Genomic DNA, 63,053 nt, shown 5'->3' on the forward strand with positions numbered 1-63,053 from the left:
TGATCCCCTCTGCCTCTATCACAATTCTTTTGGGAGACGCCCCCAGACATCCTATTTTATTTCTTTTCAATGGTCCTTTCCTGAAACTAGATTATGAAGAGTATGAAGGAGCAGTTACTCTGCAAAGATAAAGATGAAAAACCACATAATCTGCATCACTTGAGAATTTTCTAGGAAAAAACTGAGGAGTCACTTTCCTTTCATATCTACCAACTCCTTAAAGACAGCTTTGAGAAATACAGGAGTGAAGAGAGCGCCTACTGTTCTTAGGGTGTTACTAAAAATGAAAACGAATTTGTGGCCATTTAATTAACGGGACTGGGCAAACTGTAGAGCAAGATCCTTCACAGAGATTAAAATTAGTAAGATACTAAAGTTCCTGTTGGGGGGATTAAATTGAAGGGACATGAGGAAGGTTACCAAGGTGCTGGAAATGTTCTGATTTTTGAGCTGGATGCTGGTTATACAGGAACATTCAGTTTGTGAAAATTCACTCAGCTTATAAGTCATGTGTTTTTCTGTAGATAGGTATACTTCAAGAAAAGCTATTAGAAAATAAAAAAGATCCTGATTCTCTTACCAAGTGAAGCCCTTGACATACAGGCCTTAGTGCCCAGGAGTCTGGGACAAAATGTTTCTCTAAGAGGATCTTGGCTTCATTATAGAAAATTGTATGGATGAGTCTGGTTTTTCATGAAACGATTAAGGTTCTTTGAGCAATGCTGAATATTCTAGAGTTGCAGCCCAATTCAGCCAGGCTGACTTGGGCTATGTGTGAATTTTGCCCATCTGTTAGTGACAGCATCAGTGCAGCATTTTGAAGCTGTACCTTAAACACGGAATTTTCACTTGAGAGGCCAGAGTAACCCTAAACCACTTGGAAAGTGTGCATAGTTAAGGACCTCTGCTTGTATCTGGAAGATCCCGTGGACCAGGCAGGTGAGGAGCCCTCATGATAGCACCCACCCACTTTCTGTAGCCGCACTAAGTTATCCTGTGTGCCCAGAATCAACCACAATGTTGAAACAGTTGTTTCCCTTGGGCCACCATATATCTTCCAATAGGAGAATTCAGCTAGTTTTAACATCTTAAATGCAAAGAAATACTATGACTACAAATTTAGTACCTTCAGAATAATCTGTGAATTATTTCTTTCAGTATTAAGATTGTTCTCAGTAGCAAAATGGTTTGGCTATAGAAACAATCATCTCAGACTTAGTAAACAGCAGGCTGATATCCGCATTGCCTAGACATTGTTTCCAAAAGAAGGACTGGCTGACAGTCGGAATAGAAAGCTGATACTCTCTAATAAATCCAAGAAAACCAGAAATAGAAATGCAGAAGCTGACTAGATTAAAACCATTAAGTTATATTCTTCAAAAAGGCACTTGATAAATCAGCCACTGATATGTTTGAGTAAATCTAATTCAATGTTTGTTGATTTAGCCAAAGATATCCATCCTTTGTGATATAAGGTCTTTGGGACCACATGTCTAATTTCTCAGCCATACAAATATTCAGTTCTGGAACCCTCATAAAAAAGCTGTGTTCCCTTGTTATGGATTCCTAATAGGTAGGTATGTTATAGTATAGCATAATATTGTATTGTTCGGTATTATATTTCATTGAAACTAAGAAACTATGAACTATAAAAAGCACAATTTATTATTTTATTGAATAAATTTGACATGTAACATTGTGTAAGTTTAAAGTGTACAGCATGTTACTTTGATACATTTATATATTGTAATATGATTGTCAATATAGTGATATTTATTACATCACATAATTATAGTATGATATTATTGTCTATATTCATTGTGCATTAGATCTCTATGACTTATTTGCTACTCATTACAAGTTTGTACCTTTAAACTCCATCACTCTTATCCCTCATCCTTGGTAACCACCATTTTACTCTCTTTTTTTAAAGGTTTGCATTTTAGATTCCACATATAAGTGATATCACACAGTACATGTCTTTTTCTGGCTGACTTATCTCACTCAGCATAATGAAAAGCACAAGTATTTTATATAATATACCCAAGAAAGGAAAAATACTCCTAATTTTAAAAACTTCATGGCATCTCTCTTAAGATACAGCCTTATTTCAGATTAAAAGGTAAAAAATATGTCTTAGACGTGATGAAACACGTCTTTTTGCTCCTATCAAAAAGAATGTAGGGGGCCAGCCCCGGTTGCCTAGTGGTTAACTTCAATGCATTCTGCTTTGGATCCCAGGCGCAGACCTACACCACTCATCTATTAGCAGCCATGCTGTGGCAGTGGCTTACATAAAAAGAAAAAAAGAGGAAGATTGCAACGGATGTCAGCTCAGGGCAAATCATCTTCAGCAAAAAAAAAAAAAGTAGGAAGAAACTTCTAGCTCATTTTAAAATTTAATAGTAATCACCAATGCACAAAGGTTTCTTGGGGTCTTTTTGGTTTTGCTTTTAAATATATTGCATTGATCATAAGCTTTTTCTGACTAACTATGGAAGAGGATAATATTGTTTTCTTCCTTTAAAAACAAAGGTACTGTCTTCCACAAAGCGAACAGTTTGTAGACCTACAAAGGGTCACAGTTCCCTCCTGTATTTTCTGCAGTAGCTTTGCACTGCTAATGAAAATATGACATGCAATAGAGTACATAAGATCACACAGACCGTAATTCACGGAATGCAGCTTCTCAATATTTACTTTAAATCCAACTCTAAAGCAATTATTCAGCCACTTTACAAGACCTTAGACACGTGTAATCATGGAAGAGAAGTGCATTTGCAACACTGAATCCAACAACGTTCCCTTAAACTTGGTCTCCCAATGTCCACTGCAGTAAGAAAATCATCATTTGCCCCAGTGAATGTTCTTTGAAATTAATTTTTCTTTCCATTTTTAATTATAATACATTTTGCGTTCAAGAGAATAAGTAGGTCTAACTTAGAATAAAACTCAATTATATGTAACATAATTAATTCTAAACATATCACTGAAAAACTTTGCTTTAAGCAGGAAAGTTCATGATTTTTTTCCATTTTTGAGTGGAGCTGGGATGAATTCTCTAGATTTGGGGTTTTAATTCTACAGCTATTTTGAAAACAGAAAAAACACATGAGACTGGAGTTTTTAAAATTATGAACAGGTAATAATATTTCCATATGGCCACCAATTTAAATATAGTAAAATGCGTAATAGATGGGAGTTCTTTAGAAAAAAATAAGCACTAATGAGGATTATATACTTTACAAGTGGGATCTGTTAGAAACACTTTGGCAAAAAACCTTGCTAGCAGTTTACCACCAGCCCTGTCGGATCACCGTGGATCTAAACTCCCGTGCTATCATTTTTACTTGTAAAATTCTGTAAAAATGCTAAACAACCAAATGCAAGGCATACATTTTTGTTGAATTCTGGATTCTAAAAAGACAACTTTAAAATACACTTGGAGGGAAATTGGGGGAACTGGAATATGCAATATATATTGATTGTATTATTGAATTGTTAATTTTCTTAGATGTGTGATAATGGTATTTCAGTCATATGAGAGACTGTCCTAATTCTTAGAGATACATGCTAACACACTTAGGAGCGCAGTGTCATGATGCCTATAATTTGCTTTAAAATGACACAGACACACACAGGCACACACACACAGGAGAGTGCACAAATGTGATAAAATACTAACAATTGGTGAATCCAGGTGAAAGGTATTCACATCTTCATGGTACTATGTTTTCTACTTTTCTATAGGTTTGAAACTTTTCGAAACAAAAAGTTGAAGGGGACTTGCATAAATGCATAGAAAAGCTCTGCATCTGAATGTCATTGAGTACATGCATTTTTTTACTCTTTCCCTCCATTATAATAGTTAATTTTAATATGTGCTTCTCTGGTGTTCCGATAAATACTTCTGGAAGAAAGGCCGGTCAGCAGGCCTTGTTTTAAGTTTATTAACTGACAACCTACTTTCAATGACAAAAGAAAATGTAACCTAGGCGCGTTTTAAAGCGATGATTGTCAGCTCACATGGTCAATATGTCATGCAGGGTACACTTCATTAAGGAGTGAATTACTTTGCTTGTAATCGGAGCTAAATGAACGTCAATGTCAGGTTGCATAAATCATAGATTAAAATGTATCACTAAGTGCGATCAGATAAGCAACATCACCCTTTGCCCTCCAAAAACAACCCCAAATCAGGGCTTATTTTTTAGTATGAGTTTTCTAAGGGGCAGATGGAAGGCTTGTTTGTACCACAGAAAAGCAATTTTCCTGCCACTGACAGGACTGCAGGAGTTAGGTATAATATTTATGTGTCTTATTGCCACATTTTCATCTGTGGTGAGATCGAAAAGTAAATCGTCACTGTGTCCAAGGGTTCACTGGCTAAGATAGCAAACTCTCCAGGTGGATATCCGTGTAATGATAAGAGAAACAACAAGAAAAACCCTGCAAAGGTAAATACTGGAAAGTATATTATTTTGGCAGGATCCCTCTAACAGCCTGTGCTTTATAGAAAAGGCAAATTCCCTTGAAAAGATGCTCTCTGAAGATAAGGCCCGGTTTACATAAAAGGCATCTATGGCAACACGCTCATCCTCAGTCAAGCCAATGAAATGCATCTCTGTTCTCATTGTTCTAAACAAGGCAAGTGGATTCAGCAGCCACATTTCCCTAACCAGGTACCCACAGACAGGGTAACGGTTGTGAAGACAGGAGAGGTTTGGTAAAGTGGACAGAGAGCCGACCCCAGCATCAGATGAGAGATGGATTTCCACCCCAGGGCTGCGGCTTCCTGTCTATGTAAGTTTGAGCAGGTGAGTTAATGTTTTTCATCCTCAGTTTCTTCGTCTATGAAATAGTATGATAATGCCCACCTCTGCAGATTGTTACAATAGTTAGCAACAGTCCATGAAAAACACCTTGCAGGGACCTGACATATAGCAACGACTCAAAAAAGGGGAATTATGATAAAGTGTATAAAAGCAGTAAATTTGTTTTTCAAAGAAATGAATAGTTTTTGATTGAGCCCATCACTCTGGTCTTAGTCTCAGTAGATATTTGATGTACATTGCATAAACAGTTCAGGGCGTATATTAGTAAGTCTGAAATATTCAATAAGACACATTATGCACAACAGCACCAAATGAGGCAGAAATCTGGCTGATGACCACGGCATCTCATCACTGTGAAAAGCTCAAGGAAGATCCGAATTTTCCAACTGGGAAGAATGGCAGACGATGGTCAAATACCTACTTCATTTTGTACCATGTACCTTCCTCTAAGTGAGAGCTCCCAACTTTTGGTTGAAGAGGAACAGCTACATGGCATTTTCAGGAATCCAGTGTGGGGACGGGATCCCACAGCGGTTTCAAGGGGTGGTGATCACTCTGCCCGGGGAATACATGAGGGAGAAATTTCATGGAGCAGAACTGTCCCCACCCAGAATGCTTCTAGACGGACTTACTCAGAAACTTCCCAGGTGAGGCTTGTTCTTTTAATCTGTGGACCTAATTTCCTGCTTGTGGAGTCTCGTTCTATAGCCAAGCATTTCACTTTTCCTGAAGGAAAATATCACCAAAGGTAAAACAAGTTGTCCCCCAATATCTGGTCTCTTCTATCTGTAGAGATGTGGAAATAACATTTCGAACTGTGATTTTAAATGTTACTTTGCTTTCTTGGCAGAAGAATAGGATTGGGTAGAAAGGACCCACCCCAGGCCTGGACACATGGAAGGTGCTCAGGTGGTAAACAGAGAAGGAAAATGTGCTCTATGACTTTCCTTCAGCTTAAAATCAAGAGAGACAATAGTCATTATCATCCAACAAATGAAGAACCATCTAAAAGCGTCATTTAGAAAAGTACTCTGGCCACGCAAGTTTGCATTTTCAATGTTAACCTAAACAGTCTTTAAGTTGGCTGGAAGCTCAGGACATCAGCTAATAAAATCAGCAACTGGGGGGCCGGACCCAGGACCGAGTGGTTAAGTTCGTGAGCTCTGCTGCAGCAGCCCAGGGTCTAGCTGGTTTGGATCCTGGGCATGGACATGGCACCGCTCATCCCACATGCCACAACTAGAAGGACCTGCAACTAAGATAATACAACTATGTACCAGGGGTGATTTGGGAAGATAAAGCAGAAAAAAAAAAAAAAAAGATTGGCCAAAGTTGTTAGCTTGGGTGCCAATCTTTAAAAAAAAAAAAATCAGCAACTGGATAGAAAATAAATAAATAAATATCCTTCTCCTGCATAGGAAATTTTTGGCTTGCCCTCTCCTTTGGTCACAGGCTGCATGAGAATTTCTTTAGATTTTTCAAAAGTGAAAGTTGGAGTAAATAAGATGTGAACATTAGCGGCTGAGATCTGCTCGATGTGTTTTTTAAACAGCTCTTTAGATGGGTGAATACGGCAGCTTGATTAAGAGATGCATACCTTGATCATCTGTCATCTGCTTGTCTTTAAGCCCTGAGGGGTAGTTTGTGCCAGATAGGGAAAGAAGTATGCCCCAAGAGACTGAGGACAGCACTACCTGGTAATCAAAAAAGAGAAATGAACATGGCATTGAAGAGACTTAAAGAGGCGGGCACAAAACTCATTTGTTTATCCCCTAATATAAATTTCCTCACAGATCTCGTTCATTCCTGCTATCCTTCTCCTTAGCTGGAAAAGAAATTGCATCATTTCTCTTCCTCTGCCTTTACATCTCCATTCTCATAGGGTGTCAATTGCATCCTCAAGCGTGCTGGATGTCAGCACTGCCCGAAGCTGGACCAGGCCAGTGGGGTCCCTGGTTCACAGTGGCTTTTACAGATTTTCATGGGAAAAGGCCTCTTCTCACAGGATGTGAGCTACAGGACCTTGGGAATCCAGGGGAAAAGGATGCAGACGGGCCTGGACAGAGTTTGAGAGGCTTGATCTCAGCTCCAGAAGGCCCTGACCCAAATCCAGCTCCTGCCACCCCATTCTGGACGGGGCTGAGGGCTAAAAGGGCTCAACAAACCCCACGCATTCATTCCAGTACAGCTGCTTCCACCGGGTTTATGCCCATTGTACTTTGCTGCGTTTCCCTCTTTGGAAACTGGCTGGAATTCTGCTTTTCATTTTGTATTCCACATTTTGTGAAGCAAAATTTTTCCGCCCCCATCCTCCATGATACCTGCTCTGGTGCAATAGACACAGCACTTTCACTAAGTACTTCATCAGTGAATACATGGATTATAGAGTCCTTCAAGAAATGGAGGGACAGCAGAATTTATTTAAAATTCTGTATTCCACATCATTAATTAGGTTGACCTAATACCTTGTATTTGTTTCAGAGGGTAAAACTGCCTTCTAAAAATAATTTATTGACATTTAGAAGCTTTGAAATCAAAGAATACCCTCCTAAACTTCATTTCTTGGCCAAAATCTGAAATACAGCAACTGGTGAAAATGAATAAATATTAAATGTTTATATGTTTAGTGATCTAGAGAATAAAAGCTAGTTATAGTCTTATTGTAATAATTAATTTTTATTCACTTGTTATTAAATATACAAAAAATGTATGAAGAACAATATAGAATTCCTTTGGGGCTACCACTCAGCATAAAAAATTAACCACTACAAGCATAGTGGTAGTTTCTTGTGTACCCCTCCCAAATGCATTTCTCTCCAACCCCCCACCAGAGGGAAACCTGATTCTGAACTTGAAGGTTATCATCCTGAAGCACATCTTTATACCTTTTACATATGTAAATTTTCCTAAACAATATACAGAATCATTTTGCATATTTTAAATTTTTGCATAAATGGCATCATATTGTACATACATAATTTGGTTCTTTTTTACTCCATACATTTTTAGCTATATCCACTTTGATACATGTTGCTCTAGTTTATTCACTTTTCACAATATTATTCCACTATCGGAATATACCACAGTATAGTCATTCGTTGAAATCTTGATCTTGAAGAGAGAACCTCCGTGTCGTGGGGAAGAAAAGAACAGTCAGATAAAACGACCCTTCAGTTATACGCACCATAGCTCCAAACCAGGGCTTGGTCGCCCTACTACTTTTCCTCTTATTGCTCAGGAATACAGTCTGAATAAATAGCAGAGGCAGAATTGTTACAAAAAAAAATAGGGGCTAGCCTAGTAGCATAGTGGTTAGGTTCTCACACTCCGCTTGGACCGCCCAGGGTTCACAGTTTGGAGCTCAGGTGGGGACCTACACATAGCTCATCGAGCCATGTTTTGGTGGCAGCATCCCACATACCAAGTGGAGGAAGATTGGCATAGATGTTAGCACAGCAGCAAGGAAGATTGGCAACAGGTGTTAGCTCAGGGCCAATCTTCCTCACCAAAACAAAACAAAACAAAACCGATGAATAGAGTGTAAGACAGGTGGTGACATCCAAGTACCACTGACTAATCCGGTGCCTCTCCCTGGTGGTGATGGCCTCCTTCACTGTACCAGGGATGCAGAGTAATACCTGCCAGAGGCCATATATCAGCTCACTGGACACCAGGACAAGTCACCCTTCAGAATGCAATTTGTTTCTTTAGGAAAATCACTTATTTTATAACTTCGTTAAAACTGTGTACTTGGACTTATGCATCCTCGAAACACCTGTAGGGTATGCATTTTTCACGTCATAATCACCTCCCTGTATCATTCAGGCTTGCTCTGGTTAGCAATTGTTCAAAAGTAAGATGAGTTGCTTCTCAAAGACAAGCCCCAAGGCGAGCAGTCTCCCTGTTCCCCTAGCCTCAGCGACCCGGCTCTGCCCGTCTTGACATTCAAAGCAGCGAGCAGGAGGACGGGAAAGAGCAATGAGCTAAAGGAGGCCCCTGGGAAGCTCGCCTATTCCAGTGGAATCTCTTCAGTATAAAAATAAACACATGCGTGCCAGCCACCTGCAGCCGAGGTCGGGGCACTGCTGCTCCATCTTGCGGTACTTAGAGAGACTGGGCAAAGGAACTGGCTGGCCGACCATGTCTAAGAAACTGGATTAGCAGGGATAGGAAAGGCCTGGCGGGTCTGGCCCCCAGGAGTGCCCGCTGGAATTGATAGCTAAGTCTCTGGAGTGCAGGGCCAAGACACTGCCAAGGGTGGGGCCTCCTGTTGACACTCAGAGAGAGGAAGAAACCCCCTGACACTAATAACAGGTGTGTCCCTACAACGAGAGAAATGATAGGTAAGCCAGCAGTGAGGTCGCCATCTAGATCTTTCCATCCTTTATTTCTGCACACGCATTCCCTTCAGTAGCAAGATTCTGATCTATATTTTGAAAAAAGGTTCTCATTCATGTAAGGCCCCTGTTTAAAAATCAGTTCAATCCATACAACAGAATACTATTCAACAATAAAAAGATCCAAAATACTTTTACACAAAGCATCATGGACAAACCTCAAAATCATCGTGCTAATACAAAGAAGAGAGAAAAAATATACATACTGTATGTTTCCATTTACGTGAAGTCTGAGAACGGGAAAGATAATCTTTGGGTATAGATGTCAGAAATCAACTGTATGTGGCGGCGGAGGCAGGGCTGTTGACTGGAAAGAGACGTGATGGAACTCTCTGAATGATAGAAATGTTCTATGTCTTGTTTTGTGTGGCAGTTAAGACAGGTGGTCACCAAATCGAACTTTAAGATTGTGCATTTTGTTGTAGGTAAATTATAATGCAATTTTTAAAAAATTTTACATAAAATATAAATTGATAAATAAAATCAAGCTAAAGATGTGTTTGGCTAGGAAAAACTTTCCATGAATTCTAAGAGAATTACATGGGATTGTCTTATGTGAGTCCAAGTCCATCCCCTTGGATGGACTGATGTCCACATGACTTTCCAGATCACATTATTTTTAACAGTCGCTTTGCTCTAGAATTTCCCCTCCTCTTTCTTTTCATATTTCTCCCTCCACCACACTTTCCACCCTCTGAAATATACATATACATACATATGTATATGTGTATTTATTTAATTATATTTTTGATCATATATTTGTTCATTGTGTGTCTTTCCCCATCTAGAATGTCAACTCCACAAGGGCAGGCATTTTGTCTGTTTTACTTACTGCTGTAGCCCCAGCACTTAGAAAAATGCATGGCACATGGTATCTCTCAATAATTGTTTTCAAGTAAATAAGTTAAAGGAAAGAAAAAAATTGTTAACTATCTATTTGACTTCAGAGATCAGCCAACCCAAACCTGTCATTTTACAGATGAGGACACTGAAACCCTGAAGCGGTTGAACTGCTTTCTCCATCACAGAATCAGAATGTGGCAACATTGCAGGTGAAGATGGACCACTCCCCAAACCCTGCTTCTCTCTCTTGAGTAAGGTCACAAATAACTCCTTGTTTAACTAAAATTATTAGTTCTTCCTCTCTCTTAACTTCCTTTCCATGCATACCTATAATTATTCTACTTTAATGGATCATCAAACTTAAAGAATGAGACTCAAAATAATCAGGCTACTCATATTTGCCTTGACTCTCTTACTTCCAGAATAAGTAATGTAACATTGTCACTAATGTTCATAGTAAATCTAGTCTAGAATGACATCACTTGAAACTTTTCTACATAAAGATCACTCAAAGTGCTGAGCGTCTGCATTGTACAGAAAGCACTGTTCTAGGTTCAAAAGGGACTCATGGAGTATTCTAAGGAAAACAAAGCACAAAAAGAACTTGGTGCCATATCACTCAGTTATTTAGGGCAAAGCAAATGCTAGAACCCAAGTGTCTAGTGCTCTTTTGCGATATCACCAGATATGATGAAAACCTAAGCTGAGGAATGAAGATCCATGTAAGATTCCAGGCATCAATCAGCAGTTACCTTCCCTATATTCCTAAAATTTTATCCTTTTTCTGCAAGAGGCTGCCTTTGTTCATTTTCAAGTGCAAGTTACAGAGAATGAAACAGTGCATGGACAGTGATAGCAACAGATCAGATAACCTCCAAGATCAAAGCCACCAAGGACTGACAAAGAAGAGAAACAAGGAGTCACACACAGGAAAAACTTGGCAAAAGTGAAAGGAAGTTGCTATACTATGTCAGCATCCTGTTACAAGACTCAAGACGCAGCTTCTAGCGTCCTCTACAAAGATGCTTCAATAGTCTTCTTCATTTCACTCATCCAAGAAATAGGTAGAGTGCCCGTTATGGGACAAGTGCTTTTCAAGGTGCTAGATGTACTGGGCTGAACACATGGGCACCATGTTCTGACCTCTCCCTCGTCCACTACTCCATGCTCCATCTCTACCTCTTCCAACAATGTCTGTGGTCTCAGGGGAGTTAGCCTCGGCCACCTGCCAGGGAGGAAAGGACTTGGATTGACAGATATCCCTCTTCTGTCATAATAATTAATAGTCTGTTAACATGGCATTCTTCTCTAAACAAACACACACACACACTCACAGAAATATTTGCATCTTAAAAGCGAATGCTTGTTAGCCCATATGATTCTTTAACTGTGGGATTTCACTTAGATAACAAAAAGAAGTCAAATTAAAGATTTAGATAGTAGAGGTAGCAGGGGAATTGACAAACAGGAGGGTATCTAGGGGTTGGGCCCTGGGATCAGCATCTCGAATGTGCTTCCGACTGCTTCTTCCTTTACTCTTCATCTGAATACATCTTTTAATAAAAAATATGGGGGCCAGCCCCATTGGCATAGTGGTTAAGTTCAGCATGCTCCACTTCAGCAGCCCGGGTTTCGCAGGTTTGGATCCCAGGCACAGACCTACACCACTCATCAGCCATGCTGTGGAGACATCCCACATATAAGGTGGAGGAAGACTGGCACAGATATCAGCTCAGTGCAAATCTTCCTCAAGCAAAAAAAGGAGGAGGATTGGCACAGATGTTGCTCAGAGCTAATCTTCCTCAGGGGAAAAAAATCTGCCAGGATTTTACATGAAGGATGAGGGTGGGAGTGAAGGTAGGGAAGTTCCTTCCAGAGCAAGATGGAGGGGACAATGATAAATGTTTGTGTGTGCTTCATTTTTAGAGTGGAGATTTTGGGGTTAGAGATTATCCAAATAAAAATGTTTTAAACTTCAATTTTCTGGGAATGTCTTGGGGATTGAATAGCAAGCAAAGAATTTAACACCCCTTATTATGGACTGAAGGTTTATGTCCCTCCTAAATTCGTATATTGACACCCTAACCCCCAATGTGATGGTATTGGAAGATGGGACCTTTGAGAGGTAATTAGGGTTAGATGAGGTCGTGAGGGTGGGGCCTTCGTGATGGGATTAGTGGGCTCATAAGAAGTAACACCAGAGAGTGCTCTCTCTTCTCTCTTTTTCTCTCTGAACACACAAAGAAGAGATCACGTGAGCACACAGTGAGATGGCAGCCTCCTACAAGCTGAGAGGTGAGGACTCAATGAAGGACTCAAGGACAAAATGAAACCTACCTTGCTGGCAGCTTGATCTTGAACTTCCCAGCCTCCAGAACTGTGAGAAATAAATTTCTATTGTTTAAGCCTCCCAGTGTATAGTATTTTGTTGTGCAGCCTGGGTTAACATCCCCTACTCTATATTACCAAATCAGGTATAATAATTTGCTATAATTCCTGATTGTATTATTTACCTTCTCCTTTATTCGTTTCTTGGGCAAATCTCTCTCTCTCTCTCTCTCTCTCTCTATCCCCCTACTCACCCGCCCGAAACACACATACACGCAGGAGCTAAAAAAATAACTATCCAAGTAAAATTGCTAAAATAGAACAGATTTTTAAAATATGCTGTTCATACCATATACAACTTGAATTGAAAAAGAAATAGATCAGCCTGAAAAGAGGAATTTTTTTCTAGTTGCTTTCAGTTGTCTTTTTGATACATCTTTATAAAGCTTATGTGAATAAGGATGTACAATAGGCACCCATCTATATTTAACACTCTGCCCATCCACTTTTTTTCCCTGACTCAGAACTTACTAAAACTCCTCCAGCCCTCCCCAGTATTTCAGCTGGTTCAGCGGGGTTTATTTTTCCTGCCGAGCTGCGAGCGTGGTGCTGACTGTCTCACAGCATGAGCCTCGGTGAGCAGTTGCCAGGAGAGCTGAGTACCTGGGGAGTAAGTTCACACATTGAGCAACTCATTTATCTTCCACAGTAACCTCCCTGCCACCACCACCAACTACAAACCACTCCACCCATCAAAACTGAGCTGCCAAAGCCACTCTGCTCCCGGGACTGTGAAGGCCTCCAGAGCCAGAGTCACGAAGCTTCTTGTGATCGGTTTCAACTGCTCAAACCCTGACTATCTTTAGATTCAGATTTCTCACTTAAATCACTGGTCATTCTCTATCTATGGTTCAAGCATTGGAACTGGGGGTAAAAAATAAGTGAGGAGGCACGTTACCATCCCGTTCATTTCTCAGGAGCTTCAGGTTTCTCAGATTACGGCAATAATATTGCAATATACCTTATTTCCACGCGCTCAGAGAGGAGATGTTAAATTTTATAATCAAGAAGATTTTTCACTTGAACCGGAATCCAGGAGTTCAAAGGAGCTCCAGAAATGCTCATGTGAACGACCTGCTCCATTAACATAAGTAAGAATTCCTCTCCTTTATTGCCACCCTGGAATATGCCAAACCATGTGAAAAAGCTTTGTATAATATACCTTTTTCTTCACTCATCATGTGTTTGGAGTCTTTAATCACTGGTGATTGCTTATCCTCATTCATTCATTTCTTTATCATCTTCATTCAGTCAGTCACAAACATATATTGCTGGCTAAGACGTATTTCAAGAGTATTGAATGCGAAATGCTTAATAATATCAAAAATTAGAAAGAACCTAAATGTTCCTCCATAGGAAATTAATTAAACAAACCATAATCTATCCATAAAGTAGAATAGTATGCATCAGTTAAAAGATGTGAGGCAGGGGGGCTGGCCCCGTGGCCGAGTGGTTAAGTTCGCGCGCTCCGCTGCAGGCGGCCCAGTGTTTCGTTAGTTCGAATCCTGGGCGCGGACATGGCACTGCTCATCAGACCACGCTGAGGCAGCGTCCCACATGCCACAACTAGAAGAACCCACAATGAAGAATACACAACTATGTACCGGGGGGGCTTTGGGGAGAAAAAGGAAAAAATAAAAAATCTTTAAAAAAAAAAAAAAAAAAAAGATGTGAGGCAGGGGCTGGCCCGGTGGCGCAGTGGTTAAGTGCGCACGTTCTGCTTCGGGAGCCTGGGGTTTGCCGGTTCAGATCCCGGGTGTGGACATGGCACCGCTTGGCAAGCCATGCTGTGGTAGGTGGCCCACATATAAAGCAGAGGAAGATGGGCACGGATGTTAGCTCAGGGCCAGGCTTCCTCAGCAAAAAGAGGAGGATTGGCAGCAGTTAGCTCAGGACTAATCTTCCTCAAAAAAAAAAAAAAAAAAGACGTGAGGCAGACTTAAATGTCTTGACCTGGAGAAATGTGACCTTGCTATAGGGTTAAGTGGAAGAAAGTGGATTATAGAATGGCATTTCTAGTGAAATACATTTAACTGTGTGTGTGTGCACACATAGGTATATTTCTATAAGTGTCCAGAAAATATACACCAACTTGTTAACAGTGTGTTTTTGGGGTATTACTGAGTGACATATTTTTCTCCTATTTGAATTTTTTACAGTAAGGTAATCCATTAATCTCTTCATCACATAGTTTAAGTTCCTTGTTCTGGCAGCCCATGGAAGAATTACACACACCAGGACCCCTTGTCGTTGGGTGGCACCATATGATTGGTTCTGCCTAATAAATTATAAGCAAAAACGGCATGTGTCACTTCCAGCCTGGAACATTTAATTGCTGGTGCAAGATCCTCCAGAGCATCTCCTTCTGCCATGAAATCCAGCAATGTTTGAGACAGTGATTGCTCCATCAGCCTGGATCCTGAAATGAGGAGCTGCAGGTGGAGTGGAGCCCCCAGCCAACCCACAATGGCCGGGTAATAACAGCAAAAAGTAAACTCTGGTTATTCTAAGCCTTTAAGATTTAACAAGTTTGTTAATGAAGAATGACCTAGCCTATCCTGACTAGTACAAGTAAGCACATACTAATTTTATCTTTAAAATGAAGATGCTCTTCTGAAAAACAGTGTGGGTGAACCTGTCACTGTTCTGGACCATGGAGACAGAACAATAAAAGGAAAAAGGAATACCTTGCCCTTTAGGACCTCAAGTTGAATCACATTTTCATTTTATTTACCTTTACTTACTTTAGCAAAAATATTCTGATGAGTAACTCTTCTGATTTTGTCCTTTTTCAGGATGTTTTTAGCTACTCTAGGTCCCTTGAATTTCCATATGGATTTTAGTATCAGTTTATCAATTTCTCCAAAAAAAAAAAAAGGCAACTGGGATTTTGATAGGGATTGTGTTGAATCTGTAGACTAATTTGGGGAGTATTACCGTCTTAATAATATTACATCTTCCAATCTATAAACATGGGATAGCTTTCCATTTTTTCAGGTCTTCTTGAATTTCTTCCAACATATTTTATAGTTTTCAGTGCACACATCTTGCACATCTTACATTTAATGTATTTTTATATATGTTATTCTTTTTGATTCTGTTGTAAATTGAATTGTTTTCTTAATTTCACTTTGGGTCATTCATTTCTAGTGTATAAAAATACAATAGATTTTTGTATATTGATCTTGTATCCTGCAACCTTGCTGAATTAATTTATTAGCTTTAATAGTTTTTTAGTGAATTCCTTAGGATTTTCTAAATATAAGACCGTATCATCTGCAAATAGAGATGGTTTTACTTCTTCTTTTCCAAGCTGGATGACTGTATTATTTTCTTGCTTAAGTGCTCTGGCTAGAACCTCCAGTAGAATGTTGAATATAACTGGTGTGAGTGGACATGCTTGTCTCGATCCTGATCATAGGGAAAAATCATCAGACTTTCACTATTATATACCAGGTTAGCTGTGGGTTTTTCATAGATGCCCTTTATTAGATTGAAGAAGTTCACTTCTGCTAGTTTGCTGAGTCTTTTTATCACAAAAGCATGTTGGATTTTGTCAAATACTTTCTCTGCATCTGTTTAAATGATCGTATGTTTTTGTCTTTTATTCCATTGATATAGTATGTTATATTAATTTATTTTTGAATGATGAAAGGAGTGTTTCATCCTTAGAAGGGATTAGTGTATATGTTTACAGAAAGTGAATTGGAAATTTATGGTTTCATGTCATCCTCCACTTCTTGGTTCATCCTCTTGTGTTAATCAGGATAGGCTAGATTATGCCACTATGACAAATGATTACAGAGGCAAAGATTGGAATGATGCAGCTGCAAGCCAAGAAATGCCAAGAATTGACAGCCACCGCCAGAAGCTAGAGAGAGGCAAGAAGGGATTAGATCAGAGTTTCAGAGGGTGCATGACTGCTGACTCCTTTGAATTCGGGCTTCTAGCCTCCAGAACTACGAGGGAATAAATTTCTTATTTTAAGCCACCTAGTTTGTGGTACCTTGTTATGGCAGATGTAGGAAACAAATACACTCAAGAATGTTGTTACGAATTTTTTACTGAATCTAAGATGACATCAATGATAAGACATGAATTATTTCATGGATGTCTGAGAAAGAAAAAATGCTGCTAATTAAATTATGACACCCTGCTTTATTGATACTCTTAGATGATGTGTAAATTGTCACACTATCCTCTCAAAGCTGTGCGGCATCTTTTCTCTATACCAAGAAATTTGACAATTTCTTGTGCCTTCAAGTATATCACTTGGCATATGATAGGCAATCATTTTGCACATCTCTCAGCGATCAAACACAGTACAGCCACAGCTACTTGTGAGTTTATTCCCTTCCTATGTACCACAGAGCATACAGTTGTTCTTATGCAAGAAAATACAGAATTCTATTCATTCTTACAAAATTGTTTCACTAGTATCAAATTTATCTCCCTCTGCCTGTATCTTTGCCTTCTGCATATATAGTAACTTTTCATTTCAACACTAAATCATACTGTAAGTTCTGAAAGGAAGGGTCTTTAAATGGCAATTAAACTCAACATGTAATAGCAACAATGCACGTAATTCAACCAAAATGGTGACAATATGAGTATCTACGACTAAGTTTGTGTCTGCACAGGCAATGACAGCTATGTCACCACTGCCACTAGGCCAACAGCTATTGTAAGACACTATCAAAGTAAGACATATCGCAAATTCAGAATGTGAAAAAATGGGCCTCTCAGAACCAATAAACTATAATAATGAAACAATGAAATCAGTTCACCAAGTCTTAACCAAGCCTAAGACTTCGTCCTGGAATAGTAGTTCTCAAAGTGTAGTCTGGAGATTCCTGGGGGTTTCCTGGGACCTCTGCAGGAAGTCTGTGAATTCAAAACTATTTCTACAATAATACTGAAATGTTCTTTGTGTGTTCATTCTCATTCTTTCATTAGAGCATGGTGGAGTTTTCCACAGACTACGTGACGTGAAATACTACAAAAACTGAACGCAGAAGCAGAGATGACAATCTGTTGCCTATCAAGCTGAACATTTTGCCACTCTTTTCACTACTATTTTTTTGTATTGGAAAATGTATTTTCATAAAAAAGAATATTATTTAAGGAACTATGAAATGAGTTTAGTGTTATTATTTAGACAAATTAATAAACATTTTCTGTTTTAATTTCTAATATGGTGAATTTTGATGGCTATAACAACAAAAGTCCTCAATGGGTTTTAAGAGTCTATAGGGATGCTGAGATCAAAACGTTCGAGAATCGTTGTAGTAAAACAGTGCTTCGACTGCCTTTGACATTAAAGATGCGTGTCTTGGTCCATTGAACAAAGCTTGCAGTTGAGTTTGGATCAGTATCATTTTAAAAAACCCCAAACTTTGAGAATATTATAATGCTCTACTCCATCATATCTAATTCAAAAACAAAAATGCCAAACCGTAAAATATAATTTGGTATTTCAACAGTATATATGCTTATAAATAGCTTCTTCTTTAATTGTGTGCATGAGTGTATCTATCTGTCTATCTGTCCTTCCCCTCCTGTCTCTCCTGTTTTTTGATGCCTCAAGCACATGCTTCTCCAGCCTGCAGCTCCAGCCGTGTGCTAACTTCGCTTTCCACAGCCCGCACCCAGAGCCAAGACTCCTGAACCCCTCCACAAGGTATTTTTTACAATCAATCTACACAATTCTTTCATGAGTCCCTCCTCTTTCATGACTTCCTTCAAAGGAGACACTTTTTGCCTTCCAACGGTTCAGGAAAGGAGCCAGAAGATGTTTCACAGCCATCTATTTTTTTTCTCGCAGAATAATATGGGCATATTCCTTCTTTGGCACTTTGCACTAAAACACTGCGGGCTTAAGAATTCCTTCACAGTTAGGAAAATTGTAATTGGTAGGTTAAGTTTGGCATAAAGTATAAAAGGTGAGTTAAGTTTGTCCTAGGAGCAGCCCCACTGCCCCAGTACCGCTTCCTCGTGCCTGAAATTTTCTCCCATCCAGGCAATCTGGAGGGCCAATTAATTCCTACTGAAGTATTTATTAATGGAAAAAAGCTTTGGGTGGAACCCCGTGGATTATTTACATTCTTAAAGGTGACTCTTAAAAATTAAAGTCATGAAGAATCAAATAAATTAAGCTAAATAAATTAAGCAGGCAGCAGAATAGTCATATTTCAGCAGAGTATCCATCTTAGTATGTGTTCAAATTTTAAAACCATTGGTTAATGTTTACTGAGCGTTTACTACAGGTCGAGCACTCTTCTGAACACTTTGCATCGGTGACATACTTAAGTCTTCACAACTAACTTAACAGGTAGGTACTATGATTACTCCCATTTTAATGATGAGCAAAGTTTGGCACAGAGAGATCAGATTACTTCCCCTGGGTCTCACAGTGTAACTAGGAGAGCCTGGACCCACTTCTAGGCAGTGTGACCTCAGAGCCAGGCACATAATTGCTAGACTACACTGCCTCGTGAATCGTGCCCCTGCCAGCTTGGAGGGCTGATAAATCTTTTGTTTCTTGTGGGAAAACTATTTACTGCAGTGAGTTTTTCATTTGTGTCGACTTCAAATCTGTAATTATATGTGTCTATTAATTCATGATAAAAATCTGCTTTCTTTTTCTTGATTCACTGTCCTTTGTTCATAAATTTGGGGGGGGGGACTCAGCACTCCTTCACCCTTGAACCCAAACTTTGTGGGTCACCCACCCAAAGACGTGCTCCATTTGTTCCCCATCTGCCTGGAATTCCTTTTGAAGATGGAAGTTTGGGCTTCAAAGAAACCCTTGAGCATGTACCTAGTGAATCTACCCATCTCTTCCTGCAAACCATATTGTACCCCTTTCATCTTACGGAGGTCCCCCAAATCCCTCCCTACCTCAACAACACATCCTGAAGAGAGAACTTAGCCCGAAGCTAACCAACCCCATAAAGGAAATGAGTAGGTTTCTGAGTGCCATACTGATCCTAAAGGATAGTTTATGTTGGTTTTCTTCACAGCCCTTCAAAACAGGCAGAGCAAAACCCCCCATCCACCACCATTCTATTGATGGATTGAGGAAGAAGGAGCTTGTCACAAACAGAATTAGCACTAAGTAATTTTCCCTTTCTTTATGTAAACAATTGCCTTTTAATATACAACAACCCTGGAGGTGTTCAGGTTACATGCTTATTTTAAGATCTTTTGTTTACTTTCCGATCTTCATAGGTCATTGACATCCCATTTAGCCCTGGTGACCCTGTTTATACAATTTTGATATAAATTAAAAAGTGTTCTTGGAGATAACATTAACATTCTTGATCTCAATCTACCACATAAGCAAACAATAGCCTTTGCTCAGTCCTGTATATAATTGTTCAAAAGCTTCAGTGAGGACTCCAATATTCAGACAGAGCAGATCTGTTGCTTTCTCATTTTTTATCATAAGCAGGATGAGACCCCAGCCCACGGAAACTCCAGTGAAATATCTTATGGTACCTTTGGTAGAATAGAGTCACAATTCTAATAAAACACTGGCTAGAGTATTTCAGGATTTAATTAATGAGAAGAGGCAAGTCACTTAAAGAAACAGTAGAGATCTATTTCTACATCTTAACTTGAATTTAAAATGTATTTCCTTTTCATGTAAAATTCAAAAAGCATTGTTCCTTCTAAGCTTTTTGATTCTCTACAAGGAGGTGAGGGGAACGCATTTTTGGAATTTGCTTTTTTACTTTATTTTTGAATGAGGGAAGCTCCCAGTTTCCATACTGAAAAAAACATTTTGATGACTATTCCTTTATACACGCGTATTAGTCTAGTGAATAATTACAAGTATTTAGCAAACAAAGTTCTGATAGCCCACTCTGCTCTTATTAGTTCATCCTTCATGAGTAGACACGTTTAAACTAAATCCTCATCCTAACTAATTTTTATGAAAACCTGTTATATTCCTGGGCAAAGAAACTAATCTTGGAATACACAGGAATAAAAAGGCCTCTACTATCTCTTTTTTTTAGGAGTTTATCCTCAGGAAATAATTGGACAAGTGTACAGAAAGAGATGTATAAGGGTATTGATTTCAGTATAATTTACAAATGCAAAAAAAAGGAAACAACCTAAATGTCCACCAATAAAGGGCTATTTAAAGACATTAGGGTATATAAAAACAGTGGTATACTTTTCAGTCATTAAAAATTATGATGCGGATCTTCATTTATTGATGTGAATAGATGTCCATGATATCTTAAGTTTATTATCCTATTATTAAAATACTCACTTGGAAATAAGTAAATAAAGAGTATGTGGGTGAGTATGCCTCTGTGTGTGTGTGTTTACCAGAGTGTATTCTTAAAAAAAATATATATATATATATATTAGAATAAAGCATTCTCAGGTCAAATAAGTTTGCGGAACTCTACATTTTATCTTCCTTTTGTGAGCACCATAATACACATCAGCATATTAAAAGCTTTGAGAAGTCCCACAGTAAAAGAAAACCTGTTTAAATGCATTTAATCCAATATTTCCCAAGCTTATTTAAGCATAAATACCTCTTCCAAATGCCCTGTGAGTGGCCAGCCCAGGTGGTGTAGTGCTTAAGTTCGAGCACCCTGCTTGGCAGACTGAGGTTTGCCAGTTCCTGGGCGCAGACCTACACACTGCTTGGCAAGCCATGCTGTGGCGGCAACCCACATACAAAGTAAAGGAAGATGGGAAAGGATGTTAGCTCAGGGCCAGCCTTCCTCAGCAAAAAGAGGATTATTGGCAACAGATATTAATTCAGGGTCTATTTTTCTCACCAAAAAAAAAAAAAAGAGTCAGCAAATTTTGGCAGTAGTATTAAAATTTATTTTTACCTTTGTTCTTATATAATTTCTAAATTATTTTTCAGTAAATATGTATTGCTTTTACAACTGGAAAAATAGAGCTAGTTGAAAATGCACATTGACAAAGAGATATAGTCAGATATTTAGAAATATTGCTATATAACAAGGAAATTTATGAAACATCATATTTGATGCTATAGATCCTCTTTTTGTAAAAACAAGAAATTAATAGAAATTTTAAAAGAAAGGATCAAAGAGAAGGGGAGGAGAAAAGAGAAGGGGAGGAAAAAAGAGATAACTGGGGAACACACACATTTAAGTTTTACCATCAATATCTCCATGTGATCAATGATGAGTAATTTTATCATTTTACTTCTTTGTTTTCAAAGTGTTCTTCATTAAGTAGATATTTCTTTTGCAATTAGAAAATTAACAATAAAGTTTTGTATTTGGGGGGGATGGAGATGGCACATATGCATTTTAAGAGAGAGAAACAAATCAAAGAAAGACGTGGTCCAAAGTCTCAGTTCAAATTTACTCATCATTGCTATTTCTTTGTTGATACAGACTTCATCTTCCTCAAATTAAATCTACTTCAGATTAAAATAATCCCTCATATTGGTTCTTTGAATACCTCCTCTCTCTTTCCTGACTACGCCTCTTTTCTCCCTTGGGGTCCCCAGCTTGCTCTCTTCCAACACTTGGTTTCATCATGAGAGGAATCAAGAATTACTTTTCTTGCTCCTTCTTCTGGTCACCTTCAGGATACCACTCACAAAGGACAGTAGAAGTTACAGATACTCAAGAGGAAAACTCCCATTGGCAAATCTCATCATGTTGGGCTGGTGAGAGTTTGGGAAATTAGCAGCAAAGCATCCATAGATTTCTTGAAACAGACGCAAATTACAAACCTGTTAACAGTTTCCTATATTTGTCCAAATTATCTTTCTAAGGGACAATAGGAGACATATTTTTACAAGGTATGAGTATAGAGTAATGAGACTTTTAAAACAAATCTTAGCTTCTATGACCAAATAAAAGTTGTCCTTCAAAAGTGAATCTTAGGAGGTAATATATATTTCAATACTTCCACTGCTTAAAACATTTGAAAAATCCTTTAAAGCTACATTATAAGACATAACAAAAAATCAGTCTTGTTATTTTAACATGACACCTTATTTTTGAACAAAGACACCATCCCTGACTTGAACATCCACCGTATTCGTTATATGTTATCTCCAGTTTCTTTGGGGTTGTCTCCAAAAATAAGCCAACAACCAAAGAATAACAAAGTGCCTACCAAGAGTATAAAAACAAACAGAACACAAGAACAACAAGAACAAAAGCCCCATCACAGATTGGGAAGTTTTCCAAAGTATGAAATCCAACCTTCTTTAAGCACTATCAGGGAATTCAAATTTTGCAAGAACAAATATTCACGGCTATTGGGTAGTCCGTAAGAGATGGATATAAAAAAAAACTCTATATATTACTTATCCCCTGAAAATATACATATATTTTGACATATATATATCTATAAGCTACCACTCCTAAATTATATTTAGCTCTGAAATGTGATTAATGGCGTCCAATCAGGGATTGACAAACAGGTTATAGTCTGCACCATGAGAGAATTTATCAAAACAGAAGCAAAAGTTTCAGTCAGCCACCCTGATTTACTAAAGCATGAAGCAATGCTACTGAGGATGAATCTAGCATTTGCTGCCTTTATCATGTGGAAATTCTGTGCCTTAAAGCAGATCGTCCAAATTTGTAATTTAGAGCTCTGGAGGTATTTAATTTTTGTGATTACATAGAGATGAACTCTAACAAATGTATGGTACCCATATGCTGCCCTTGCTCTAAGCCTGGACCCCACTGGAATTAAGACGTATGTCCAGCTCTCTGGCAGAAGATAGAAATATCTGTTTAGGAAGAAACTTATGAGCCACTAATATAAAAGAAGCTTTGAGACACTAACCTTTTGTTTGAGATTGATATAACCTATCCTAACAAACAATTCCATGTTTACATCTTGATCCTTCTCTTCAAAGAATTTTCAAAGGGCTTTCCAACTTAAGCTTAAGACATTGAAGTTGAAGTCTTAAAGTACCAATGATAGGAGTACTTGTTTAATGTTTTCCAGGATAGCAACTGATTCCCACCTTTCGAATAAGAAAACTCACTTGTGAAGAATGAATTCTTGCAGTTAGGAAACTACAGGCCATGAGCCAAATCACGCAGATCAATTGCTTTCATAAATAAAGCTTGATTGGAACACAGCCGCGCCCATTGGTTTATCACTGTTTGTGACTTCTGCAGAGGCAGGGTTGAGTAGTTGCAATAGAGATCTTATGGCCAGCAAAACCTAAAATATCTACCATCTGGCTCTTTACAAAAAGTTTACCCATGCCTGGACTAGAACATTAATTTTGTTTTCTAATAAAATAATTTCTAATAATTACTTGTCAGTAACAGCGAATTCACAAATATTTTTCCCTTCCATTGTTTAGAAAACGGAGTTAGAGCCAATGGTGCAAGATGAACATTAATGACATCTAGTTTCCCAACATAAAGACATTTCGGGCTGGTGATTTATCATCTCAACCTAATAGCACACCTGCTTGATCTTGATCCACGCATCTGTATCAGGGACAGAGTACGCAATTCACATTTTCTGCCATATTTACAAGAACAAAGCTTCAGTGTGAAGACTTAGTCACATATAGTATTTATAATGATATATCAAAATCATCAAGTGAATTACAAATAAGACATGATGAACTGGTGTTTAGAATGGGAAGGACATTTCTTACCAGGTGCTAATAATTTGAAGGTAGGTTTGACTGCAGGCTCACATCAGTTGATACAGTGCTCCCTTAATCAAAGGATAGTTAAAAAGAATATGAAATGAGCTGACACATTTTGACATGATTGCTGATTGCAGATCAGATACATGTGCGCTGCACATTGGGAACGCACTGGAAAGAGTTTTCATTCCCTTAAGTTATGGATTTTAAATCAGTTCCTGAGATGAACATTTCAAACCTATAAGCTTACAGTTCTGAAACACTCACCCAAACCTGGGAAATGAAACATGTGAATGAAAGCCTTTCCCATTCCTGCATATCTTCATTTTACTTTGAATTACAAAGCAAACTATAAAAGAACCAGAAGAAGATATAATTTTTGCTTGGTAGGATAGGGAAGAATATTTAAACATAAAAGCAAAGGAAGAAACCATAAAAGCAAACAGATAGATTTGACACAAACTTTAAAATATCTGTATCAAAAGGAGTCATAAAAACTACAAGGCAAAAGAAAAAAATATATAATATAAAGGATTGTATTCTTGATATATTGCAAGTCTTTAACATTTATGAAAAACAATAAACAATATTTATTAAATTAACCATTCAACAAAGTTTAACTGAACTTCTACTAATGCCCTAGTACTGTTTGAGCTTCAGCAGGTGACCCCACTGTTCCAGGACTGACTTGTGTCCCGGGACACGAGCCTAGCAGTGCTAGAACCAGGACAGTACCAGGCAACCCTGGGAGTTGGATAGATCTGAACTCAAGTTCTTGTTCCACCACTGTACGACCTTCAACATGTCACTCCACCTTCATAAGTCCCAATTTCCTCATCTTTAAATGGGTGTTAACTCTCGGAATTGCAGCGAAGACTAAACAAGATGAAATGTGCAAAGCTCACAAGCCTGGCATACAGCACATGATCAATAAATGGGAATTATGATGATCACTGTCATTATCGTTTGCCAGCTGTGAAGGCCTGCTAGTTTCTTCTCAATGTCTATTCTCTTACTCCTGTCTACAGAACGCCAGTTTGGGGGAAAAGTTAAACAAATCCTGCTGAATTCCTTGATAGAAGTTGTCATCCGACCTAGTTCTGGCCACTGAGAAAAAAGACGAAGTTTTTGGCTGAGACTTCCAAGAAAGCTCCTTAAAATAAGCGGATGTTTGCGCAGGGGGATGAGAGAGCAGACGTAATTGGTACACACATTGTCTCTTTTGCTTTTCCATTTATTCCTGAATCAGACACAGTCGTGCTGCGGGAAGCAAAGCGGCCATGCTGTGACTCCCCAGGTGACAAGACCTTGCCAAGGATGGCTGGGTTGAAAGAGACAACGAGTCCATTTCTCCACTGGCATCATGGAACCACTGTGTCCATCTTGGATTTCCGACTTTTGGACTTTTGAGTCTGTGAAAAAAAATAAAACCTTCAATTTGTTTAAGCCGCTGTTTCCAAGTTTGTGTTCTTCACAGCCAAAGAGAATTCTCAACCAATATCAGGCACCCGTTAATAGAAGTATGGGCAAACATTGGGGAAGTGTGTGACAAAACTTATTATACCATTATTATTATATAAATAGAAACATGACACCACATTTAACTGTCACATTGAAAATAAAGTACAGAGAATAATATTTAAAACACCGTATTTAACAATTAACAAAATGTAACAATTATTCTTATTATCAGGTCATGTTTTCTTCTGACTTTTTTCAGTGAAATAAAATGCAATAGATGCAAGGGAAGCTCCCTTTTGTCTTCTTCCTCACTTCCTCCCTCCCTCGCCAGGTTTAGCCAATATCCTGAAAGTGCTGTGAACCCTTCCTGTCTGGAGTTTTATACTTTTATTACATGAATACATATATACATATGGAAAGCAATATGCTATATAATAAGATATGTTAGTATATTTTTAAATTGCACATAAATGCTATGATTTTGTCCATATTCTTTTTTTTTAATTTTTTTTAGAAGATTGGCACCTGAGCTAACATCTGTTGCCAATCATTTTTTCTTCTTCTTCGCCCCGAAGCCCCCCACTACCTAGTTGTATATTCTAGTTGTGGCTCCTTCTAGTTGTGGCATGTGGGACGCCGCCTCAGCATGGCCTGATGAGCGGAGCCATGTCCACGCCCAGGATCCCAACAGGCAAAACCCTGGGGCGCCGAAGCAGAGTATGTGCACTTAACCACTCGGCCCTGTCCGTATTCTTTTAAGACCTGCCTTTTTAATTCAATAGTACAATTTTGAGATTCACCCACATATACACGTATGTATCTAGTTTATTCATTTTAATAGTTCTACTGTCCTCCATTGCACAAATACATTACAATTTATTCATCAATTTTTTCTTTCTCAGACATATATAGTTCTCAAAGTTTTGCTATTAGCACATCATTGAATACACAGGGGAAAGTCCCTCATTATTGTTTTAATCTGCATATCACTGATTGTTACGTGTTTATTAGTTATCCGGTTTTCCTCGTCTGTGAATTTCCTGTTCCTAGCTTATGCATATCATTTGGTGGAAATTTTCCCTTTGCCTCATTTATTTGTAGGAGTTATTTATATATCTTGAATAATGATTCTTACCTGGTTATCCATGGCATTGCTTTAAATTTTGATATCAAATTAACCAACTTTTTCTTAATTTTTTCTTCTTTTTGTTGAGATACAATTCACATAACATAAAATGCATCCTTTTAAACCATACAATTCAGTGTTTTTTAGTATACTGAAAGTTATACAATCTTCACCACTACTTAATTTCAGAACATTTTCATCTCCTTAAAAAGAAACCCCATACTCCTCAGCAATCACTCCCCATTTTGCCCACCCCCCAGCCCTTGGGAACCAGTAATCCATGCCTATCTCTATAGATTTACCTATTCTGGGTGTTTCATATAAGTGGAATCTCTTTTTCTAAGCATAATGGTTTTAAGGGTCATGTATGTTGTAGCATGTAACAGTACTTCATTCCTAGGTACAAAATTACTGAATCATATGGAAATGCTATGTTTTGATGAACTCCCAGACTATTTTCCAAGGGGTTGCACCATTTTACATACCCACTAGCCATATAGGAGAGTGCCAATTTTTCCGCATACTCCCCAACATCCAACTGTCCATCTTTTTATTGTAGCCATCCTAACATACTTACTGGTACAGTATTTTACTGTGGCTGTGATTTGCATTCCCCTGATGGCTAACGATGTTAAACCTCTTTTCACGTGCTTATTGGCCGTTTGTATATCTTCTTTGGGTATCTATTCAAATCCTTTGCCTATCTTATTTATTTATTTTTTTTGGCGAAGGAAGATTCGCCCTGGGCTAACATCTGTGCCAATCCCCTTCTATCTTTTTGTATGCAAGACACCTCCACAGCTTGGCTGGTGGGTGGAGTAGGTCCATGCCTGGCATCCAAACCCACAAACCCAGGTGGCCAAAGCAGAGTGCATGGAACTTTAACTACTTAGCCATGGTGCTGGTCCCCCTTTGCCTATTTTTTAAATGGGGTTATTTCTCTTTTTATTGTTTAGTTGTAAGGGCTCTTTATATATTCTGGATACTCGTATTTTACTAGCTATATGTTTGCAAACATTTTCTTCCATTCTGTAAGCTTTATTTTCGTTTTCTTGATAGTGTCCTTTGAAGCACAAACGTTTTTAATTTTGATGAAGTTCAATTTATCTATTTGTTTCTTTTATTACTTGTGCTTTGATGTCATATCTAAGAAACCATTGCCAACTCCAGATGATAGAGATTTACACTTAATTTTTCTTCTAAGAGTTTTATAGTTTTAGCTCTTATATTTAGGCCTTTGATCCATTTTTTAGGGAGTTTTTGTATGTTGTATGAGGTACAGGTCCAACTTCATTCTTTTGCATATGGGTATCTAGTTATTCTGTCCTTAATGATTTTATTTCGTGACTACTTTAAAAAATTCTTCTGCACTGTGACATAATGTTTGCCTATGATTTTCCCTCAAAGATTGAAAATTTTGGTTTTTACCTTTAGGTCTTTAATCTAGATGAATTTGATTTGGGGGTTGGTGTAAAGCCAGGATCCCATTCTCTTTCTTCTATCTGGCTGTAATTAGACACAGTGGCATTTTCTGAATACTCTGTCCTTTTCCTCCTAATCTGTAATGGCTCCTCTGTCAAAGAACAAAACTCCACACACACTTACGTATGGTTTTCTTGGTTCGCTATTCTGTCCTACAATTCCATTTACCAAACATTTAAATTATCATAGCTTTATAATAAATCAGTGGATTTGTAAAATTTCAATGATTTTTTCATTTCTAGAACTTCTATTTGGCCCTTTTTCAAATATAGCTCTTCTTTTTCTATGATTTTCTGATGTTTCTTTATGATTTCTATTTCTTCTTTTATCTCTAGTCAATTAACATATTGAATATACAGTCTCGTTTAGATTATTCTATAATGTCCAATTTTGAGGCTGTTAATCTCTTATTTATTATGGCCTTTACTCTTCCTCAGGGAGGCTCCTGTCTTCATATTGAAAGGTCATCCTCTATGGGAGTTGCTTTATTGGGGGGTCTGGAAGTGGAGGAAATATATTAACAGAGAAGTTTTCTTTTGCTGCTGCCAGGATCCTAGGGGTTTCAGCTATTTTGTGACTTATTTCAGGGTAATTGATTGACTTGAAGTCTCCACATCACATGAACAGGAAACTTTCAGACTCCTCTCCTGGTCATGGTATCTTGATTTCCATCAGGTGACTCTTCCATAATTTTTCACATGGTGCCCAAGTGTATGCCAAGATCATGCCATTGGTGGACAAGTCACCTTTTAAGCCAGGGTTAGCATACTGCTTCTTTTGGAATACATACTAACAAAGGCTGTAAAGGTACCTTTAAAACACTGCAATATAATGAGTGCTTGTAGACATCAAGACTGAACAGACTACTATGTTAAGACAATACATTTATTTATGACACTCTTATAATTCAACCTACTTTAAAACTTGATTAGAAGGAAAGATCCAGGACATAGATATTCCTCAAAAACTGGTTTGAGGAATGCTATAATCTCCTTTTACCTAGAGCAAAAGTAATCATCATTCTGCCTCTTGTCTCTAAAACAGGATTTCACACCACTTGAGGTTTATTGTTCTACATGATAGCTCTTCATGAACAAATGCGTGAATCATAGGTATCAAACTGTTTAAAACTGGACAATGGTTTGCTGAATTTGGGGGGGGAAAATCCTGTTTTGCACTTTATAGCATTGACATTTACCAACATACATCAGCAAACTTTAAGAAAGATTTTGATCATTTCTTTTTTTTTTTTTTTGGTGAGGAAGATTTGCCCTGAGCTAACATCTGTTGCCAATCTTATTCTTTTTTTTCTTCCCAAAGCTCCAGTACATAGTTGTATATCCTAGTTGTAAGTCCCTCTAGTTCTTCTATGTGGGATGTCGCCACAGCATGGCTTGATGAATGGTGTGTAGGTCTGAGCCTAAGATCTGAACCAGGAAACCCCAGACCACCAAAGCGGAGCATACAAACTTAAACACTATGCCACTGGGCTGGTCCCTGATCAGTTCTTTTTATTTAATTTTATATATCTAAAGGAGTAATGCTATAAAGTTGAGTTTTTTAAGCAATTTTGTTCATCATTCTCCATCCTTCATAATTTTCTTATGTCTGTAGCTTTTTGGATTATAACATGCCTATTTCTTTTGAGCAGGATTTAGCCTACCATCATGAGTATCAGATAGATAAAAAAAAATTTCATGTTGTAGATGCCATAACGTACCAATGGCATTTCCAAAAGCATAATGTTCCTGAAGTTTTATGCAAGTCAAATAAGTCTTATTGCTAATGATGTAGGAAAATACATTATGGAAATACCATGATGAACTTTCATTAAATTAACTTACGAAACCTCTACTTTATCAGAAAGTTCTGATTGTTGTTTATTAGATCTCTTAAGACAAGTGCATTACTTGGCATTAGCCTCTAGGAACAGCCAACTCTTTGGCTTTTCAAAGGAAAATCTGACGCCTCCTTGAAGGAAATTCAAAATGGCAGAACTGGGAACCAAACTACGGTGAGATTGCAAGACAAATGAAGCCTCTCAGAGAGCCTCAGAATGAGTTAAATGATACTGGTTAGGGAAAAACAATTTTTTTCTATTTTACTCTATTGTGAGTTCCAGTTTATAAAAAGTTAATTAACGAAGACCAATCATTTACCTTTCTGAATTTAAAAAGTAAATAGCCCATTAAACTATCTGTTAAAATGTGCTTAACATGGTACAAAATTTATCAAATTTTCATAGAAATACATAGATTGCTAGCAAGATAATGGGCAAGAGTAACATTTTCTCCACACTATTAATTTCTTTTAATGTTCTATAGCATAAGGAAATGTGGTTCTAATTTGAGGTTAGACTTTTCAGGATTCTTATCTGTACCTCTCTAGTGAGTTGTTATTTTATAACATTTGTAACTCTTAGTAGAGAAACCTCTCATTTTATATTCTTGCAAGTTGGAACCTGAAGAAGGCGTTTGAAAGTTTCTAACACTAAAAGGTTTAATTTTCCTAGCACAACCGAACTATGAGAAGTCTGATTGCTATCCAATATATTGTTTCCTGTTCATTTTGGATGGGAGCAGGGGAAATGAGACTGAGTCATCCTTTAAGTCGGCCCCTTAAGAACAGAGGATTTAAGACTAGAGATTGCACAGTTGCAGTTTGCCTGACCCAGTGTTCATATTATAGTAGGTGAAGAATGCCTTTAACTCCAATTCCAAAAACGCAGGAGATAGCCCAGAGTCCAAAGCCAAAACGTGGAGATCGGAAGTCTAAAACATGAGGAAATCTTATTAAACCAATCAATCAAGAAATATTTATAAAGTGCCTAAAATGCATTTATTGTTGTTAGGCAAGAAGAGATCAAATATTGAGGAAAAGGAAAAAATAAATACTCAAAAAGGCAGAATATTATATTATATGTTATATAATAAGATAAAGATAAAATTCATCTCAAAAGAGGGAACTGAAGAGCAAAGAAAGCACAACTAGAAGTAAAAAATAGAAATACAATAGAAAAAGAGAGTTAGAAAAACAAAAGAGCAGTAAGGAATAATTTTTATAAAAAGCAGTTGATAAGGAGAGCCACAGCTAGCCCAGGAAAGGAGGAGAGAATTGAAGTGACGAGACCAAGTCTCAGATAATATGATGTGAGAACTAGGGGAGACCTCAGGGATGGATGCCCTACCCGCTCCAGGAAGGAGGGTGAGCATCCTGCCTTAAGGTCACACAAAGAAGCAGACCTTGGTACCCAAGTCTTGGACTCCCAAGTTGCCACTTGCAATCTAATTCCAGCGCAGGGTCTCAAAGCAAAAGAGAGAAATCATTAAAGCCATGGCCATAAAGTGGAGAAAGGGGCTTAAGAACAGAAAGAGGGGACATGAATGGAGGACACAGTAGCAAAACATCGTTAGTGCAGCCTGAATTCTAGGAGGCCCAGCCAAGCAGAAGAAGAGGCTGTGCATTTTATTTCCACAGGCAAAATAATTATTTGAGATTTAAAATGCCCGTTTACCTAGGATGCTTGACTTGACTGCATGTGCATACGGACCCTTTGCTTTTTTCATAACACCTACTTTTTTTCGTTCGTAAGCACTGAAATACAATTTGAGAAACACTATAGCACACCCGACCTTTTTCAAATCTCTCAGACAATCTCCAAACTCCCCGGCCTTCCCCATCTCAAGAGTGTGAAATCTTATTTTCCAGTTCTCTGCTCAAATTTAACAAGCCACCTCCTGCTTAACCTTCTTCTGTGAAACCTGAAAGCACCAGACAATTGTACGCCCAACCCTTGCTCCTCTGAGCTCCCCAACTCTCCCCAACAGGAGTCCATAGAACCACAATTTCAAATCTCTGATAATAGCTCTCTGCTACCCGGAGTATCGCGTAAGGCTTAACTTATATCTTTGCACCTTAAATACAAAAGAACATCCCCCACCACGACCAAAATGTAAAGCATCTTTCTAACCATCCCCTCACCCTTTGACTTTAAGAGAGAAGCATTTAGACAGCATTTAATCATCTCCAAACTATCAAAGACAGATTAAATGAATCTATGCCAAGGCTGGGGTTTTGTTGATGATAATTGTTGTTTTTACCACTTTCTGGTGAAGATACACTTAGTGAAAACACTACAGCTCTCAATTAGGCAGCCGGGTGACTTATAAATATATATTTATGTTTGAAGCCTAAGTGGCCATTGGCTTCCCTACTGTTTTACTTAGCTAACAAAACAACTCTATCAAAGTAAGTATTATTCCAAAACCCAACTTCCTGTGCAGAATGCTCCCATGTGCTCCATCAGTCTGGCTCTCTGATGAACTACATCGTTTCTTATAAACTGTCCATGGCCCATAAATTTCCAAGCATAAAGGCTATTACTGTGCTGTGCAAATCTGCTGAGAATTTGGGCCTTTTGAACTCCGTTTTACCTGGTTGCAAATGAGACTGGGGAGAAAGTCTGTCTGCGAATTTTCTCACTGCCCCTCCTTCTCAGCCCTGCTCCCAATCTGATCAGTGAGAATTACTTAATGTGTACAAGATTGGAACAAGGGGTTATTTTGACTAATTTTAAGCAGCTTCTGCATCAAATTAGCATTTTCTTTCTGCAAGTGCTACCCATCAGGGAAGAGAAAAGGGAGGTTGGGGCAATTTTCTAATTAATCTGGGAAGTGTGGATTGGAAAACTCAGAAGGTAAAAAAAAAATCATTTTTTCGTGTACTAGCTAAATAATTCTAGACAACAGTGAGAGAGGAATCACAAGAGAATGATTTAGAATCCCAGCAAATGGCTAAATTGAGTTTATATCAGTACAAATTATGCTACTTGAAATCATACAATGGCCAGAAAATGTGAAGCTGCTACCCAATTTTAAGTCCAAAAATGAATAACATTGCTGGGCAGCATCACAATCATTATTGGCATCATCTGTTCTTATGTTTGTGCTTTACAGTTTATAATAGGTTCATAGACATAATCTCATTTGACCGTCATGAATAAGTCCAAAGAATTTAGAAAGAGAAATGGGACACTGACATGTTGTTGTCCCTAAGATTTCTAGATGGCTCATCACCAACTTCATTCAGTTTCATTGAATGATTGAAACAAGAATGGTGAAATTGATAGCAGGCAGACTACGCAGTGTGACCTGGCAACCAGGGTATCCCTAAGCATTTGCTACGAAGAAAGGATGTTTTCCAAAGCTAAACCATTTAAGTTTATCATCGTGAAATCTGACGGTTTCAAGAGCAAATTAATCCATCTTAGAATTTTAAGGCCGATAGGGAGGACTCCCCAAGTAAAGGAAGAAAAGAACGAATGGAGAAAGGAAGGGAGGGAGGGACAGGGAAGGAAGGAGGGAGGACTATGTTTATTCCAGAAATTATGTTTCCAGGGGTTTCCCATTGTGCTCCAGCAGCAGTCTCACCTTGCCATCCTCTAACCTAGAATCTGTCTTTTCACGTTCACACTTCCATTCACATCTCACTATGGAAACAGTGAGAGGCTCCTGCTATTGTTAGTTTCTTTGACACAATCACAGTGTTTTGTTGAAGAATTCTTCCTGGGATTATAAGGAAATTGTGGTTGTCTGTGTGGTGTATTTAGTGCAAACAGGGCTACTAAATTCTAGGGAGAAAAGAGAGGTTTTGCTTCCTTCACCACTTTAAAACCATTAAAAACTTTTTTCTTCCCAGGCAGTTATACTCTCAAAGTGAAAAGTGTCATCAAGTACACCAAGTGTATCTAAACTAGAGGATTTGGGGTAAAGAAGAGCACAGAATGAAATAGCATTGCAGCATCAGAGTGTCTGGTCTAAATACTCTTTTCAATGAAGTCCTACTTACTGCGTTACTGTTGCATTCATAATATGGTGGTTTTCATCTCTCATGGCTTGAAAAATATTGTTCATTGTGCTATAATATACACTTCACAACAATTAGGATTCAGCAGCACCGTATTTTCTTTCCAGATGTAATTCTCTCCCCTATTTATATATAAGATTCTCACTAAAATTCTCTTTCCAGGGGAATATTCAAAATTAATAATAGAATTTTAATAAAATCACAGCCATTACATGCTGTCGAATGATTTTCAAAATCTCAATATAAAAACCCCAGGTGACTGAAATAAGATGTAAAACCTAGCACAGGAAGTTCTTTTTCATTGTTTACTCTGGAATTTGTTCATTTAATGTGCTTATTATGGTGTGCAAGATGAGGTTATTCTCTCATACAAGTTTCCTTTTAAAAAGATCATAAAACCTCACTGTGAATATTTAACTGAAGAGTAATAACATAGTGTCAGATACTTACCCAGTACATTGGTATAACACTCTACATTTTGACATCTGTCCAGACAGATGTTTAAAACTTAAGCTCTTCAGGGTTTTTTTGAAGTTTTATAGAAAAAGATCTGGGAATCATTTTTTACACTAAAGATACTTTTTCACGATTTCACTGTCAATAATTTAATTAACTGAAACAAAGATAGAAAAGCCAGTGATTTATACAGGCTTTCGAAGAAGAATTTGCTCAAACTGAAAAAAAAATCTACACGCCGCTTTCCTAACTGACACACCATCATCAATCACCTTGTCTATGTACATGGTTTACATGTATATATAAAATATAGTTTCTTATTTTGACTTCTTTCCTTGATTTGAGTCAGTATAGCAAGCGATTTGATCGTGGAAAGGAATATTCATCTTCAAAGCAACAATAGACATGTTTTGTAGGATGTGTTCAAAAGTAACCCTGAGTTATCCTTTTCATATGCCGTAATGCCGCTGCTAAATATGAATGTGATATATTTCTTTTTAATTAAAAGTAGTTGCATTGTGGTGTGATTTTTAATAACTTCAGTGTCTTCGGATTTGTACATTTTAGATTCATGTTGAAACTTGTACACCACCACATGCTGATTGCAAAATTCATTAGTGCATAAATCATGTTTTAGTGATCGTCCTTTAAACAAAGTTGTTTTGATTTCCAAGTGTTCGCTCGTTGGCTTATTTATTATGAAGGTTTGTCAGGCAGAGCAGTTTAAGTTAACCAGTAACCAATAAAAGATTTAAACCTATAGATATGTCAGCCGATTTATTACTAACAAAGGTTTGGGGCTTCTTAATAAACACTCATGAAAACATGCTGTAATGGTTACTTCAGAAACCTTATTTCCATGCTGCACGCAAAGTTTAAAGGAGATTCCCTAGTTCCCTTGAAAATTAGAGAACAGCATGCATTATTTTCTTGAGTTTTATTATCTGAATATATGTCCATAGAAGATACTTAACTTGATTTGCTTTGTTATCAATATGCAGTTTGTTATTTCTGTTTTTCTAACATGGGTTCGTGAGCCATGACTTAAAATAGGGGAAGTCTTCCCACTCCGCCCACGTCTCTCGTAGGTGGTATATATGTCATCAGTAACTTTCAACGAGGTTAAGTGAACTCGTTCTTGGAAGGTTTTGACATTACAATCCTTTTATTGGGTAAATTTTTATGGAAGAAAATCATGATGCCAAACATAACTAGGACCAAATTCAAACTGATAGGCAAAAGCGTCTTCTTCGCCACCAGATCATTTTAGAAAATAAACAAAAACTGTGAAACGTTATGCCTTTCACAGCAGAATTTATGGACAAGTTGTGAAACTTTGAAAAATCTCTGGGTCTCAGTTTCCTCATCTTTAAAATGGTGCGAGGAGAGGAGGGGTAAAGGATTGAAATGGATCATATCTAAATTCCTTGCAAATACTGAAATTGTATGATTCCATTAACAATGGAATCATGAGTCCATTAACAACCCTCATTTAATGCATAGAACACATTTTCAACTCCAAAGCTAATGCAATGCTGTGTAAATGCTGTACTTTCAACAAATAGTTACCAGGAGCGATTACCTGGTATTTACAGACCATGTTCCTACAGACAAAGTTAAAGGAAGCTTTAAGGCCTTTATCCAGAAAACTCAGATCAATCTAATCTATGATGGGGCCAGACAACCAAGATTTAAGAACAGAATAAACATTCTCAACCATTTTTGGCTGAATCATTCAGATGATCACTCAAATTTCCACTTCCTTTCACTGGGGTCTCTAAATATCCTCTCCACATTCATGTCTATAAGGCTTTGGGGGTGAAGTTTATGGTTTCTTTTTTTTTGTTTTTTAGTCTATTTATTTTAACTCTTTCAATGAACAAAGGAGATACACAGAATATTTTCACCAAAACAGTATCCTTTGCTAAGGCAAAAAATAATTATAAATGTAGTAACTAGAAGATCATTATGTCTAGCTGTGTTTAAATGAATTGCATTTAAGTGGAAAATTCATTTTCACTGACCCAAATACTCAAGTACAAAACTATGCCTTCCACTTGTGCCCAAAGTTCAGTATATCAGGAGGACAGGACTATCTTGTGTCAGCTTTGTGCTTGATGTTAAAATAAGAATGGGAGAAGAGAGAACCCCACCTGGAGTAAATTTTGAGTTTTGTTTGATGCAATAATTTTTATCAAAAAAAAATCATACCTATTCCGAATCTGTTTGTAGCATGATCTCAAATGTTGCGCGGTCTCTGATGGACTTGATAGGAACAGCTTTAGAGGAGCAAGACTCTAATTTCTTCCAAATGCATCCTTCTTTGAATTAAACAGTGAGAAGGTGGAAAACACTGTGAATATGCTGTTCATGTGTTTTAACAGCTAAAAGTGCTTTAGTTCAAAAAGATGTTAAAGGATATAAAGGCCCAAAGTAGTCAACTATGTATATTTCCATGACACCTTAACAATTTATTTGTTAAATCATATTCACCTAAATGCAGAGCCAGTAGGCTCAGAGCTTTGCAGGCCTTCCCAGGACATCCAAATGTGCCCAAGGGAAGGTAGGCATATTTTTGGATACTGTAATTAGAATCACTTGGTTGCATATAATAGAAAAACACAAAATAATAGTGACAAACAAGGAAGGAATGAAGGAAGAGAGGAAAGAAAGAGGCTTCCTTCTCATGTAAATATAGAGGTAGGCATCCTAGGACCGGTAAAGTGACTACAAGATGTCATCAGTGACACAGGCTCCTATCTTTCTGCTCTACGTCCTACCAAGTGGTTTCTATCCTCAGGGTCACCTCCAGCTCAAGATAGTTGCTAGAACTTTAGCTTTCACTTCCCAGTTGCTAATCTCACAAAGTAGGAATAGCAGAAGGACAAAAGGGTTCCTCCTACCTGAGTCAACTCCTTTTAAGCAACTTTCCCAAAATTCCACAGAACATTTCTGCACTTTGGCTAGAGCTCAGTCTCACATCCACACTTAACTGCAAGAGAGGCTTGGAACCATCTCTAACTCTGGGTGGCAGTGGTCCTGACCAAAACTCAAGTTCTCTTCTTAAGGAGGAAGGGGAAGTGGAGATTGGGGTAGACAAGAAGCAATCTCCGCTATAGGAATACCTCTACAACTAGGGTGTCAAATATTTTTAAAGGACTATTTCAAGAACACATTTTTTGCCCTTAGAAGAGGGAATAGGTTTGCTGTTGAAGGCTACCCCTAAGGCTAAACTGTGGAATATGAGTGGTGATGAGTGGGGTGCTAAAAGTCTTAGGGACTGGACTTCATTAGAGTCTGATAAAAACCAACTTCCAAGCAGGAAAAGAAAGTGTGCATCTGTTGCCAATTCTTTCAGCTAATTGGAGACGTTCCAAGGGTGAGAATTGGGGTGTGGCAGCACTGGGCATCCAGTAAATTTGTTGACATCTATGTTAAGCACAGGAAGCAGCAGAGAGGAGCCACAGGACTCGGGCTTTGACATCGCACAGACCTGGTCTGGAATGAGAAGTCTGCATTCCCCTTAACTTCCCTGACCGTCTCTTTCTTTACCTCCAAAATAAGGGAACATAGGGTTCCTATGCCTCATAGGGTGCTATTGCTCTAAAGTGGGAATTCCATAAAGCACGATGCTTAATAAATAGTGGCAGCTACTAGGACTATTATCGTGCATGTCTTTAATGTCTGATTTAGAACAAGATAAGCAACCAAATGCTCAAAGACATAGAGGGCGGGGTTCACCTTGTTTGCCTGGTAAATACATCACTCCCCTTTTCCTATCTTTCCTCCTACACTCTCAATTATTTCTGTATTTCGCCTAGGTTTTTAATTCTCCCTTACCACACCTTAGGGCTTTCCACTAAATCCACCTAATAACACTGTGTAAATCCATGAGTTACTACTCCAAATTTATGAAAAGTACATGGTCTAAAAAAGTCATAGTTAGGAGAGGCAGGAGACCATAATGATTAAGATCTTGGACTCTGACATCAAACTTAAAACCCCAGCCCCAACACTCAGTCAAGCTTCTTTAATCCCTCTAGGTCTCAGTTTTGTCATCTGTAAATTGGAAATAATAATTCCTCTCTCACAAGAAGTACATGGAAAGCACGGAGGTCAGAGTCGGGCACGTGGTAAGTAATGAACAAATGGTGGTGATTGTTATGCCGTCAGAAGAAAGGATGGAGGGGAAGAGAAGTTACATTCCCTGGGGGTCTCCTCAATGCCACACACTATACTTTATATTAAAGTTTTAGACAGTTTGTTTTTCTTTGCACTGATCCAGAAAGTTGTGAATTTTTCTTTACAGATGAGGAAACTGACATTTGGAATGACAAAAGGAATGGGAAAGACAGAACAGATCAATGAGTGTGGCATTATTTGGTCCCAGGATTGTGTTCCCAAAGCTCATGTTCTTTCCACTCATTTACCAGGAAGAAGCTGGCTTACCAATTTCTAATCCAACCTCTTGATACGCCAAAGAGGCTGGGCAAAATTTAGGACACAGGCTCAGTGATTACTGTCAGCACTGAAGTGACCTCAAAAGAATGTTTTTAGCCTTGGATATGAATGTCTTCTTTTAAATATGGGGTTTATCATCCAATATATTTTTAATGTCAAAATGGCTCAATCACAGTGGAATTTTAGAAAACCTACTGCTAGGATAGATTTTAAATTTTTAATTTTAATGTTATTTTTATAGCGCCCCAAACTAAAATTTCCTTTATGTGACTGCCAGTCAAATATTACACATGGATCCGAAACAGTTAAGTAAAATGAACATTATTTTTTTAATGATACCTCTCATGTAAGAAACATGTGTGTTTATAGATCTTCTGGTAATTCTCTACATTAATTCCTTGACCTCAAACTGACCAGAGAAGGTCAACAATTCTTGTAATGTCCCTGAGTGGTACATTTTCATCTCAAACTTAGCTGTAAAGTATATAAAAGCTCAGGCAGTCAGAAAGCACCCAAATAGCTATACAGCTCAGATGACCCCAAAATGCAAGTTAATCCCTCCAAGGTCAGTTGTAATTTATGTTCAATTAACTGGCTCAAGAAACCTGTTTTAGAGAGAAGCCAGAAATTAGAAAACCCGTTGCTCGACTTTTTCATGGGGAACACTTTCTGCAAAAGCCACAATCAGGGGCCCAAAACAAGAGGCTATCAACAGACTTTTCCCCTATCTGAGTGCACTAAGGCTCCTCAGTTCTCCTCCACTGACCACACTGGCTCATTCCAGGGATGTGCTGGGGACTTGGAGGATTTGGATGGAAAATCTATTGTTCCCATGGCTACTGGATGCTGTACAAGTGAAGAGAATTGCCAAGCCCAGGCTCCACTTCACCATGGAAGGTACCAAGTTAAGCCTCCGTTAAGATACATCAAAAAAACACAGGAGGCAGTGGGAGGGACTCTCGCTGACCAAATCTGAGACATTTGAATGGCATTTTTATTTTATAATTTTATAGTTTTATAAAATTATTATTTAATTTTTTTAATTAATTAATTATTAATATAATTTTATAATTTTATAAAATTATTATTTATAATTTTATTAAAAATGTAGTAATGAAGCAGCACCTATTAAATAAAATAAGAATCTGTTAGTCCATACTGATACAAAGTAAATGAACAAATAAATCAAGCAGAAAAAGGAAAAGCTCTTCCTTACAATAGAATGCCAATTAACAAATATATTAAAAAGATGGAGTTAGAAGATCCTCAATGGATGTGGAAACCAGTGAATAAAAGCTTGATGAGGAACAGGATATTTACATAATAATCTCAAACTATCTCCCCCTTAGCAGACAACACCTTAATCAAGTGAACAAAGTTAATGTCACCAATATTGGAACAAACAGACATCATGTGCCAGCTGATACCATGGATGGAGGGCACTTCATCTCTTCTATGGTACTCCTGCCAAAAAAGCATAACCTGAATCCAATCATAATGAAACGTCAAACAAACATCAACTGAAGGACATTCCACCAAAATAACTGGTCTGTACTCTTCAAAAAGCTCAAGGTCAAGGAAGACCAAGAAAGAGAGAGGAACTTTTTGTTCCAGATTTAAGGAGACTAAAGAGAGATGACAAGAAAAATGTAATGTATCATCCTGGATTAGATTCTAGATCAGGAAAAAAAATGATATAAAGTTGAGCCAGTCCTGATGGCCTAGTAGTTAAAGTTCGACGTGCTCTGCTTCGATGACTGGGTTGGGTTCCCAGACAAGGAACCACACCACTCATCTGTCAGTTGCCATGCTGTGGCAGCAGCTCACATATGAGAACTAGAAGGACCTACAACTACAATATACAACTATGTACTGGGGTTTTGAGGAGGGGAAAAAAAAAGAGAGAGAGGAAGATTGGCAAATATGTTAGCTCAGGGCAAGTCTTTCCCAGTGGAAAAAAATAATAATATAAAGGACATTGTTGTGGCAATTCATGAAGTTTGAATAAGGACTGTGGATTAGATAACAGTATTGCATCAATATTAAATTTCCTGGTTTTAATAATTATTCTGTAGTTGTGTATGAAAATGTCCTTATTCTTAGAACACACACACTGAAGTATTTAGTAGTAAAGGGGGATAACGTCACCAACTCAATCTCAAAGCCTTCAGGAAAAGATTATACATTATATGAAAGAGAAAGAGAGAGAATGATAACGCAAAAGTCAAAATGTATTCAGTTAGTGATGTCTAGGTAAACGATTAAAGAATTACAGGAGTTCCTTGTACATTCTTGCAAATTTTCTATAACTTTAAAATCGAAAGTTTTCACTTGCAACTTTTCTATACGTTTAAAATTGAAAATCAAAATAAAAAGTTATTTTAAAGATATATTTAAAAATTAAAAACTACCACAAAATATAGTGATTATTAGTTAAAGATATAGTCTGAAGTTTTTAAAAGTGAGAAGACCTGGTATCTGGTGTTTGATTTACAATGTTCCAGAAAAAATAAGAGAGTAAGAAAAAGGGGGAAACAGATAACACAAAAGTAGCAAAATGTTGATAATTCTAATTCTTGAAGTTGGGTGATGGATACGTGGATCTGTTGTACCAGTCTCTCTATTTTTGTATATGTTTGAAATTTTTACATAATAAAGAGTTTTTAAAATTTTAAGTCCTAAGTTGACGCCCAACTTCCAGCTCCAGCAATGACAACAATGATAATTCAATTCCCTCCCCAGACACACATACATTCCAGTTTTCCCACCCTCCTGGTAGTCATCGTAAAAAAATCTGGATGGTTTGCACCATTCTCCAGACTATAATTTGAATTCAAAAGCAGCATCTTATGGGAACTATTTGACATTTAGTGGACACTCAATTATGTCCCGATACAGGAACTGAGAGCTACATGTGGGGTTCTAGTAATGATTTGCTAATACAGAACGATGGAGGTTTATGTTCTTTATTTCTTCTATTCAGAAAAAAAACGTGTTCTACAGCACAGCTGGAATCAGAAATCCTGGGAAGTGGACAAGCTTTCAGAAGGGCAGCCATAGGAAAGGAGTTTTTCGCATCGCAGTTTGAGATGACATATTCCCATACATTGCATGCAACTCGACATTAGGTTCTGGAGGGCTTCCATTTGAGGTAGCATTCACATCTTTGACTGGCTATAAAAATTTAAATCTTGAGGAAATGAGTAGGAAAAAAAGCACTGTCTAATGTAAGATTGAAAACAAAAGTCAACATCAAGCTTCAATAGACACTCCCTGAAATCTGGCGGAACCATGAGTCCTTCTGGGAACCCTTATCGAACAAGAAATCCTCATATTGACTGTGATTTTCACCCCTGAAGGGAGGCCAGGGACTGTTTCATTTAGATGTGAGAAAGCAATGTAAAAAGATCATTAAGTTAAACCATTTAGCGGGGATGCAGTAATGATAAGATTTAAATATGTATGGTATGTTTAAAAAAGTGCCACAGAGACATTCATTATTTAATTTCATTCCCACAAACACCTATAAGGTAGACTTGGAAGAAAGAATTCATCCCTGTGTTACAGGTGAATAAACTGACGCTCACGACGATTACTTCACCAAAGTCACACAATAAGTCAATGAGAAGGCTAGACTTCCTTCTGAAGATTTCCCATTTCCCAATCTCCCATATTATTCCCAAGAACAATGACCAGGAGAATTCACAGGAGGCAAACGTTTCATGACCATCGTGCTGCTCACAACAGGTGCAAGTGCATTACCTGCCATTCTTTCTAAAGCAGACTTTACGTATCAGGACAGGTTATTCTAAGGCAGCAGGTTCACAAAACAATGTCAGATCTGTTTTTGGTCTTCTGCAACATTTTCGGCAGAATCTGATATCAACATATTATTCACAGAAACACACAACCCGATGCCGTGGAGATTCTCCTGTCAACATCATATGCCTAGGAGGATTTTAGAAAATCATTTTTAATTAAAAGTGCCAAACATTAAAATCAAGCTGAGATATTCTAAATACTAAAGAGAATTAACCAGATAGAATGACTGGCCTAAATTTCACAGTAATGAAGGGAGTAAAATCATTGACTTAACCTTTGGGCTCACATGCAGGTTTAATTCCTATGACACATAATGAAAATGCTGCCTACAGACTCCACAACCAAACTTCACAAAAAGTACAGTATTGTCATTTGAAACACACTGTATTTAAAAAATGACTCCGATAGAGTTCATGCAGATATGGATACCCTAGGAGATGAATGAGGTTCAGAAAAGTCCAGGAGCAGAGTGATGAAGTTACCTCCCACGGTAAGCACTGCTAAGTGTTTGATAAATATTTCCTAAATAAATAAGTGGAGGGAAATGCAGGGTTTTCTTAGCAGACATCTGCTGGGTTAGTTTTTATATTAAAAAAGAAAAACTGATGCATCTGCTATTTCCTAGACCACTGAGGGAACCACGCTCTAAATCTCCCTGTATTTATTTGCTAGGGTTCCCATAACAAAATAGACTGGGGGCTTAAACACCGAAATTTATTTTCTCCCAGTTCTGGTGGCCTGAAATCCAAAATCAAGCTATTTCTTTTGAGGCGTCTCTCCTTGGCTGGCAGACTGCCGCCTTCTCCCTGTGTCTTCACATGCTGCTTCCTCTGTGTGTCCCTCCCTGGTGTCTTTTTGTGTCCAAATTTTATCTTCTTTTAAGGAGACCAATCATATTGGATTAGGGCCTGCCCCCAAAGCCTCATTTTATCTTAATTACCTCTTTAAAAACCCCACCTCCAAATACAGTCACATTCTGAGATACTGAGGTTTAGGGTTTCAACATATGAATTTAGCGGGGGACACAATTGAGCCCATCACACTCCTGCTGCCTGAAGCCTCAGTCCATTCATGCAGAGTCTTGAGCCAAGCTGCATCCAATTACAGACAAAATTTGAGCACCTGCCCCAACCCAAACTGAGTTTCAGATTCTCACCAAATTCATGTCGTTTAGATTCCCCTTATGCTCTATTTCTGTCCCATGCTGTAAGTTAAGAGGTATTACTTTGTTCTAATTATCAGGCAAAACTTAAACAAAACACCTCTTTACCTATTTGGGAGCTATCCAATTTCATTTATTCCAAAAAGAAAAGGCAATATTCCAGATATTTACTTGAGTCTACTTATGGGAGCTCATTACCCCATTTGCCGTGTTACCAGCTCTACAACCACATATTTACCTTTTTCTTTTTTCTATAACCAACAACAGGTGAAAATACTCCCATGTATATAAGTATATAATTTAGTCAATGACAAAGGCAAAATATTCCCGTTGCATGTGGATAGAGCCTGCAACTAGGAAGCAAGAGATGATGCCGGTTTAGGACCTTTAGCTCCCTGCTTCGTATCACAAGACATCGCTTAATAGCTACAATCTCTAAGTTAGTTTTCTAGAGAGAAGATAAATTCTGAATAGATGTCTATATTTCAGGAGCCTCAAGATGTTGTGGAATGCTGTAACTCAGCTGTTTGTCAATTATGTAAACATGAAGAAAGAGTGATGTTGTGCACGACTGACAGCAAAATCCTCCACCTAACAGGGACTATTTCTGGCAACCTTGCCACTGAGCTTCACCGTTTTCTACCCCCAGGATGAGACGTCAGATACTGCACACTTTGGGTTGCAAAAGTCCTCCAAATACACATCTGGATGAGTTAACACACCGTCTCCTGGATAAACAGCCCACAAGCTTAAACATTGCTGAAGAAAATCACACAGCCATGCACAAAATGCTGCCTCTTGGTCTCCAATTCCATCCAAGTCCTTGATGCTGGCCAGCAAGCTTTGCATTTCCAGGCAGCTGCCTCTCCCATTTTGCATTGTGATGTTAACATTTAACATTTCCCTCAAGCTCTTTCCCTTTCTCCTATCCTTGGGGCAACCATACTTCCTGGTTTGTCCAGGACTGAGGGGGTTCCCAGGTGGGATGTGGGACTTGCAGTGCAAAAACGTGGTTACCGTCCTCCACCTCATTCTCATCAAATGACATCACTACCATATCTCCAAAAAGAAAGTTAAGATTATCAGGTGTGAACTGTCCCAAACATCATCCCCTACCTGGACATACAACTGTGTCCATCACTTGCCTTCAGTCTTGGAGACTAGGGTATCCCACTGCTGATTCACAGCTCAGTTCCCCATATAATGGCTCTTTCCATTATTTAACACCTCTCTCCTAGAATTTCAACATTTCTTCCTCTTTCTCTTCAGTATACAAATATGTACAAGTCTTTCCCATCTTTGAAATCACCTATGTTCTCCGTCATGTATCCCTTTATGACAGCCCTACTTCTTGCCTTTCCTTCACCATAAACTTCTTTTTTTTTCATTAAGGCATAATTGGCATACTACATTATATTAGTTTCAGGTATACAACATAATTATTTGATATTTGAAGACACTGCAAAATGATCACCAAAATAAGTCTAGTTAACATCTGTCACCATCCATCTTCACAGAATTTTTTTTCTTATGATGAGAACTTTTAAGATCTACTCTCTTAGCAACTTTCAAATATGCAATATAATATTATTAACTATAGTCACCATGCTTTACATTATATCTCCGTTACTTATTTATCTTATAACTGGAAATTTGTACCTTTTGACCCACTTCACCCATTTTGCCCACTCCCCACCTCCCCCTCTGGCAACCACTAATCTGTTCCCTGCATCAATGAGCTTGGTTTTGTTTTATTTTGTTTTGTTTTTAGATTCCCCATGTAAGTGAGATCATATAGTATTTGTCTCTCCCTTTCTGACTTATTTCACTTAGCATAATGCCCTCAAGGTCCATCCATGTTGCCACAAATAGCAAGATTTCATTCTTTTTTATGGCTGAATAATATTCCATTGTATATACATATCACATTTTCTTTATCCATTCATCCATCAGTGAACATTTAGGTTGTTCCCATATCTTGGTTATTGTAAGTAATGCTGCAATGAACATGGGAGTGCATATATCTTTTCAAGTTAGTGTTTTTATTTTCCTCAGATAAATACCCAGAAGTGGAATTGCTGGATCATATGGTAATGCTATTTTTAACTTTTTGAGGAACCTCTCTACTGCTTTCCATGGTGGCTGCACCAATTTACCTTCCCCCCAACAGTGCACAAGGGCCCCCTTTTCTCCACATCCTTGCCAACTCTTGTTACTATTTCTCGTCTTGTTGATAATAGTCATTCTAACAGCTGTGAGGAGTTATCTCCTTGCAACTATAAACTTCTTGAAAGAGATCCTGGATGAGCTCATCTACTCCAATGGCTCCTCCCAAATCGTCATCTCCAGCCCTGACCTCACTACTAAAATGCAGACCCATGTCTTCATCTTTCTAATGGGCACCTCTATGTTGATAACCTATACGTATCATAAACTCAAAACGTCTAAAACATGGTTATCATCTTTCTTTCTAATATGCTCCTTCTTCTAAAGTTACTGTCCCAGAAAATGGAACCACAATCTGCCCAATTTTTCAAACCAGAGACCATGCCATTGCTTTCATCTTCTCTTTATACCTCATTGCTCACATCCGTACTAGCCTGCTGTGTCCTAAATATCTTCTCCTATTTATCACTCTCAATCCCTAGTCCCCACTATTTTCACAACAGCTTCCTTACTGCTTTCTTATCTCCCTCGTTCTAGTCCTACGTCTTTCAAACTATCCTTCATGAGGTTGACATCTGTGAGGTCATGGATTGAGGAATTCCTATTATGTGGGAGTAGAGAAAAATCTTTGATTTAGCCCTATGAACACCAAAGTGGCCACAAGGATGTCTCTTTGGGATTAGTGAAAGATTTCTAATTTGTTCACGAAAATGACTGGATGGATGTCCCCACTGGATTTGTGCCTGATTCAAACAACAGTATAAATTAATGGAAAGCCATCAAGGAGGCTGCCTGGGCTCCTTTGCAGGAATGCCAGTAGCTGATGGGCAGCACTCACCTGTATGGAGACCTTTCTCTCTGTTTTTGCAGTGTTCACCCTTCTAATCTGTATTACCCTGGCCTCTAGGGGTTAATGGTTGTTAACAAGTCGAGCTGTTACAGAAGCCACTGGTTATTTCACAACGTTAGCTGATATGATTTTCAACTCATGTCTTACAGTGTCGTCCTCCTGCCCCTTTGCTCCAACTACACCAGCAAACTGGCTATTTTCTAGGTAAGCCACTGTCTCAACTCAGTGCCCTTGCCTGGAATATCTTTCTCCTCCTTCAACATTCCCAAATGAGTACATTCAGAAATTATCAATAATACTTTTCATTTGGAAAAATAAATTAAGTAGACCATGGGAGGGTAACATCTGCCTAGAAGCTGTGTTGATCCTGGAACTGTCTGCCTTCAAAACTATTCCTTGCTCTGCTCTATACTGCAGGAGGGCTGATCTTGTGTTTCCCAGGTTCCATGTCAGCTGGTTTCTTCCTGGTTTAGCCAAAAGGAAGTACTGGTGACAGATGAGAGTGAAAGCAAAGACTCCAGAATTATTTCTCTCTCTCTTATCTCCTCCATAGCTCCAGCTCCTGCTAGACATGCCTGGCCTGGTTACATCCTTTACCAGGGGACCCTGAGCCCTGGAGTCTGGGAACTTCCCTGCTCCCTCCGTTCCTCTAGTCACCGTGGAGCAACTGAGAGCCTTTGCTCAGCTCTGGATTGCCTCGCTGCCACTTGGTTGCCTTCCCAGCCTCTTCTGTCCCCGTGTAACCAATTCCCTGGGTTAAATTCTTCCCCCTTATACACTCAGAGTGTCTCTGTTTTCTTGGTTGAACCTGGATATAAAAACCTGTCCGGATCTCTACTCCTCCCCACCTCAGCCCCTCACGAAGGCTTTCAGGGGCTCCCTTCCTCCAGGTTGTCGGTTTAACTTCTGTGTTCCCACAGCACCTGTGTAGATTCCTATGGGTTGGGACGGTGGTTTTGTTATCAGCGCTAGCCCGCAATGAACTCTTGAGAGCCGAGACAACGTCCTGTTAATCTCAGGATCCCCTGTGTCCTGCTCGCTGCTCAGGGCACAGCACATGCTCAAGATTTTGGAACTCACACACATATGCACACACAAGGACTTTTTCAGTCTTAAAAACAATTCGATGTAATATTTTAGGGAGACACGAGGATTTAAGGCAAGAGCCAAACTAGAACACCACAAAATTTAAATGAAAACTAGTAAATCTGTGGATTTTTTCATGAAAGGGGGAGGTGCTCTAGTCAGCGGCCATCTCTCCTCTCTTTGGAGTATGGCACATTGTTTCAGTCTCCCGCATCACAGTCCAGTCATTGGTAGAAAAGTCACCTTTTATTTCTGTGAAGCAACTAATCAATAAAGGTATTAATTACTCTCAGCAACTGCTTTAGAACAAGAAATCACAGTCATTTTACTTCTGGTGGCCAGGCAGGGAACATCAAAGGAAAGCATCTCAGAATTCTAAGAGACCCTTAGAACTTTGAGGACAGAGGAATACTCCCTTATGACTCAGGACTTCTCTAGGAAAAATCTAGAGCTCTTTGAGAGAGGGACTTTATTGTTATACTCAATAGAATCTAAAGTAATCTCTTACCATGTTCTACGGTGCAAAATGATTTACAAAGCAGAAATATATTAATATCACTTAGAGATTAGGAAAAAGATCCATGGAAGATAAATTACATTGTGTTCTAGTGATAGAGTTGGGATTACTAAGCAGAGTACCTAGAAATCTGGTCACTGACTTAGCACCCCCCACCCCACCACCATTAAGCCTTTCCACTAGAGGACCCTTTTTAACTTGCGCGTAGGCAGGAAACAACAGTATTTCTCTATCTGGACTGCATTATTATGGACATCTTGAATTCAACGTACCATAAAATCCTTAACAATTAAATTTCAACATAAAGTGATTGCAGCACCCCTTCATATGGCAATATTTTTGCAGTAAGGAAATCAGAAAACAGGCTTCTAATCATCTCCTTAAGACTTTGGAGGGATGTGCAAAAAGAATTCATTCCTCCTTAATCATAACAGCATATTTCATATTATAAAATTTGCCTAGAGTTGACTTCCTGCTCTGGTGTGAATCATGATGCTGGCTGTCTTGGCAAGGTATAGCCCATGTGTTGTGTGAAACACTGCAGGTGCCACTTGCAACAAAGTCACCATTGTCTTTCTGTAATGAAGTCAGTTTAAACAGCTAAGTGTCCTAAAGTGAATCCAAGTGTGCCTGGTGTCCAGAAGGTCAATTATCGCCCGGTGTTAGACAATTGGGATTGCATTACTGCTAACCAGGGTGCTTTAGTACTTGTTTTTAATAATGCAATACTAGTCCATTAGAATAAAGAAAGTATAGTCTCGCAAACAATGAATCAGACATCATAACACAATGACAGATCTAAATTGCAACAGTTTACACAGATTGCACAAAACAACACTGACCCTGAATCATACAGAACATTTTATGCACAATTTCCAGCAAATTCCAGACTTTTCCTTTGGAGGAATTTTACTTGAAACAGGTGGCTATGTCTTAAATATTTTTCTATGCTGAGATTTCACCCCTTATAATAAGTCTTACAGCCAATTCCTACTTTTTATGGTGAGGGAAATGGATATTAAACCAGCTCACACTCTAATTTTTTGCAAACAACTTCCAGAAAATTTATTTTACTTCAGATAAGATTTTAAAGTCATTTACTTGAATTTTCACATTTATATCTTGTTATTATTCTTCAAAGATGTTTCCTTCTAACATGAAAATTCTATTGGTTTTTAAATTCTTCAGGTGACAACGAAACAGGCTTTTTCTAAAGCAAAGAAAAAAAGCTGATGCTATCTTGATGGAAAAAATATATTAAAATAGTAAATAGTTACATATATAAATAATATGTCTGTTAAACTAAAATGTCATATATTTTGCTGAAATTTATAAAATAATTCATCACTTCCTTTTTAAATCCTTACTTTTTCCTTTAATGAATAGTTTCATTTAGGGTAAATCTAATTATTTAAAAGTGACAAACATGAGCTGAAATATAGAAATAATATTTGTTTTAATTTAATATATTTGAAAAGATTTTTAAAGTATTCTCTTTATTTTAATCAAAGGGTGAATAAGTACATTTCTCTATCGCAAAATTGGAGAAACTCACACACTTAGCATTCCTTGGCATTAATTCTTATTGTCTAGGCAGCAAAAGATTTAAAATGCTAAAATTATTTGTTTTTTGACTATCCATGTGAAATTCTACAAAGACACTATATATGTTTTCCTGCCTGACGTATTTAGATGAATAGAGCTGAATGATTTCAAAAATTAACTTTTTAAAACTTAACTTGATAGTTACCGATGTTTTAATCTTTGGAAGCTGTTAGACATTCATTTTCCTTTTAGCCTTAATTAAACATAATGACCTCCACCTATCACACACTCTGGAAGAAAACTATATTTGTTTACACTTTCCAATGCTTTTAAAAATAAAAATAGTTTTCATTGTTAACAAGAAGGGCAGGCTTTTTAATTATTAAAATCTTGGTATTTTTTGAAGACTTGTCTCTGGCTATTCTAACTGGAAAGTTCTATGGTGAATAAAACTGTTACATAAATTCACCCGAATAATAGCTTAATTACTTATAAACTCTGGAAACAATTAGTCTATCATCCTTTGAAGTGAGTAAGGCAACTTGCCAGGCTGAGAGCAAAACGCTTGTCACTTTTTCGTGTAATGAGCTTAGTTTCTTTTTGTTATTTCAGATGATTTGGAAAAGGAAACTCAGAGGAATACACTTTAATGTTCAGAAGATTAAAAGTTGAATCATTCACTTCATAAATGGCCTCTGCAATAACACTTAATAAAGTACCGAAAGAAATATTGAAGGCTCTGAAGATTATAATTTATGTGCTTATGGAAATCATTGAAACAGATATTCTGGTTCAAAGATAAAGTTGTGCTTGAATGACACCAATATTGTAAAAGATTGACGAGGACTGTCCTCGTTCTCAGCCTCATAATACCATCCCTCACACAAACCACCAAATTACAGAAGCAGACTCTTTTCTTCCGTCTCCCAGCTCGATCTCTGCTTTCTCTCCTTACCCCCCACCTTCTACTTCTCTCTGCCTCTAGGTCTCTATCTCCCGCCCCGCCCATGCACGCCTTTCTCCCTCACCCCACTCACTGCCCCTCCCGTTGCCTCTGCGCCTCTCTCTTTTTCATCGAAGTTCACCGTCAGGTGTTTTTTTCCTGGCCAAACAGAGATCAAAGGAAGTTCTGAATATAAGTGGTTGTTGTGAGATTGAAACACTATATGTCTGAATATTACCCAAATACGAGGAAGAAGAAAGAATCCCGGAAGACCATGCTGACTGCATCCTGGCTGGCTCCGGTCTGCCTGAGTTGTCGCAGAGCACAGGTGGGGGGAGAGAAGCTCTCGGAGGCCGCCTTGTTAGAGGCCAGCCGGGTGACTATTACTGCAGCCATTGCATCAGATGGAGTCAACACCTGAGGCCGCTCGCTCCTTTCTGGCCTTGGTGGTCAACCGGCAAGGTCATCTGTAATTCCATCACCTGACTATAAGATTGTTTACCCGCTCGACGGAGAGAAACTGAGGGCCAAGAAAGGCGGGCAGGTCCCAAGAGTCAGGAGGCTCCCCTTGGGATCTGTCCAGCTGGTGAGGGCTCATACCAGATCCGGGACGGCAAACTTTTTACATCATTTTGCATTTTTCAAAATGATATTAACATACTTCCTATACCGCCCCCCTACTGGAAGTCATAATTACAACTCATCCTTCCCTTTGTCGGCAGGAATCTCTTTAAGCGGTCCCAGCAACCTACTTTGGGGATACATTTTGCATTTTTCATTGCCCCTCATTCCTCCCCAGACCTATATGTCAAAGAATAGGGAGTTGAGACATGACACATTAATGTTTTTATCAGGGGACGCTCTCTGCTCCCACAGAGAGGGAGGGAGACCGGGAGGAGAGGGCAGCCGGGAAAGAGAGGGAAGGAATCACTCCACAGCTCCTGTGGAAATTCATATTCGGTGTATGTTCCTCTCTCACCTGAAATAAATCCTGCAGGCCTTCCCACACAAACCCAGCAGCACTTATTTATTTGCATGTCATGCTTATAACGTGGCAGAAAGCAAGACGGATCTTCGAGGAGGGGACGAGATGAGGCTCACCTTTCAGACTCGCTCTCCTAAATAAAAAAGAATTGTCCGGCTGGGCACCCAGGAATTTATCTTGAGTTTGTGGTCATTATCTCTATTATATAGCCCTGGCAATAAATAAATCGGGTAGTTACTACCCAACAATAAAACCGTAGTGTATGGGACACCTTACTATTACTTTCTTAATAATCTGCCGTTTCTTCCACTTTAAATCTGCCCGGTCTTGTCTTCCCACTTGTCTACGAGGATCCATCTTCACCCCTTGAGGTACCACACTGCTCGGTTCATTTTTACATTTTGTGAACACAATAAGTTTTCCTGTCTAGACTTTCTGTTTTTCCTTCTTATTTCTGGGCTGCCTAATCTGCTTCAAGACAAAGGGTCGGCCCGGATCCAATGTCTTTTCCCTTCCCTTCCCTCTTTTAACCGCCTTGTGGGTCCACATGAATGAAGATCGGCCGCCTCGCTGCAGCCACCCTTGGGATCTCCAGAAGAAAGACAGCAACGCGGACTGCGGGTGGCAGGGCCTGGAGAAGATGGTCTGTGCCCCCGCAGTGGGCACGCCCTTGGGTGCGCACAGAGTCCAAGGGCCGAGTTGGAGAGACTCTGCCTGGGCTAGTTCTACCTCTCACGCCCGCACGCCAATTCTTGGTGGTGGTTGTGCCCACGCAGGGATTTCGGAGATGGTGATCCCCTCCCTCGGACTTCTCCCGGCTCGCCCTCCGCCCGGGCACAGCGCGCTACACGCGGACGCGAGCGCCAGCAGCCTGGACCCGCCTGAGAAGTCGGTCCTCGCTCAACTCCTGGCTCGTCCGCGTCTGTGGGCATTGAAGCCCAACCAGGGGGCTCGGCCCGGGAGAGCAGACGCGGAGGTGGGCTGGGGCGCAGAGGGTGGGCGCTGTTTTCTGGTTCCCAGACGCGCCGGCTGCGGGAGAGCCTGCGCTCACGCCCACCCGGCCCCAGCTCTCACACCTGGGGCTCGCCGCCTCCGCGCGACACTTAGGTGCTTGGCCTCGACCTCCAGCCAAGCGGGGGGGTACAATCTGTTTGAGGCCAGAGGGTTCCAGAGCCCCAGAGGCCCTGATCCCCGCTGGGAGGATGAGTCCAGCCTACTCCGGCCGGCGCCTTCCAAACCCACCGCCACACTTGCTTTCACGCCAGCGCGAAAAGTGACGCGTACGGGCCAACCGGTCAGCAAATGACCGTCTTATCCGCGGCGCGGGAGACATGGGGGAGGGCGTGCAGGGGGAAACGAGCGAAGGGGCAGGGGAAAGAAAACAAACAGACCTGCATCGCTTCCCCTTTTGTCTTTATACTGCTGGTCTCAAGAAATCAACTTAACCACAGCAAGCCCCCACGAGGCTTGTTTTTGTTTGTTTGTGTGACTTGATCACAGATAGAACCCGAGACCAGATCTCTGAGTGTGTGAGAGAGAAGCCAGGCCAGGCTACTGGTGGGGAAGGGACAATGAACTTCTCACCTTTCTTTAACTCACAAACAACACGTCTTTTCTAAAAAAAAATCCACGCCGCCCTGTGTGTGTGTGCGTGTGCGTGTGTGTCGCTGTTAATTGCGTTTTGCTGGGATGATCTTTTACGACTCGAAAACAAGCGGCTGGGAAAATATTCACGTTTGGGACAGAAAACATTTTTTATTTATATCTTTGACATTTAAAAGAGCAGAATTAATTTGTCCTGTCTACATTAGCATTGAGAGAAAGTTTCAGATATCTACCCAGGGGGAAGACGCGGGGGGGGGGGGGGGGGGGGAGTGGAGGGGGAAGAAAAAAGAAAGCGAAGAAAAGAAAGGAAAAAGAAAAGCTAGGCTTGGTTTTTCTTATTTCAGATCTGTAATCAATCATTGAAATAGGAGGCAGCAAAATTGTAAAGATTCGATAGATTAAAATGCAAATGAAAGGTAGAAAAAGAAACATTAACATGGCGATCAAAGATTTAATAACCGTAAATCAAGTTTTTTTTCCTATTGCAGCTGCAGTTTGTGTGTGTGTTTATGTTTTAATCATGTTCGTTCCATAAATAAATAATTTCTGAAACGAGACTAATTTTTCATTATTTTAACCGTGGGCTATAACACTAAATATTAAAAATAGAAAACGTCCGTATGCCAGATCCCCAACCAAATAAGAGAAAGCCTTGTGTTGATTGGTTAAAGGCAAGGGGTTTCATTTGTGTGTTTTGAAAATCAGAGTATTATGCTAAAAAATTCTATCTCAACTGACAAAGCCCAAAGTTATTTTCCCTTTAATACTTTATGTTAACGACAAGATACCATTTATATTAAATATATGCGTGGCTGCATATCCATTTCAGTTTGAGCATTTTCAAAGAACAAAAGTGCCAGAACATTTAAATAATACAAAACATATATTATTTCAAAGTGATTTGACAGTGTTTCTGGAAAATAATACTTTTTAGAAGAATCTGCCTTCTAGGGAAAAATTAAGTGATGGTCATACACAGTTAAAACTTTTCTGAGCTTTATCATTAAAGTTCTTTTTCCAAGTGGGGATATTTTAGCCCTTTGTTTTGTTATCTTTTGATTTAGAATTTTACGTTAAGGTGTCAGATTATCGGGAACACATTCTATTTTATGTAACTACTCACTTTCTCATATGGTGAAGGCTTTTCATTCAGATCTTCTCATTTAAACTATTGATTTATATTGTTAACTTAGAAATTATTTCTAGAACTTTTAAAATAAACACCTGGACTTAGTCCTTTCTTTCTTTTTGGAGGGGTAGTCTTATTAACATGAAAGAATTCATCTTCAGAAGACTGGAAAGTTTTCTTTTTGGTAATATAGCCTTGCAATGTTTAAAATAAGCTTTTGCTTAATTTTGTCTTTGAGGGAATTATTCACCCTAATTTACTGAAATGATGAATTCGAACTGTCTCCTTTTCTCCTCCTTCTACAAATTAAAATGATAACCAAAACTGGGATACTTGTTTCCTTTCTAAAATCTTTAAGTTACACATGAGCTAAATTGAGGTCCACTGTCTCCATCCCAGCCACACAATCACGTTTGCACTGTGACAGTCCAATAATGCATTTAGTTTACAATTACACTTGGACCTTTCCTCCTTTGTATTTTTTCATTTGCTTCAGTGCAACAAGGTGACTTGATTTTCATGGGATTACATGAACTCCATTCAGTGTTACTGGGATATTGCTGCTCAACTAAATACTTGCTTTAATAGACAAATGAACTTCTTTTTATTTGCTGGAGTTTGTAGACGATTTTAGATTCAGAGTGTGCAACTGATTTAGTTATTGTTGTTGTCAGAATCGAACAAGCACAAAAGTCATTTATCTAAACCGAAGAGATATGGCTCTCTAAAAGGGAGAGGCAAGGGCAGAATCATGGGGAATTATTTCAGTTTATAGCTCTTATTAATTAAATCGGATGTGGTTTTATTCTGATCTTTTAGTACCGACCTTGTTAAATGCTCCCAGGTACCTTTTTCCCCTAGCCCCCAATTTTTTCACTCATTAGATAACTTGGGTCCCTTGTTGATGGGGGTGGCGTATCACTAAGCAGTTGCAATGTAAAATCGCGTGCGTCTTCAGACGTTCGCACCCCTCCCAGGGGGGAAAAAAAAGAAAGAAAAAGAAAAGAAGAAACCCTTTTCCCATTCAATTTTAGCATCTTGTTTCGTTGAAATGCAAGACAGGTACTTGATTTAGCATTTAAGCAAAAGGTTACACAAACCCCGTTTTAAAAAGTGTTGGGACGTCCGACAGGGTCAGCCCCAGATCAGATCATTTTTTGAATGCAGACCTAAAGATAATGAGTACTTGTTGTATTAAAGGGGACAAACAGTACTTTGGCTTCCTCTGACCCCAGAATGCACGGCTCGGTTTCATTGATCATCCTCCTTTATGAGATAATGCAATTACAAACATCAATAAGGGGCTGCAAGGGGAATCATTATGCGGTGACAGTGATAAATGACGGTGCAGAAATAGCATGCTTTTTCCCCCCTAACAATCCAGGAGCCCAGGGGCTCCGGGGGCTGAACACAGTCGCCAAGGAAACAGATGACATCCCAAACGGCACCAAAGGAAAAAAAATGAACAGTCTTTCTTTGCCTTTCACTCTTTTCCGTCTTCCAAAGAGTTAGTTTTGGCTCTAGCAGCAGCTGCCACACAGGCATTTCGTTATTTCAGACATTAAAGACCGGAGCGGGCGGCGGGAGTCTCCTCCGCTCCCATCCCCACCCCCAGTAGATAACACACAAAGCTCGCTGTTCACAGTTTAGGACTACCCGAAAATGAACGTCTTGGAAATAAGATTGGGGGCGGGGGGGGGGGTAGGGGGGGCTCGGGAACGTGGATTGCCACAGCCATTGCGATGTGTTTTCCCCGCTTTCACGATTGTCCAGTGGAAACTGAGTCTCCAGAACAAGCTGGCGCCTCTTGAGTCGGCCAGTAAAGACGGGGCGCGTGGCTCGCCTCCATCTCCCCGCGGTGCCAGACGCTGTTCGATGCCAAGGGGGGTGGAGAGGGGGAGCAGGCGGCTGCAAGGGGTGTTTGCCGCTTTGCTGGGTTTCTTTGAAATGGAATTATCAGTGGGTGCAGGGATCTCCCCTACATGGAGGAACCAGTTGTTTAAAGCCCCGGGATGCCCTCAGCAAGTGGCTTCCACAGGGCCTTACTGAGCGATCCCCACCCACTTACGTCCAGGGTGGTGGGTGAAGTAGGCAGGCGCGAAAAGGCGATGGGTTACCCCGACTGCATTGCGGGACCTGTGGCTGCGGGGAAGGGGGGTTAGGGGTGTGTGGAGAGCCTGGGGACACTCGCACGAGAAGGGGAACTCGCCACTTTGGGGGAAGGGAGGAGAAAGAGAGCGCGGAGGTGTGAGGGGGGCCCTGGAAGAAAAGCAGAAGGGAGGGGAGGAGGAAAGCGAGCGAGCACAATCCCACCCTTCGAGAAGGTCGCCAACCCGAAGAAAGCAGACATAGGGTTCCTGACCCCTGCCGGGCACGCCCCGGCGTGGAGAGAAGGACCCCTGCGCAGCGTGCCCTGCCACTCGAGGCCCCCCGGAGGAGCCGGCCTGGCGAGCGCGGGAGCAGGTGACTCGATTCACCGCTTCCCCAATCGGCAAGGTCCCGGGACTCGTTTTCCGCCTGGAGATTAAGATCATTGCTCGCGTAATGAACTTAATGCTTTAGGGTAGAGGTGAGTGTGTCTGCGAGTGGGCAGGGGTAGGAATTACCGACCGGATCGATGAGAGACTGGCTTAAAACTAAATCCCTTTTCTCCAGGGCTTCACCGCTTGGTTCCCCCGCGGTGGGCTGAGCGCGCCGGGCTGGCAGGAGGCAGCGCGCGGAGGGGCGCTCCCGGCGCGCGGTCGCCAGACCCGAGACCCTAAAACGCCCCTTATCTCTCCACCGGGACCCCCAGCGTATCCATTTTTAGGGCAAAGACTCTTAAAAGCTCAAATGTTAGCGAACTGATTGCTCAATATGTTGTTTGTTTTTCCTTTCAGCTCCGCCTTGGGTGAGAATGTTACAGATGCGTTGGCGGGCAGATTGGGCCAAAAAGGGAAATTCCCCCCTCCCGCCGTCAGCCGTCTCCCCCAAGGGGCGATACCCCACTCTTTCTCCCTCACCGCTCTTTCTCGGGCCCTGGGATTCCCAGCCTCGTGTAACTGTGCGCCTGGCCGCCCTGAGTGCTGTGGGCCGCTTAATAGTCAAGGGGGTGCGGGGTGGCACGGGAGAGGGGAGTGAGACCGGGGGAATCGCCGGGCCGGGCAGGGCGCCCCATTACCCAATTCCACGCCACTCCACCCGGCGGCCAAGCGCCTACCTCGGCTTTGCAGCAAGTCATGTTTTTCCTGCCTTCACAAGGGCCGAGGGCCTGCTGGGATTCGAAAGGCAGCGGAAAGTTTAAAGAGATCCTGAGGAGCTCTGCTTAGGCGTCGGGGCGCTGCCCACGGCTCCCTGCTGCGCTCCAGACCCCGGCACTCGCAGTCCGCCTGGCGGGCGCTGGCCCGGTGCCCAAGTGCCCTCCGGGGCCCCAAGCTCTCGGAGTCGCGGCCCCAGAGCCGCCGTGGGACTTGGGAACAGAGTTCATCAAAAAGCCTCTAGTCCACCACAAAGCACCCTCAAGCGGCTCCGAGGGAAGGGGGCTGGAGTGCCCCCGGTGGTGCCTCTCCAAACCTGTGCAGACCCAGGATCGCCTCGTCTCCAGAGACGAAGTCAGCATCCCCCTCAGACTTGACTTTTGTGTTGGGGTGGGGAAGAGGTAGGAGGTTACTGAAGGTGCCAGAGTCGCCCCCCAAGGTGCTCTGGGCTCTGAGCACAGACCTGTCCGCCTTGCACCGGGCCCAGGCCAGGACGCGGTGCTCGGTGGGACGCAGGGACAGCCATGTGCGGGGGTGTGGGGGGGCGGACTCCTCGCAGCTGCCGGGATTTTCTCTCTGGGCGCAGGGCCCAAACCGAGGCATCTGCCCTGGTGCCCCCGGCCCGCAGACTTGGGGGGCGCTGCGCACAGCAAGGATCCCGGAGCGCCGAGTCTGCGCGCCGCGGGAGAGACGCGGGTGGCAGGAGACTGGTAGGGCTTGTGTTTTTCCTTTTTAGAATCTTTCGATTTCACTACGAAGTTTCCTGCTAGGCGCCTCTGCCCCGGGGTCGGAGCCTCCCACCGCCGCTCCTTCCCCTCCCTTCTCCCCGCCCCCGCGAGCCGAGGGTGCTGGAGCCTCCGCCCGGACCTGGCCCACCGCTCGGTCCCCCCGGCCGGGACCCCGGCGCCCGGAGCTCCGCGCCGCCCTCCCCGGGCTCCGCGGGGGTGCCTCTCCCCAGGGCGAAACTCGCCGGCCCGGCGCACTGCAAGGAGACACCCGCTGCCTCCCGAGGAACTCCTAATACCATCCATACAGCTTTAATGCGTTTATAATTCGATAAGTGATTTCAATTTGAAATTGTTAGTAACTAATTTTATGGGTAATTTTTCCACATCAAATATTTAAGCATCAGATTAAGGGAGCCAGTTCCGACACAGGATAATAAGGGGGTTTCCCCCCCACCCCCCGCGCCTCCGCCTCCCTCCATTTCCTACCGAGTCGTTTTTCCAAATCCCCAAAAGATGGCAGTCGAAGCCGACATTCTTCTTTTCTTGCGGCTCTGTGAAGGGAGGGGGAGAGAGGGGGAAGAAGGTGGGAGTAAGAGAGAGGAAAGAGGGAGGCAGAGAGAGGGGGGAGGAAGGAGGGAGGGAGAGAGAAGAAAAGGAGAAGGAGAAACTAGACGTTGCATAGACGTTTCAAACTAATTCTTTCACACGTTTCTAATACATGCAAGAGTCAGTGGCGAATTTCCTGGAAATGTCCTGGCAGAAAAGAAAGCCAAAAAACGTGCCTTGTGGGCTGAGAATAGGAGATGTGAGAAACTCAGCACTTTCAAACTAAATCCTCAGTTCAGAGCAGAAGGGGGAGAGGCGAGATCAGGAGAGGCACGGCTTCTTGATATTTCTTTGTATTTTAACATTATATACAAATACTATACAAGTAAGCAACTTGTTTCCTCGAGGACAAGACTGCAAATTACATAATGGGAGGAGAGGGGGTGGGGTGGAGAAAGGTGATAGGTGGGGGGCAGAACTCTGTGGGCGGAGGGGGGCTGGGGCCAGCAGCCGATGAATTGCAGACCAGTTGCCAAAACTTTTTTTTTTTTTTTTCCTGCTGCTGCTGCTGCGGCTGCCTTTGCTGCTGCCGTTGCTTTGAATGTGGGTAACTAGGAAACAGCAAGCCGTCTGAGAAGACGGAATTTCCAACGTGTAAAATGTTCTTAACGGAACCATTGAGCGAGTGCAATAAGGCGTGAGGGGGAACTAATCTTCCCATTTAAATGTTTGTGGCAATTTTATCTAAATGAATTTTAATGCTAAACGAGGGTAATTCCCCATTTGTAGCGCGTTTACTTCTCTTTCCTGTGCTTCTAAAGCCGTCGAACATCATGCAATGAACAATAACAATAAAAGTACTGTCAAGGCATATTATTCATTTTGAATGTGTTATAATTACAGCTGACTGAATATGATAGGGTAAAATATTTTTAATTTTGGGGGAAAATATTTAAATTATACTAAAAAGTAGTCTCATTCAGCCAGCGCCCCCCCCCCAAATAAAAATAAAAAGCAGGTACACTTGTGTGCCCTTGTTTAGAAGAGGGCGTTTTGTTTTTGCCTTTTAAGCAACATCAAAAACACTCTCAGCACCTCTATTATTTCCCTCTTTCGGATAAGTGTCCTCAATAAGCTCAGAGCTGGCTCTGAAATTTACAAGAGGAAAAGCTAAAATAGCATCAGGGGGAGGTGGGGGTGTCGAGGCAGGGAAAAAAAAGGACCTGCGGAGAGCAAGGCTCTCACAAAACCCTCACACAGAGGGGGGAACACAGGCAAAGCACACAGTTTGTTTTATCTTTTCTAATTCACTGGACACTATGCTCTTGATTCTTCATAGTCTCCATATTTCCTAATTCCTCTTCACGTGTAGGGTTCTCCTTCTCCTAGTCTCTCTCTCTCTCTTTCTCTTTCTCTCCCCACCCCCCACCTCCTCCCTTTTCTTTCTCTCCCCCAACCAGCAAGAGCTTCCTCAGGAATAAAGGCCGAACATAACCAACTAACCCAGGCCTGTACTGGGGAGGAGGGGCAAATGGAAGGTTAGTTTGTAAAGTTTATTATTAATTTTTAAAGTAAATAAATGGTTGTTAACTGCTAGTAACCACCCATCAAAAGAGAATTACTTCACGAATATGGACTAGTTATGTAGGCGAAGAATTGCCATCGGGTCCAAATGGGAAATTTAAACACGCCCATATACGGGGTGGGGGGGCGGGGTGGGGCGGAGGGCTCTACATCGGGAGGCCGCACCGGGCTGACCCCGGTTTCTTTCTGGGCATCCACGTGGTTAGAAACAAGGCCCCATAAACAAAAGGTGAGAGTGCGCCCTGCTGCTCGGCAGGTGAGTCAGTCAATCACAAGTCACCTAGTAAACCCAACCCACAGCTGGTTTCTCTTTTCAAATAGAAAATAGAATTGCTCAGGGCGGGTTTATAGGGTGACATGGGCCTGAATGTCAGACTTGAGTTTAAGACGCTCTCCTCCGACCCATCCTTTCTGTCCCAAGCAATCACTACTACAAGGCTGATTTTGAAAAACGAATTTGCCTTAATTAAAATATTTGTATATTTTCCTTAGCTTTGGGAAGCACTTTTTATAGCAGCAATTTTATTTAAATAAAATTATAAGCTATTCCAGTTTAAACATGTTATTTTGTACCATTTAGCTGGCTGCCATGCAGAAATTCTGTACAGCTGTTCTGGAAAATTGGTTAATAACCAGTTTTATCCAATGAGAACATAGAGCATATTTATAAAAATTAGATTTTGAAGTCTGGTCTCTTCAATTCATGTAGTTAATTTCCTAATAAACATATACTGCTCTTCCTAGGTAACATCCTTAGTAAAAGAGTTAACTCTGTACTTGGGTTTGCCATTATACGCAAGAATAATTTCACTGATGTTAGATGAGTAATTCTCTTGGATGTAATCTGAGTCTACAGTTAGTTTAATGCCCTTAGGCCTTAAATTTGCTGATATTAGGAGTTCATTAAGTCAGCTTAAAGAAATCAGTGACTATTATTAAATAATTTACTTTGTGGTTAACGTTTTCAAATACATATATGTCTTAGGGTGCTAAAATTAATTTTTATATTCACTGCATTAATCATTAAAAATTTGGGGGGCAGTAAACAAATTTTTCAAGCAGTGGAGTCAGCATGACAAAAATAATCTTGTTTTTATTTTAGATTCAGATTTCATTACTGCACTCAAACAACTACAACCGGGCTTGGCGTTATTATACAATCCAAACTGTTTCCGTCAGAAACGCTAAGACTCAGTGTGCAATGATTGTTATTAATAATTAGCTCCTTGGTTTCTTGATAGAAAAAGGCTATCAACAAGCATTTGTTTATCCACAACAAAAAGTATAATTAGCTTATCCCACTTAGTAAATCTTGTATGCATGCCAACTCATACCAAACTGCTACTTTTACAAAAAAAAATTGCAATAATACAGTTCATTTTTCCAGTCCTTTTTGCACAAAATTTATTTACAATGTCTACATAAATGCTCCAAGGTGGGACTATGGAAAAATACACACATGACCGATGCTTTGCTCAGAAATAAAGTCAACATATTAAAAATAAATCTTCAGTCTATGTTTTTGAGCTGCATAAAACAGGAGGTGATGTATAAGGTGGTGGTTGTTGCATGGGGACAATGATGCTTGATGTGACAATTAGGCTTCTAAACACACGGCCTTTTGGTTTCCATGCCTCCTCCTACCAGTCTCCTTAAGACACTGCCTGCAACAGCTGATTAATCATTGTTGATGACTGCAGTTTTTCCCATCCTTCCCGATTTACATCTGTTCAGGCCAATTCAAATATGGTGAGTAAATGAATTAGACATGCAAATTCAAGCCCCAGGCTAGAGAGAGGGAGAGAGAGGAAAAGAGAGAGAGAAAAAGAGAGAGAGAGAGAGCGCGCATGGCTGAAATCCTAGGCGAGAAGAGATTCTTCTGCCTGATAGTTATTTTAATGCTCTAAAAATCCTGCAAATCAGACCTTTCTGTCCCTTGCAGGATAACTGTAAGGCTTTTTAATGTAAGGAGGCTTCTGGAGGAAGTGAAGAGCTATGGAAACAACACACATAGTGTGGAAAAATTTCACATTTTTTTTAAAAAATCTATAAGAAACAACGTAATATGGATAACAGTATAATAGCATTTACAATATTTCACTCTTTGTTCTCTTAATGTCTTATATAGTTATTTAGCATGTCCCCCAAATTGACTTCGGTTGGTATTTCCTGCTTTTTAAGAGTCCCTAGGAAG

General features: G+C 39.9%; 2 protein-coding genes across 3 annotated transcripts in view; both read right to left on the minus strand.

The window, feature by feature from the left end:
• Positions 1–24,625: 24,625 nt before the first annotated feature.
• On the minus strand, positions 24,626–60,143 carry LOC139045513 (uncharacterized). Its single transcript, XM_070512029.1, has 2 exons — positions 57,965–60,143; positions 24,626–25,516 (listed from the first exon to the last, which is right to left on the minus strand). Exon 1 carries the CDS (start codon positions 59,030–59,032, stop codon positions 58,070–58,072), a length of 963 nt encoding a protein of 320 aa, XP_070368130.1. The 5' UTR covers positions 59,033–60,143; the 3' UTR covers positions 24,626–25,516; positions 57,965–58,069.
• Positions 60,144–61,932: 1,789 nt separating this feature from the next.
• The window catches only part of MEIS1 (Meis homeobox 1), a 131,707-nt gene continuing 130,586 nt past the window's right edge, over positions 61,933–63,053 (minus strand). For both annotated transcript variants that reach the window (XM_014836767.3, XM_014836768.3), the window contains one exon: positions 61,933–63,053. This exon is cut by the window's right edge and continues 399 nt beyond it. The gene's annotated coding sequence lies outside the window, so the exon portion shown is untranslated.

Source organism: Equus asinus, chromosome 6, assembly GCF_041296235.1.
Source record: "Equus asinus isolate D_3611 breed Donkey chromosome 6, EquAss-T2T_v2, whole genome shotgun sequence".
NCBI classification, from domain to species: Eukaryota; Metazoa; Chordata; class Mammalia; order Perissodactyla; family Equidae; genus Equus; species Equus asinus.

Excerpts from the sequence above, each read along its gene's own strand:
- LOC139045513 (XM_070512029.1), bottom strand. The coding sequence starts at position 59,032 with ATGGATGGTATTAGGAGTTCCTCGGGAGGCAGCGGGTGTCTCCTTGCA.